This window comes from Oryza glaberrima, chromosome 2, assembly GCF_000147395.1.
Source record: "Oryza glaberrima chromosome 2, OglaRS2, whole genome shotgun sequence".
NCBI classification, from domain to species: Eukaryota; Viridiplantae; Streptophyta; class Magnoliopsida; order Poales; family Poaceae; genus Oryza; species Oryza glaberrima.
Window position 1 is genome coordinate 7,724,532 of NC_068327.1, and position 72,089 is coordinate 7,796,620.

The following is a 72,089-nucleotide window of genomic DNA, read 5'->3' on the forward strand; positions in this document are numbered from 1 at the left end:
TTTCCTGTCAACATGGTTCATACATCTGGGAGAGTAGCCGATGAAGGAAGTCATCGGAGGGCACAACTTAATTCAACTAGGATTATTAATAAGTATCAGAGAAAGTATGAGAAGCAGGAGCAAATATATTATGAAGACAATGATGGTTTTGATCCTCATTGGGATTGCGAGTTTTTCAGGTTTTGGTGGAATGAGGGTATGAGATTGCCATCGATAGAGGATTGCCCGGGATGCAGTAATCCTGGAGAAGGCCTCACAGGGAGTTCTAGCCTATCTTATAAGGATCATCGGCTGAGGAAGGAGAGGCTACCTTTTTATCAGAGATTGGGTCTGATTCATCAGAATAACTTACAAAATGAGGATGAAGATGAGACTAGGAAATCACAATGGTGTCCTTCTGGTATTTTTTTAAAGAATCAAAAAAGAAGGGTGCAAAGGATGAGGAACAGGGAGCGTTTCTAGGAGGTACAGCAAGAAATTAATCATCGGCTGAAGAAAGTGCGGACCAAGCAAGAATGGCGTGTTAAAAGCAAGGTGCTATCAACCGATGAAGTTGAAGCCGACAAAGCAAAAAGATTAGCTTCCTCATCGGTGAACATGGTTTTTGTTCTACCTGCGGAGTATGGAGCTAATCAAGCTGATGCGGATGAAGAAGTTTTCGCCGAGTTGGTTTTGTCACCTGAGCAGGCTATTTTTGAGAAACTAGAGGGTATAGAGAATCGGCATCTCAAACTATTATATGTTAGAGGATTTGTTAGTGGGAAGCCGATGTCCAAGATGATGGTTGATGGTGGGGCTACTATGAATTTGATGCCCTATGCCACATTTAAAAAGCTTGGGAAGAATTTAGATGATCTCATCAAGACTAATATGGTTCTCAAAGATTTTGGTGGCAATCCTTTAGAGACTAAAGGAGTTTTGAATGTGGAGTTAACAATCGGCAGCAAAACTGTTCCTACCACGTTGTTTGTCATCGATGGGAAGGATTCTTATAGTCTGTTGCTTGGGAGAGATTGGATTCATGCGAATTGTTGTATTCCTTCGACTATGCATCAGTGTTTGATCTAGTGGCAACGTGACAAGATAGAAATCGTGCCAGCCAACATGTCAGTTAATGTTGCTAATGCCGATTTATCTGTTTGGGAGATGGATGGAATTGATTGCCTGTCTGGAAAAGTTTGGGAAGGAGGTTATTTAAAAGTGTCCGATTCTGATATACAACCAATTGGAGATGAAGAACCTTAGCTATTACTTTCAGGGCGTCGTGGAGGGTTCAAATTTCTACACTAAGGATACTGTGGATGATCTCGATGGCAAATTGGGACAGGGTTTCATGTCGGCCGATGATTTAGAAAAAGTTGACATAGGTTCAAGAGATAGGCCAAGGCCGACTTTCATTAGTAAGAATTTATCATCTGAGTTTAGGACCAAGTTGATAGAACTTTTGAAAGAATACAGAGATTGCTTCGCTTGGGAATATTTTGAGATGCCAGGAATTAGCCGATCAATCATTGAACATCGGTTACCTATCAAGCCGGGATATTGGCCGTATCAATAACCGCCTAGGAGATGTAAAGCCGATATGTATGATGCCATCAAAGCTGAAATCACTCATTTATATGATGCTGGTTTTATTCGACCGTGCCGATACGCTGATTAGATTTCCAATATAGTTCCAGTTATCAAGAAAAATAGGAAGCTTAGGGTTTGCATTGATTTCAGGGATTTGAACAAGACTACTCCGAAAGATGAATACCTAATGCCGATTGCTGATCAATTGGTTGATGCTGCTTCAGGACATAAAATTATAAGCTTTATGGACGGTAATGCTGGTTATAATCAAATTTTTTTGGCAGAGGAAGACATTCATAAGACTGCTTTCAGATGTCCAGGAACAATCGGCTTGTATGAGTGGGTGGTAATGACTTTCGGGTTGAAGAGTGCTGGAGCTATGTATCAAAGAGCCATGAGTTGTATCTTCCATGATCTGATCGGCTGGTTGGTTGAAATCTATATTGATGACGTGGTGGTGAAATCAAAGGAGATTGATGATCACATAGCCGATTTGAGGAAAGTTTTTGAAAGAACAAGGAAGTATGGTTTGAAGATGAATCCCACGAAGTGTGCTTTTGGTGTATCGGCTGGGCAGTTCTTAGGTTTTCTTGTTCATGAAAGGGGGATTGAAGTGACCCAGAGGTGTATTAATGCGATTAAGAAGATTCAACCTCCTGAGGACAAGAAGCAATTGTAGTCATTGATCAGCAAGGTTAATTTTATCAGAAGATTTATCTCTAATTTATCTGGAAGGTTGGAGCCCTTTACACCTTTGCTAAGGTTGAAAGCCGATCAAGAGTTTAGTTGGGGGGCAGAGCAGCAAAAGGCTTTGGATAGTATAAAAGATTACTTAAGTTCTCCTCTGGTTCTTATCGCTCCACAAAAGGTGGTGCCTTTCAGGTTGTATTTATCAGCTAATGAAAAGTCAATCGGCTCGGTTTTGATCTAGGAATTGGAGGGCAAGGAAAGAGCAATTTTTTATTTGAGCCGAAGGCTTTTGGATGCAAAGACAAGGTATTCTTCGGTGGAGAAGTGGTGCTTGTTTTTATATTTTTCTTGTACCAAGTTAATGCATTATCTATTGTCCAATGAGTGCATTGTGGTGTGCAAGGCCGATGTTGTCAAATATATGCTATCGGCTCAAGTGGATATATGCTTTAACGGAATTTGATCTTAAAACGAATCACCGAAGACAGTTAAGGGGCAAGCCATAGCCGATTTTATTGTCGAACATCGGGATGATTCAATCGGCTCGGTTGATATAGTGTCTTGGACATTATTTTTTGATGGATAAGTTTGTACTCATGGATGTGGCATCGGCTTGGTTATAATATCACCCGGGGGGCAAGTTTTGAGTTTGCTTATACTATTAATCCCTATGCTACTGATAATCAGGCTGAGTATGAGGCAGTTCTTTAGGGTTTGCATCTTTTGAAGGAAGTTGAAGCCGATGCTATTGAAATCATGGGTGATTCTTTATTGGTGATCAGTCAGCTAGCTGGAGAGTATGAATGCAAGAATGATACATTGATGATATACAACGAGAAGTGCCGAGAACTAATGGATAGTTTTCGGTTGGTAACTCTGAGGCATGTCTCTTGGGAGCAAAACGTCGAAGCTAATGATTTGGCTCAGGGGGCATCAGGATACAAGCAGTTGACGAAGGATGTTGAGCTAGAAGTGTCCACAATTGCAGCCGATGATTGGAGGTATGATGTATTTTGTTATTTGAAAGATTCTTCTCAATCGGCTTCAAGAAAATTACGGTATAAGGCTTTGAGATATGTCTTGTTGGATGATGAATTATATTATCTAACGATTGATGGGGTGTTACTTAAATGCTTAAGTGCCGATCAAGCAAAGGTTGTAATGGGAGAAGTGCATGAAGGCATATGTGGTACTCATCAATTGGCTCATAAAATAAAGTGGTTGCTTCGGAGAGTTTGATATTTTTGGCCGACGATGTTGGAGGATTGTTTTCGATATTATAAGGGTTGTCAAGATTATCGGAAATTCGGAGCAGTTCAGAGGGCACCCACATCAGCTATGAATCCTATAATTAAACCATGGCCGTTCAGAGGTTAGGAAATTGATATGATCGGTCAGGTTAGTCCACCTTCGAGTAAGGGACATAAGTTTATTCTGGTAGCGACCGATTATTTTACCAAGTGGGTGGAGGCGGTCCCGTTAAAGAAAGTTGATTCTGGGGGTGCCATTCAGTTTGTCAAAGAACATATTGTTTATCGATTTGGTGTTCCTCAAACTATCACGACTGATCAGGGATCAATCTTTGTGTCCGATGAGTTTCTTCAGTTTGCTGACAGCATGGGCATTAAATTATTGAATTCCTCGCCATATTATGCGCTAGCTAATGGATAGGCTAAGGCATCTAACAAGAGTTTGATCAAGTTGATTAAGAGAAAGATCTCTGATTTCCCTCGGCAATGGCACGCAAGATTGGCCGAAGCGTTATGGTCCTATCGGATGGCATGTCGTGGGTCAATTCAGGTTCCTCCTCACAAGCTTGTTTATGGGCATGAAGCAGTTTTACCTTGGGAGAGTATCATCGGCTTGAGGAGAATAGATTTACAAGATAAATTGACAACCGATGAGTATTATAATCTTATGGTAGATGAAACGGAAGATTTGGTTCAGTCCAGATTACGTGTTTTGGAAAAAGTGAAAAATGATAAGGAGAGAATTGCTTGCCATTATAATAAAAAGGTTGTACCTAAGTCCTTTTCAGAAGGAGAATTGATTTGGAAATTGATTCTATCGATAGGGACTCGTGATAACAAATTCAGCAAGTGGTCGCCGAATTGGGAAGTACCGTTTCGAATATATAAATCTGTTTCCAAAGGGGCTTATATGTTGCAAGGACTTGATGGCGAAGTTTTTGGGAGAGCTCTCAATGGAAAGTATTGGAAGAAGTACTACTCAAGTGTTTGGATTAATTCATGATCGGTTGGATTGTACCGATGCATGGAAGCCGATGTGTTCACATCGCCTTTAGATGGCCGATAAGTATATTATCGCCCTTAGACTAAAAATTTATCATAATCGGTTGTGTTTTACCGATGTATGATGGCCGATATAATTTATATCGCCCTTAGTATTTTATCATAATCGGTTACGGTTTTGCCGATATGTGATGGCCGATATGTTTATATCGCCCTTAGTTCAGATATAATTTTATTAATGTTTGTCCAGCATTATCAAAATTAAGGGGGCATACATGTATAAAATATGGACTTCAAAAGCAATTTCTGAAATTTCAAAAGTTTAAAGTTCACTACATTCCAACAAGTTCATAAAGTTACATGTTTACATACTTTTGGATAGCCGATATAGCTCTTTGCCTAATTTGTTCTATTTCATCAATGGCTTGGGCATCGGCTGCATTGGTTCCAGGGATTACTTTCAGAGACTTGGTTAGCTCAGACAGATGCTTCACAGAAGCTTTTAATTTTCATTTTTGATCTTCAATGGCTTTAGGCAAATCGGCGAGTTTCTGTTCTTCTATCGCGATCTGAGCGTTGCATTGTTCCAACTCGGCAAGGAGTTCTATCTTCTGAGCATTTAACCGATCTATGTTGATCTGTGTTGAGCTTGGTCCGGCGATCATTTCATCAAGTTTTGCTTTTTCCTCATTGATGGAAGCTCGATTGGCCAGGATGGTTGCTTCAAGATCTTTTCTTTCACGCCGGTCGGCAATCCTTTGCTTTGCCTTCTCAAGCTTGAATCGGTGTTGTTGAAAGAATGCTGCTAGAGTAAGAACATCGGCAAGCTCGTCTGGGATCTGATCTTGGATTTCTTGAAACCTGTCTCTGATTGATCCACAGCTAACCACCAAGATTTCTAAAGAACCTTCAAGCCGATGAGAGATATCCAATAGAGTTGTTTTCACATCATCGGCTAAAGGGGCCAGAGCCTTGCTAATTGTTTTTTCTTCTTCATCCATGAACTGCCAAATGTCGAAAGAAAACATATTAGCTAGAACCTGAAAAGACAAACATGTTGAGATTGTTAAATAATGGGAAATTCAAATTAGCTGATGTGAGGTATTTGTGAGAATAATTACAGGGATGGCAGGAGCTGGTGCTGCTTGTTCTTCAACATGATGGCTACCTACAGCCGATGGAGTATGTTCACTCGATTCATGTAAAGGAGTAGGAGAATGAGGAGGCTGAAAAAAAGATAAGTTTGGGTTAGCATCGGTTATTTGGAGAAAATGTTAAGATTATAAGGATTTTACTGATGGTGTTGGTAACCTTGGTTTTTTAGCTGCCAGCTTCTTCTGCAAAAAAAAATGAGTTAAGAATCGGTATAAAAACTTAAGTGATGGATTGAGAGTGAATACATACCCTTTGCTTGTAAGTTGGATGTGTGGGAGTTGGTGGAGTTCTTTGAGGAGCAGGAACATCGACTGGTGGTGTTTGTTCTCTTGTCTCACTAATATTCGCAGCTGCATCATCTACTGCTTCTTCTACTTCTTCGTCATCCAAAAACTGCTCCACATCTGGATCAATTGTTGGCAAGTCATCGGTAGCAGCAGTTTTTTGTTTTTTGGATTTCTTCTGTGCAGCCAATGGAGCAGCAGCCAATTTGGATCTTTTCCTTTTGCCAACTTCAGAAGCAATCGGCACACAAGGCTGACCATGCAGTAGAGTTGAAGTCTTGGGGGCATGAAAGCCGATGAGAGAAGGAGCCAATCCACCACCGTTAGGAAGGATTCCTGAGGCATAATGGATCTCCAAACCACTTTCGCTTTGACGAGGAGGAGAAGATTCTGTTGTTTGCAAGCAAAGAAGTAAAATGGTTAAGTTTGGTGCATTGGCTTATGATTAATGAGAATGACAATGGTAAATATACTTACTTGAGGGACCACTTCAAGGAATAAATCGGTCAAATACATTGAAGCTGTTTGATGGAATAAATGTTTCTTCCAATCAATCCACCATCGGTCAAAAGCTATATTCCTCAATATAGCTAGCTCAATGTTTTCAAGACTCCCTAGAATAGGTGCCGGTTTGTGCAATTGCCGATCCTTCATAAGTGCTAATGTGATTTCTCCTCTGCTTTGGATCTTATCAGCAAAGAGCAGTCCAATCGGCAGTTGGCCCATTCCTTGTTGCCTTGGAGCACTTGGTGGATGATAAAACTCATAAGTCAGTTGGATATTTCTGCCTTGATGAATGCCAACTGGAATTATGCAGGGGCTGATAGCTGTTGAGAATACTTCTCTGGATTTGTCAAACTTTTTAGAGTTGATTTCATCAAACCGAAAATCGGCTGGGAGCTCTAAATCGGCAAATTTTGAATATGCAAACCTAATTCTGGTATTCCTTGGAAAGCCATCATAGAAGTTTGTGAACCAATCTCTAAAGAGTTCAGCTGATAACTTGGACCCGGCATTGGTTGATGCTGCCTCTCCAAAGGACATGCAGCGGCGCGTAGCGATTTTCTCTTCATCCTCATTGGTGATCAACTCAAATCTTGGGAATTCTGCTTCTGATAGTACTGGCCGATTGACAACTTTCATGGTGTGCAGGGTGAGCCAGGTCTGAAGAAGGCACCAAGGACCACCTGTGCCGATTAATAGTCCAGAGGCTATTTTAACCGATGCAGAACTCAATGTCTGGTATAGATAACCTAGCAAGTATTTTCCCAAGGGGAATTGTTTCTTCTCTAGTAGGTTCTCGGCTATATGCTGCCAGTTGGTGGTAGGACCACAACTTGGACCGCAGAACAGGAATTTTTCCAGCCACATCAGAAGGAAGGCTGTATGTTCTTTCGAGGTGACAGGTCCAGTGCCCATATTCTTTGTAACATATCTTGTCCAGCCACCTATGCTTCTGGTCTTGAACTCAAAACTGTTCTTGGTGTTCAAACTAACCTGATTAGCTGATGAGGTTATGTCCAGACCAGTTATCATAATGACAACTAAGAGAGTGGGGGTCATTGGTCCTTGATTAAAAAGGAAAGCATTCAAAGCAGTGGACCAGAAGTAAGTTGCAGCCGACATCATGGGTTCATCTTTAGCCATATCTGCTGCAGTGATGGCCAAAGCTTGGGCTATGCCGATTTCTTCCCAATGAGTTTGTTTACTAGCCGATACTCGCTTGTACCAAGCCGGCCAACTCTTTTCAGCTGATGGCCAAGACTTGAAGGTGTTTTTCCAAAGACCAAAATTAGGATTGGTCAGTCTAGAGGGGACTCGGTTGGATTTGGATTGCCGATTGGGCCGAGAAATTACTAATTTTCATGAACTATGCTAGGAATCGCAATCTGATGAGTAAGATGCTACAGGAAGAGAGGAAAGAAAGATTGAGCAAAGAAAGGATTGGTTTAATGTAAAACGGGGAAATTAAGCCGATGGTTCTAACCTCAGCATATTCGGCGGTTGGTGCGCTTGAGGGCTCGGCGGAAGTCGACATTACTGGAGGGGGATTCGTCGTCGCAAGAATCACCTGCGGAATCGCCGAAGAGCTTGAGGAGATCGATGGAGAAGATTGGGGAAAGTTTGTTGGCTTGTGCAGTGAAAACGGAGATAACGCCGTGAAAAGTGGCGAGGTGGTAGTTACTATTTAAAAGAAAACGTGGTAACAGCCAAAACAGAATTGGAAAGGGAAACCCTAGATATACTCGGGGAAGAGATTGAGCGAATCCGCAACATTACAAATGTAACGGACTTGGGGGGCATGTGTTAACGACCAAATTTGGTAAGCTATGAACTAGGTTCAACATCGGAATTATCAGGAAATCATCTTCAAAGAAAACAAAGTGCGCATCGGCTACGAGGGAATCGGCTGGAGACTGCATCGCCTGAGATGGATCGGACAGAAGATAGCTGATGCAGCCGATATCACGAAGATGGTTATATAATCGTCTCCGAGATTGATCGACGTGCTGTGCAAGGATTGCCATGATAAAGATAAGCTCACGGATAGGCAATTATATCTATTAATTAGGGTATTTTAAATAGTTTCTTTAAAAATATGTTTCGGCAAGAGTCTGCCTAAAAGACTTGTTTGTATCTTAATGGTTGTAACCGTTTTAGAGTCGTGCCTGGCAAGGACTAGTCATGTATCTCGGGTATAAATATAACCCGATCCTATGTAATTAGACACACACAGTTCAATAACACTTTCGGCACATCGCCACCTTTTCTCTTTTCGTTACTTTCGACGAGTTCTTGCTTCGAGTTGGCTGCATCGGTTTCGATCTCCAGTAAGAGGTAAAACTTGTTATGGCGACTTGTGTTCTTGGGATTAGTGCTTACATCTTCATGACACTCTAATCTTGTTTATGTAAATCGTCAAGTTATCATATATGTTATATAATCTCTATCAATATTTTCATGTAACCCTGAATCGGTTGCCATCTACTATTAGAAAGTAGCCGATAGGGTTAGATGCCAACGTTGATCTAGGTTATATAGCATATCCGTCATCTCTAAGAGGTTTTCACTGACTTGTTTTGATCTTTTGTTACTCTTTATGCTTAATGCTGCATCGGTTACGTTCGATCTATTAAGTAATATTTAGAACCTTAATATCTAACCTGTTTTATGATTATGATAGAGATAGTATCGGGGTTTTAGTCGATCTTACTTGATTTAGTTATCTTGTTATCTTTATATTTACTTGTTATACTAAATCTGCCCTTTATATTAAGATCTTAGCGCGTTAAAATATATTAAGCTTACTGTTTAGTATATTTTGCTTGTTTTAATATCTTAGTATAAAGTGGTATCGGAGTACTAGCCGATACATATTAGATCTAGTTTCGTCGGCTAAGCTATGAGTATATATAATCTTTATCTTGAGATACTTTTAGATATTAAGTGATTTATACTGTCTCGGTATGCTGTCCGATCTATCCCAATCATTTGATTTAAACATACTTCAAGATATAGATTATATATTACTGATATCTATAGCCGATCAGATAGATTTAATCTTATCTTGCTTTTATTATTCATTGCCGATTGATCTCAAGATGTCATTGGCTACTGGCCGATCGGCTATCGTTTATGGATTTAACCCTGTTTATTTCTTTCTTTGTTTCTTGTTGGTTACAAGATTAAACCAACTGGCATGCCTTTGAACCCAAGAGCAAGACTTACGACCTGCACTGGAGTTAAGCAGATCTCCCAGGCCAGTGTGTGTTTTTCGGATCAACAAATATATAGCATATGCGGTGTGAATCCCGAATAACATGATCCGAGTGATATATCGACTGCTTTGTAAAATATGATGCGAGCAACTTAAAGTTGTGTACATGATGGAAAATTCACATAGCAAAACAACTATAAAAGAAGCTTGTATGCCGTGAATAAAGAAAATTTCAAAGTATTGAGCATACACCATGCGCACACTGCTGTAACAAATGTGCTTAAGTCCCTAAAAGACACATGGTTTCACCACACCCGGAAATATACGACATACGTGGTGTAAAATCCGAGTAAATAAACTCATAAAGAATTTACCAACCGCCTGGAAAATGACCAAATATATAATCAGCCTAAGCCATAATATTGGTCAATAAATATGCACACTTCCGTGGCAAAAAAGCAACGATATTGTATCCAACCGATTGCTTTATAAATCCAAACAGTCCCTTGACTATATAAAAAAAATCAGCGGGACGACTATATAAAGCTTCACTGTTTAGCACCTCTTAAAATACATTGTACCAACTCCTAAAAAGTTAAGTAACAGCGGTATAAAAGGATTTTAAGGTATTGGGCACTTGATCACGTGCACTTTTGCCTAAGCAAAAAATGCCTAAGTCCCTAAAAGAACGTGATATGCCACACCTGAAAATATGGGCTGCAGACATATTAGGCCTAGACCCAAATATGCCCACCGATACCCTTAAGATATGATGTGTATAGCACGCCTATTAATATGCTCCCGAGTTTCAAATCTCCCGGGTGATGTAGATCAAGTACATATCATCTGAGTATCTTCTGAACCAAGCAGCTATCCCTCATGGAGAGTACCAAAGTAGATGTGATAATCAAATCCCGACTAGCGCAAGTACTCAGCTGATGGCCTTCGCGGGGAATGATGAATAATCCAGTCTGTGAGCATAAGAAATTAGCTCATGACCATGAATCCATGTTGAATGTATTCGGAATAAATCCAAATTGAAGATATAATCCTCGCACTTGCGTTGATGAGCCCCTAAGCATGTAGCTTATCCTTCTGTTGTAGTCACAATTGTCTATTGGTGGTAGCTGACGTAGTCAACATGGAGACGAAATGACCAACATGAAGATGATATCACCCATCAGAGCCGATGAAGATGTCAGTGGTGGTAAAGACAATGATACAAATCAAAGGTGATGAAGTCGCATAGCCGTGGAGATGAAGAAACCAGTTGGCAGCAGACAAGTCAACCAACAGTGAAGACGAAGGCGCCCAACGACGGTGACAAAGTTGTGCAGCGATGGTGGCAAAATAATCAGTCAGTGATAGATGAGGCGACCGGTGAAGAAAACGAAGACGCCCATTAGCAATTAGCAGTAACACAATAAGCCAATCATGAAGGCGATGACACCAATCGGTGGCAACGAAGGCAAGCCAACGGTGAAGACGTAGACGCTCATCAACAATGATGGCAAAATCCATCGATCATGGAGATGTCAAAAACAGTCGGCAACGGTAGATGCAACAGACGGTAATGACAATTGGCAGCAGTAGAGATGGCCGGTTATAATGACGAAGTTGCCTATCAATGGAAGCAAAATAGGCTAAATCGAAAAAGCATGACAGGATGTTGATGATGACGACGATGTCGGTGATCCAGTCAATAGCAGAGTAATAGCTGATGATGACGACGAGGTCACCCATCAGCAGTTGCGTAGTAGGCCAACCGTGAAGGTGAAATAATAAGTCGGCAATCAAAGTGTCACACCCTAAAAATCCTAAATATATAAATTGTTGTTTAATTGGAATTATTAGAAATAATTTTAAAAGCCTAGAAGAGAAGATCTTTTTTTTAAATAATAAATTCCAATATAAAATGGGGCCAGATAAAATTTCATTAAATACTTTGCTTAATTCTATAATTCCTAGATTTTTCTGGGATTTATTTGAGCTAAGGAAGTATTTTTAATAAATGGAATTGCATTTCATGAATAATTTAAATTGGAAAAAGTTTTAAAAAGTCTCTTTTGGCTTTGGGCCGAAAGTTGGCCCAAAACCCCCTCTCTCTCTCTGGCCCAAGCCGGCCCAGTCCGCAGCCGAGCCGCCGCTCGCGCGCGCGCTCCCGCTCGCTGACAGGTGGGGCCCGCCTGTCGGACTCTTCGTCTTCCTAGCGCCGCCGCCGCCCGAAACCCTAGCGCCGCGCCGCCGCCGTCTCCTTCCAAATCCGGCCGATCCTTTCCGTTTCCGATGAAATCGATAGAGGGGAAATGATCTTCTCGATCTCCTCTATCTTTTCTCTTTTGGAATCATCGGCTAAAATCGTTTGGAAATTCGTGGATTCGAGGTCGAATCGGATCGGTCTCTCTCCTCCGAACCCTAACCTTTCCTTCTCGTCGCCGGCCGCCGTGGGCCTTCGCCGCCGTGTCCTTGCCCCTATAAAAGGATCCCCGGTGTCTCCGCTACCCGTCGCCACCCTCGCCTTCGCCTCTCGTCGCCGGTAGAGTCCTAGCACCGTGTAGCTTAGCGCCGCCGTCGCCGCCGTCGCTCCAGCCGTGCGCCGCCGTCGCTCCGGTCGTCGCCGTCGCTCGGGAAGGCCGCCGTCGTGGTCGCCATCGCGTCGCCGTCCTCGTCCGCCCCTCCGCCGTCGCTGTCGACCGCCGGAACATCGTCGCCGTCGTCAAGCCGGAGGTCGCCGCCGCTTCTTCTTCGCCGCTGTCGCCGTCCGTTGTTTTTCCGCCGCTTCTTTGGTCACCGGTGAGTTCGCGTGCCGTCCGCTACCCGTAGGTGCTCTCCGTTCGCGCCGTCGCGCCGTCGTTCGCCGGCGAGCTCGCGCGGTTCGGTCGCCGCCGGAGATGACGTCATCGCCGACGTCATCGGTGCCGTCCGCCGTGGTCCGGCCGTGGACCGGTCGATCTCGGCCGTTCGTTTTGGATGGGTCGATCTCGGCCGTCCAATCTCGTGAACCGTCGCCGTGCACCCGGTCCACCGCAAACCATAGCCGCTGACACAATAAATCCTCTTTTCCTTTTCAAAAATAATTCATTATTGTGTCATAATTCAATTAAAATCCATATAAGTGTTTTAATCCGATTTAATCTTTAAAAATTCATAACTAATTCATCTTAACTCGGATTTAATTGGTTCAAGTCTCTAAATTTTTCTAAAATTGAGATCTACATGTTAAAAATATCCACATATACTGTTCAAGCTTGTTTATGTGCTGTTTTGGTGTTTTGCTCTTTTCTGTTTAGATTCCGGCGTTTCCGGAGAGTCCGTTTTCGCAGGCGAAAAATTTGAGGAGTTCCGAGGCCAGCAAGGCAAGTCACACAGATCCCAAACAACCCTTTGAGCATGTTGATCCCGTTTAAAGCTATTGTTTCTATTCAACTATTGCATTTATTTTCGAATGTCATTGGGTGGAATTAACCTATTGTTTGTTATAGCCCTTTGTTCTTGATTACTTTATTCCTTGATACCTTGGGTTATTATAAATTGACTAGTTGAGCTTTATATATCGGTTCAGCTAGATATTAGATGTGATTGCTTAGCCATACTTAGAAACTTTAGCACACTATTGGGATAACTTATGACTCACTATTATTTAATGATGGCTTAATGATAACTCATGATGGTTTATCATAATTGGTTAATTAATTAATTTGCCAACTAAAACCTGATAATGGTGGGTTGTGAGCACATGGTTTTGATGGTCGTGCTCATGACAATTAAGGACCGGTTCACGAGTTTCGGTTGTGAAACATTAACCGTGCCAACCACAAGCCAGCGTGGGCAACGGCTTTACCTTTTGTATAGCATGGTTCATTGCGGGGCACCAGACTGAGAAGTGGCGGAGATAAGCCCACGGGGGTCGCTGGGGAGTCCATGCCTTGTTTATAAGGGGGTGATTATGATCCAGGAACGGTGCGCTGTGGTGGATTGTGTTGTGCGAGGGGTACTGTCACAGCTCCTTTCTGAGGTACCGTGGTGGTATCAAGGCACATGGTGACATGTCGTGGGGCTGTGTCTTGTGGGTACAGTGGTACACCTCTGGCCAGAGTAAAACTATTCGAATAGCCGTGCCCGCAGTTATGGGCGGGTCTAACAATGTCTTTCGTGATTAGTTTCACACTTCTCATCATAATAAAAGATGCTATGACTGGTAATAATTTGATTAGCTCCTGGTTTGGAATGGTATATTCCTGGTTTGGAGATAGAACTGTGCAGCCGGGATGGTTGTTCAGAATGGTTGGGCCTATGCAATAGGGTATGTTGTATAGCGTTGGATTATTAATGTTTAATTATTAATTAACTGTTTTATTAAATTCTGAAATGTCTATTAAATGCTGTTTATGCAAATGAAACCCTACTATGCCATCCTTTGTTATCCTGTGCACTTGCATAATTGCTGCGTGGCTTGCTGAGTATGTCATATACTCACCTTGCAATCATTCAGCAGAGGAGGAGTTCTACAGTGATGCTGATGGTGTGGAGGATTAGGTGTAGCCCTGGTCAAGCTGCCTGTGGAGTGGAGTCGTCTGCGCCGTTTATTTTTTTTTCCGCTGCTTAGATCTTTATTGATTGAGAGGAACTATCTACCTCTGTAATGACATTATATCCGCTTATTAATTAGAGTAATAATTGTACTCTATTATCAATTTGTTATTGTGTGCCTCGGCTGATTCCTGGACGAGGGTTCACACACATGTAAGCGTTTGGAATTTTGGATAGAAATTCCGGGCGTGACAAGTTGGTATCAGAGCCACCTTGACCCTAGGTTATGCCCAATGGTTACCCATAGAAGCCCTCTAAAAATATTAAAAAAATAGAACTGTTCTCCTCTCTTTCTCTTTTAATTAAACCAAACAAATGGCACATGCAGTTTATAATTCCTTTAATTGTTCTCATTTAAAAATTTATTTATTATTATTCCTGTGTTATTAGTACCGTACATCTATTACTGTACTAATGGCTCATTGGCCAGCAAAAGTTTTACAACATTGTTTAATCTTGCTGCAATGAAATAAATTTAGCATATTGATTTTATAACTTTCTTTTATTTTATTTCTTTTGAAACTTGTTGTTCAAAAGTGCAAAATTTGTGATCTTGTTTCCAACTTATCTTGCAAGCTTGGTTTATTTACTTATCTTTTACTTTGATTTTCTAAATTTATTCAAATTAATCCAAAAACTTGTGCTATTAATTGGACAAACATCTTAACTCCCTCCTTTCACTTGTCTTTAGATGCCGCGCTACAAGCCTGAGTACTTGTTTGGTGTTGAGGGATTTGTCCAGGAGTTGCATACGATGTCCTTGGCCATAGGATTTGGGACTGCCCCTATGTATGCCCAGATTCCTCATGATCGGGATGAAGAGAAGTGTCGAGTCAAAGTCACCTTGAACAGTAATAGTGAAGATATCCCATCAGTGATGTTCGAAGCTGGAGGAGGAAATTATATTCATGGATGTCAGGAGGTGGCAAGGATCGCCATAGGAGAGCTCCGCGATCGCTACAGTGATCAGTTGGCCGACACTGAGTATCGCTACCATTCTCGCCAACCCCAAGGAAGTGACCGTGGCAGCTACCTTGAGACTGAGGGGATTGAGAATGATGCTACCACAAGGCATCTGGTTGAGATGCTGTGGGCTATGGATGAGACCCGCGCGGAGGTTGTGCTAGCAGCTCAAGATCGTGAAGACCGGAATCGCGTAAAATTTGCAAGCTAGAAGACAAGGTGGATCGTTTGGAGAAGGAACTAGCCGCATTGAAGGGAGAAGCACCGCCGCAGAAGGCCAGGGTTCGTCTTACTGCAAGGAAGAGAGCTCTATTCATCCCTCGCTACCAATTGGCGCCAAAGGTCCGTGTGGTGGAGAAAGAAGTTACCCTAGCCCTAGCAGATCCTCCGGTCGTCAATGTAAGTGATGATGAAGGAGAAGAATCGAAGCGCACCCATTCAAAGGTCGAGTGGGGAGCCACTCAAGATGATGAAGACGAGCCGAACGAGCCTTCAATCAACTCCGATGCCCGGAATACCTAGAGTTCCTTGTCAAGCCGTTGTCCTAGGTCGTTGTGTTAGTTTGCTTGTTTTAAGTTTGGTTGTGTGTGTGGGTTCTGCATGTGGTTTACATCAGTGGTGGGATGTAAGTGCATGCGTTTGTTTGCTTTCGAGTGTTAGGTAGTTGGGGAGTTTAGTGGTGTGAGAGTCTTCAGTTTTGTAATAATGAAACTCAGTTAAGATTAATAAAAGTTAAGTTAGTAGAAAAATTACTTCTCTGTCCTAAGTAGTTTTCCCCGGTTTCTCTTCTTGTGCTCTTGCCCATGCCAGATGGTGCTCACTCGCAGCAACGGGAATGGCCCCAACAACAACAACAACAACAATGGAGAGAATCCCACACTTGCCCAAGTCCTGGCTCAACAGGCACAGCTTATGAACATGATGATGCAGCAACTCCAGAACCAGCAGAACCAGGGAAATAACCAGGCACCTCCCCAGAACAAGTTAGCAGAATTTCTTCGTGTGAGGCCACCCACTTTCTCTAGCACCACTAATCCTGTGGAAGCTGGTGATTGGCTGCACGCCATAGAGAAGAAGTTGGATTTGCTTCAGTGCACTGATCAGGAGAAGGTCTCATTTGCGTCACACCAACTGCATGGCCCTGCCTCTGAGTGGTGGGATCACTTCCGCCTTAACAGGACTACTGCTGAACCTATCACTTGGCTTGAATTCACCGCTGCTTTTCGGAAGATGCATATACCATCGGGAGTAGTGTCTCTCAAGAAGAAAGAATTTAGGTCGCTCACCCAAGGATCTCGCACGGTCACCGAGTATCTGCACGAGTTCAATCGTCTGGCTCGTTATGCTCCGGAAGATGTGCGCACTGATGAAGAGCGTCAGGAGAGGTTCTTGGAGGGACTTAATGATGAGCTGTCTTACCCACTCATGACTGGGGATTACCATGATTTCCAGAAGTTAGTGGATAAGGCTATTCGCCAGGAGGACAAGTACAACCGCATGGAGCAGAAGAAACGTCGGATTGCTCACTTCAAGGCACAACAGGGGAATAGTCAGAGGCCGCGTCTTACATTAGGACCCCAGTCCATGCCACAAGGAGGTTCTTCGTCTGCTGTTCGTCCGCAGCGTCAGTTCTTCAACAACAATGCTGGCAACAACATCCGAAATCAAGCTCCACGTCCTGTGGCAGCTCCGACACAACAACAGCCTGCCAAGAAGAAGCAAGGCAGCAAGCCCGGAGTATGCTTCAACTGTGGTGAACCAGGACATTACTCTGACAAGTGTCCGAAGCCCCGACGCACGAAGATTGTCCCTACCCAGAGTAACTTTACCGCACCTACGCCAAAGGCTTGTGTCAATCATGTTGCTGCTGCAGAAGCTCAAGGTGCTCCAGATGTGATTTTGGGTACGTTCCTTGTTAACTCAGTTCCTGCAATAGTGCTTTTCGATTCTGGTGCTACACATTCATTTTTATCTATGAGTTTTGCGGGAAATCATGGGATGGAAGTAGAAGATCTTAGACGTCCTTTGATGGTTAGTACCCCGAGTAATCAAGTACTCTCTTTGCAACGTAGCCCCTCTGTCAGAATAGAAATTCAAAAAGTGCCATTTCTGGCCAATCTTATCTTGTTAGAATCCAAAGATCTTGATGTCATCCTAGGGATGGACTGGTTAGTCAAGTATAAAGGTGTGATAGACTGTGCCAACAGAAAAGTAACTCTCACCAGCAATGATGGTCGAGTTGTAACGGTTCATGCACTGTCTTCTGAGTCTTTAAGGTCAAGTCTGAACCAAATAGCTTTGGAAGAGATTCCCGTAGTACAGGAATACCCGGACGTGTTCCCAGACGATTTACCTGGTATGCCGCCTAAGAGAGATATTGAATTCAGAATAGATCTGATACCCGGAACAACTCCGATCCATAAGAGACCTTACAGAATGGCAGCCAATGAGTTGGCAGAAGTCAAAAGGCAAGTCGACGATTTGCTTCAAAAGGGATACATCAGACCGAGTTCATCTCCATGGGGAGCTCCAGTTATTTTTGTGGAAAAGAAAGATCAGACCCAGAGGATGTGTGTGGACTATCGTGCATTAAATGATGTGACTATCAAGAATAAGTACCCGCTGCCCAGAATTGATGATTTGTTTGATTAGCTTAAAGGTGCCACCGTTTTCTCCAAGATAGATCTTCGATCAGGGTATCACCAGTTGAGGATTAAAGAAGAGGATATACCTAAGACGGCTTTTACCACTAGGTATGGATTGTTCGAATGTATTGTTATGTCTTTTGGACTTACCAATGCCCCCGCTTTCTTCATGAACTTAATGAATAAGGTGTTTATGGAATACCTAGACAAGTTCGTGGTGGTCTTTATTGATGACATTCTTATCTACTCCCAAACAAAAGAAGAGCATGAAGAATATCTTCGTCTTGCACTAGAGAAGCTGCGAGAACATTAGTTGTATGCCAAGTTTAGCAAATGTGAATTTTGGTTATCTGAAGTGAAGTTCCTTGGTCACGTCATCTCAGCCGGAGGAGTTGCCGTTGATCCTAGTAATGTGGAATCCGTAACCAACTGGAAACAACCGAAGACAGTTTCAGAGATTCGCAGTTTCCTGGGTCTTGCAGGTTATTACCGGAGGTTCATAGAGAATTTCTCCAAGATTGCTAAGCCCATGAAACGACTGCTTCAAAAGGATGTAAAGTACAAGTGGTCAGAAGAATGTGAGCAGAGTTTTCAAGAGTTGAAGAATCGCTTAACATCAGCTCCTATTTTGATTTTACCTGATCCAAAGAAGGGTTTCCAAGTGTATTGCGATGCATCTAAGCTTGGCTTAGGTTGTGTTCTGATGCAAGATGGGAAGGTGGTTGCCTATGCATCTCGTCAGTTACGTCCGCATGAGAAGAACTACCCTACTCATGATCTTGAGTTAGCTGCAGTGGTTCATGCGTTGAAAATTTGGCGTCATTATCTTTTCGGTACTCGTACAGAGATGTACACCGATCACAAGAGTTTAAAGTATATCTTTACTCAGTCAGATCTGAACATGAGACAATGGAGATGGTTGGAATTAATTAAGGATTATGACATGGGAATTCATTATCACCCGGGAAAGGCTAATGTTGTAGCAGATGCTCTTAGTAGGAAAGGCTATTGCAATGCTACGGAAGGACGACAGTTGCCATTGGAGTTATGCAAGGATTTTGAAAGATTAAATTTGGGAATTGTTAGTAGAGGTTTTGTTGCAGCCTTAGAAGCAAAGCCCACGCTAATCGATCAGGTTACAGAAGCCCAAATTAATGACCCCGATATTCAAGAAATTAAGAAGAATATGAGAAGAGGAAAAGCTATCGGTTTCTTGGAAGATGAGAAAGGAACTGTATGGTTGGGCGAAAGAATCTGCGTCCCAGACAACAGAGATTTAGAAGATGCAATCCTGAAGGAAGCTCATGATACTTTATACTCCATTCACCCTGGTAGTACCAAGATGTACCAGGATCTCAAGGAAAGATTTTGGTGGGCAAGTATGAAGCGTGAAATTGCGGAATACGTAGCAGTATGTGATGTTTGTCAGCGAGTCAAGGCAGAACATCAGAAGCCCGCAGGTTTGCTGCAGCCTTTGAAGATTCCTGAATGGAAGTGGGAGGAAATCGGTATGGATTTCATCACCGGTCTACCCAGAACGTCATCAGGACATGACTCTATTTGGGTGATAGTCGACAGACTTACCAAAGTGGCTCATTTCATTCCAGTAAAGACAACATATTCCGGAAGTCGGTTGGCGGAATTGTATATGGCAAGGATTGTGTGTTTGCATGGCGTCCCTAAGAAAATAGTGTCTGATCGGGGAAGTCAATTCACTTCAAAATTTTGGAAGAAACTTCAAGAAGAGATGGGTTCTAAGCTGAACTTTAGTACTGCTTATCATCCTCAGACAGACGGACAAACCGAAAGGGTAAATCAGATTTTGGAGGACATGTTGAGAGCTTGTGCTTTAGACTTCGGTGGAAGTTGGGATAAGAATTTACCTTATGCGGAATTCTCGTACAACAACAGTTATCAAGCTAGTCTTCAGATGGCTCCTTACAAAGCGCTGTATGGTCGGAAGTGCCGCACTCCGCTTTTGTGGGATCAAACGGGAGAACGTCAGGTTTTCGGGACTGATATCCTAAGGGAAGCAGAAGAAAAGGTAAAAATCCTTCAAGAAAGATTGCGTGTGGCCCAGTCTCGTCATAAGAGTTATGCCGACAATCGTCGTAGAGATCTAAGTTTTGACGAAGGAGATTATGTGTACCTTCGTGTCACGCCTCTTCGAGGAGTTCATCACTTCCACACTAAAGGAAAATTGGCACCACGTTTCGTGGGACCTTACAAGATTGTCAGTAGAAGAGGAGAGGTCGCTTATCAGTTGGAGTTACCTCAATCTTTAACAGGAGTCCATAATGTGTTCCATGTGTCGCAATTGAAAAAGTGTTTAAGGGTACCTACCGAAGAAGCTAATCTTGAACAGATAGAAGTCCAAGAGGATCTGACCTATATCGAGAAACCAATTCGTATCTTGGAAACGGATGAGAGAAGAACCAGGAATCGAGTTATCCGTTTTTGTAAAGTTCAGTGGAGTAATCACTCGGAAGAAGAATCAACTTGGGAACGAGAAGATGAATTGAAGTCAGCTCATCCGCATCTGTTCACCAGTTTTTCCGAATCTCGAGGACGAGATTCTGTTTGTCACACCCTAAAAATCCTAAATATATAAATTGTTGTTTAATTGGAATTATTAGAAATGATTTTAAAAGCCTAGAAGAGAAGATCTAATTTTAAATAATAAATTCAAATATAAAATGGGGCCAGACAAAATTTCATTAAATACTTTGCTTGATTCTATAATTCCTGGATTTTTCTGGGATTTATTTGAGCTAAGGAAGTATTTTTAATAAATGGAATTGCATTTCATGAATAATTTAAATTGGAAAAAGTTTTAAAAAGTCTCTTTTGGCTTTGGGCCGAAAGTTGGCCCAAAACCCCCCCTCTCTCTCTCTGGCCCAAGCCGGCCCAGTCCGCAGCCGAGCCGCCGCTCGCGCGCGCGCTCCCGCTCGCTGACAGGTGGGGCCCGCCTGTCGGACTCTTCGTCTTCCTAGCGCCGCCGCCGCCCGAAACCCTAGCGCCGCGCCGCCGCCGTCTCCTTCCAAATCCGGCCGATCCTTTCCGTTTCCGATGAAATCGATAGAGGGGAAATGATCTTCTCGATCTCCTCTATCTTTTCTCTTTTGGAATCATCGGCTAAAATCGTTTGGAAATTCGTGGATTCGAGGTCGAATCGGATCGGTCTCTCTCCTCCGAACCCTAACCTTTCCTTCTCGTCGCCGGCCGCCGTGGGCCTTCGCCGCCGTGTCCTTGCCCCTATAAAAGGATCCCCGGTGTCTCCGCTACCCGTCGCCACCCTCGCCTTCGCCTCTCGTCGCCGGTAGAGTCCTAGCACCGTGTAGCTTAGCGCCGCCGTCGCCGCCGTCGCTCCAGCCGTGCGCCGCCGTCGCTCCGGTCGTCGCCGTCGCTCGGGAAGGCCGCCGTCGTGGTTGCCGTCACGTCGCCGTCCTCGTCCGCCCCTCCGCCGTCGCTGTCGACCGCCGGAACATCGTCGCCGTCGTCAAGCCGGAGGTCGCCGCCGCTTCTTCTTCGCCGCTGTCGCCGTCCGTTGTTTTTCCGCCGCTTCTTTGGTCACCGGTGAGTTCGCCGTGCCGTCCGCTACCTGTAGGTGCTCTCCGTTCACGCCGTCGCGCCGTCGTTCGCCGGCGAGCTCACGCGGTTCGGTCGCCGCCGGAGATGATGTCATCGCCGACGTCATCGGTGCCGTCCGCCGTGGTCCGGCCGTGGACCGGTCGATCTCGGCCGTTCGTTTTGGATGGGTCGATCTCGGCCGTCCAATCTCGTGAACCGTCGCCGTGCACCCGGTCCACCGCAAACCCTAGCCGCTGACGCAATAAATCCTCTTTTCCTTTTCAAAAATAATTCATTATTGCGTCATAATTCAATTAAAATCCATATAAGTGTTTTAATCCGATTTAATCTTTAAAAATTCATAACTAATTCATCTTAACTCGGATTTAGTTGGTTCAAGTCTCTAAATTTTTCTAAAATTGAGATCTACATGTTAAAAATATCCACATGTACTGTTCATGCTTGTTTATGTACTGTTTTGGTGTTTTGCTCTTTTCTGTTTAGATTCCGGCGTTTCCGGAGAGTCCGTTTTCGCAGGAGAAGAATTTGAGGAGTTCCGAGGCCAGCAAGGCAAGTCACACAAATCCCAAACAACCCTTTGAGCATGTTGATCCCGTTTAAAGCTATTGTTTCTATTCAACTATTGCATTTATTTTCGAATGTCATTGGGTGGAATTAACCTATTGTTTGTTATAGCCCTTTGTTCTTGATTACTTTATTCCTTGATACCTTGGGTTATTATAAATTGACTAGTTGAGCTTTATATATCGGTTCAGCTAGATATTAGATGTGATTGCTTAGCCATGCTTAGAAACTTTAGCACACTATTGGGATAACTTATGACTCACTATTATTTAATGATGGCTTAATGATAACTCATGATGGTTAATCATAATTGGTTAATTAATTAATTTGCCAACTAAAACCTGATAATGGTGGGTTGTGAGCACATGGTTTTGATGGTCGTGCTCATGACAATTAAGGACCGGTTCACAAGTTTCGGTTGTGAAACATTAACCGTGCCAACCACAAGCCAGCGTGGGCAACGGCTTTACCTTTTGTATAGCATGGTTCATTGCAGGGCACCAGACTGAGAAGTGGCGGAGATAAGCCCACGGGGGTCGCTGGGGAGTCCATGCCTTGTTTATAAGGGGGTGATTATGATCCAGGAACGGTGCGCTGTGGTGGATTGTGTTGTGCGAGGGGTACTGTCACAGCTCCTTTCTGAGGTACCGTGGTGGTATCAAGGCGCATGGTGACATGTCGTGGGGCTGTGTCTTGTGGGTACAGTGGTACACCTCTGGCCAGAGTAAAACTATTCGAATAGCCGTGCCCGCGGTTATGGGCGGGTCTAACAATGTCTTTCGTGATTAGTTTCACACTTCTCATCATAATAAAAGATGCTATGACTGGTAATAATTTGATTAGCTCCTGATTTGGAATGGTATATTCCTGGTTTGGAGATAGAACTGTGCAGCCGGGATGGTTGTTCAGAATGGTTGGGCCTATGCAACAGGGTATGTTGTATAGCGTTGGATTAATAAATGTTTAATTATTACTTAACTGTTTTATTAAATTCTGAAATGTCTATTAAATGCTGTTTATGCAAATGAAACCCTACTATGCCATCCTTTGTTATCCTGTGCACTTGCATAATTGCTGCGTGGCTTGCTGAGTATGTCATATACTCACCTTGCAATCATTCAGCAGAGGAGAAGTTCTACAGTGATGCTGATGGTGTGGAGGATTAGGTGTAACCCTGGTCAAGCTGCCTGTGGAGTGGAGTCGTCTGCGCCGTTTATTTTTTTTTTCGCTGCTTAGATCTTTATTGATTGAGAGGAACTATCTACCTCTGTAATGACATTATATCCGCTTATTAATTAGAGTAATAATTGTACTCTATTATCAATTTGTTATTGTGTGCCTCGGCTGATTCCTAGACGAGGGTTCACACACATGTAAGCGTTTGGAATTTTGGATAGAAATTCCGGGCGTGACAGAAAGTCGGCGATGACGGAAGAAATCGAAGGCAAAGATGTAGTCATCCATTAGCAACAGCGGAGATGTTTGGGGATATTCATATCACTTGGACACTATGGAATGGTTGGATTATTGTGGAATTGGATTCACACCTCCCCGTCTATTCAAAACCCTCAAAATGGTTTTAGGCTGGGCTCGGGGTGCATGGTTTTGATAGTAGCACCTCGGCCATATAAGGACCGGTCTTCGGGCCTCTGTTGCAAAGCACTGCTGTACTTCCACATGTCTAGTGGGTAAGGCTTAGTTTGTGGCTCAGTCTGGTTATAAACAAAAGTACACGGATGGAGATGGACGAAGTCGGGGGTCGATGGACATCTCTAGGACAAATGAAGGCTACACGAGCTGCGGCCCGGTAGTCGAGATGTCATGGCACAGGGCCGGTGTCCTGCTGCTGGGGGCTCAGTCCTGCCTACCTGTCCCGGGGGTTCCGGCCGTAGGTGGGGTTGGGTCGGTACTCTTGTCTACGGCTAGGATGGGTTGGAAACTATGTCACGTCTTCCGTCCGTATACCGTGGTGGTATGTGGCACGTGGTTACACGTGAGGAAGATGTGTCTTGTGGGTAAAGATGTACACCTCTGATCAGAGTATAATCTATTCGAATAGCCGCGCCCTCGGTTATGGGCAAGCCGAGCAATGTACCCAAGTTAGTGTTTTAATTCTTAAAACCTGCTTAACAACTAAAATGTGGAATGGTTGGCCTGGGTTGGCTTGGGACGAGCTGGGACCCAGGGTCGGGTTGCCAGTTCGGTCTGAATCATCGTAGGCCTTGGGTTAAGGCAGGTTCGTGTGGGTTCACGGCCTTGATTAATAATATTGTACAGCTCTAGGATCGTGTTTACAAAATAGCTTTGAGCAACTAAGTGTCTTTTAATGCTGTTTACTGCAAACCCTAACCCTTTATATTATAACCCACTTTGTACTCCCTTGCATTTATTCTGCACTTATGGGTGTGTCTTGTTGAGTATGGTGGTTGTACTCAGTCTTGCTCAATTTGTCCCAAACCCAGAAGAGGAGCCCCTGGAAGATGAAGGCTTTGGTGTCTAGCTCGTGCCTGCCGTCAAGCGCCTGTGGTCGTCGCCCTAGTCTTCCGCTGTTTTTCGTTTGTCTTCTTGTGTGCTGGGTCTTCGCCGCCCATGTAATAAATTAATTAATTACGCTTCCGCTTGTTAAACTCTGAATTGTATCAACTTTTGGTGTACCTTGCCTCCTGGGACAAGGAATAACGCACGCACGTAAGGAACGCCCGTTGGGTTATTTCCGGTCGTGACACATTTTCAACACAAAACAAACATATTATAAAAATATATTCAATTTTGAATTCAATAAAAATAATTTGGTGTTGTAAATATTGATATATTTTTCCTCAACAGTGGAAGTAGTTAATTTCTCTTAACATGCATATAGGGGCTATTTACTTATACTTGATCTTAGTTGCACTTTTATGAATAAATGATCTTTTTAGAGATAAATAAACATTCCTAAGATGATCATAACATCTAAATTATATATATATATATATATATATATATATATATATATATATATATATATATATATATATATATATATGATATCTGATGTCACTAATAGATTAGAGAAAAATCTTTTAAATATATCATTTTTTCATGTCATAATGTGTACCGCGTCTAGGATCTATTTGTCATACACAATATATTGAAAACATTTAAGGGTTGTCTTTATCCCATGCCAAGTTGTATGGCCTTAACCCACTTATATTTCCATTTCAAATTGCAGAGATCAAAGCATTTAAGGGGTGCTTGATGGAATGCTCAAATAGCAATGTTCAAATATATTAATTTGAAACCCATTCTAAATAGAAATGTTCAAATATTTTTGGAGTACTGATAAAATAAAAATAACTAAAATTTTAAATATAATATAATAGAAAATTTGAATTTTTTGGCATTATGATGGAAACAAAATCTAACATAATTTCAGTTCGAAGTATACAACCCTAAACTACAACTTGGGAGCAATAAAAGTCTCATTTTCTAATATATTTTCTGATTAAGAAAGACATTTACCACTAGACCGTAGTTTCATACTGCAATACTATATACTTACAATTAAATCAATATTTCAACATATTCAGCTCATTTAATTAGATGTAGTCGTATTAACCATAATTTTAATAGAAAAATATCTTCAATTATCATATCGTAAAATTCATAAAGATATATATATTATACAAAAGAAAATTTGTTACTCAGAGTTTAGAAAGTGCAGAAATAAGATATGCTAAATATTAAAAAAAAAGAAACACATTATGTACAAATGATATATAGTTGCATATATATATTTTCTTATAAAACCAAAACTGCACGGTTTTAAGTAATTTTAGTTTAGAATTTATACGCAGGCGATGGTTACTAGCAATCAGAGAAACATCACACAAATTATTGAAAAAATAAATAATCAACTTTATGATGGAATCAACCTGCCGAATTCTTGTTTCGACAGTTGGCGCGCAAGGTAGGGGTGCACCGAATTTCCTATCGACGAGTGTGATGGAATCAACTTCATGAGTCGCCGGCTTCCTTTTCGCTTCGGGAGTTTTCACTTCCTCGCCGCCAACAACTTTAACAAGCTCTCGCCTCTCTGACTCGGATTCAAACCAGTCGGGAGAGATTTAATCTAACTAAGGAGGAAAACAAACACTCGACCATGGTGAGTTTCAGATCCAATCGACTATGGCCGTCGCCAGCATCACCTTCATCCCGGCAAGTTTTTTGATTTCACGAGCCCAGACGCTAGCACATATTATAAGAGGCACATATTATAAGATCAGTATTGCAAAAGTAAGACGTGATGAAATTGCTCAATTAATAATTTATATTACTCACTTGATTGATCCATTTTGATCACTTTTAGGAATTTAATTTCTATTTTCCTTGGAAAAAGGACAAAAAAATCGCCCCCTACAGCCTCCCACCAAAATAGTAAACAGTGGGATACAGTTACACTAGGTGGTGGGGGGTATTTATACTGTGCAACAAATATCTGTAACGGCCCTAAAACAATCAACCGTGACGGGCATACAAGTAATCTCTATCGGGCCATAATAAAAAGCCGTCAAAAAAGAGTGTCATCTGTGACGGGCAATAAACTTATCTCAATCGGGCCTCTAGTTCGAGCCCGTCACAGATGACCCTCATCTGTGACGGGCTTCTTTTAGGGCCCGATTGAGATATGGAACCCTCATCTCAATCGGGCCTCAACTATAGCCCGTCACAGATAAGTGTCATCCGTGACGGGTTTTAGTTTTATGCCGATATACCATGGATGTGCGACCATATCTCAATCGGGTGAAACTTTAGCCCGATTGAGATTACTTCCTTATGACGGCCCGCAAATTCCAGTCTTGTTATGGGCCGTCACAGATGAAAGGATCTGTACTAGTGGCTGCTGCCACATAAGATCGCAATTCGCTATCATTATCCTCAAGGCGTCAGATCAAGAACCAATCTGGGTTGTTATATTAACATATATGCAGTAATGTCCCGACGCGAGGAAACATGCATGCAAAGCTGTCAAGCAACAGATCAAGCATCGGCAGAAAACATGCATGCAGAGGTTTGAGGCATCGGCGTCTTTCTCGTCGACATCAAATTTTTTTGGCAAGATTCAATTGTTTGAATCGGAATCGACGTGGACTCCGAGCAACTGATTGGAGCAATTATCGCACAAGGAAGTCCTGCACCCTCCCGTATAAGTATATGGCTCGTGCATGTATATGCATGCATACACGTCAAGAACTCATCACCAAGCAACCAGGATTTAATTCACATGCATCACCTAATGGCATTAGGGGTGAAAACGGTATGGAAACGGACGGAAACAATCTTTATCGTTTTCGTTTTCATATTATTTTCAGAATCGGAATCGGAAATGGAAACCCCAGAAACGAAAACGGAAACAAATATTATTGAAACCAAAAACGGAGCGAAAACGAACCGGCGCGGATACGGTAACAAAAATTTATCGGAATACAAAAACCCCTCAAACTGAGCTTCAAACTTTTATCAAGTCAAATTCTCAAGTCTCAACAGTCAATAATTAATCATAAAATACAATTATACCAAATGAAATACTTTAATGGGGCCCGACTGTAAGCCGGTCAAAGCTGAGTCAAGGGCTGAGGGAAAGGAGTGGGTCCCACTCTCTTTTTATTTTTATCTTCTTTTCTTTTCTTTCTCTCTTTCTTCCTCATCTCTTTTCTCTCTCTCCCTATCTCTTTTCTTTCTCTGCTTCTTTCTTCTCCTGTGCTTCCCGACAAGGCAGAGAGGAGGGCAGCGGCGAGGCAGGAGGATGATGCCTGGGCGGCGGGGCGGCGAGGAGTCGTCAGCTGGTGGAGGTGAGGAAGAGTCGCTAGTGGGCATCGGCGTCGACGGCGTGGACGGCGAGAGGCGGCGGGGACGGCGGCGGCGAAGCACAGAGAGGGGCAAAACGCTGGGGGCAGGGACGGCGAGCGACGGCGGGGAGAGGACGGCGCGGGACGGCGGTGGCGCGAGACAGCGGCGGCGTAGGACGACGGTGGGGTAGGACCGCGCGGGAAGGCGGTGGCACGAGACGGCGGTGGGGGTAGGACGGCGCGGGACGGCGGTCGCACGAGACGGCGGCGGCGTTGGGGGACTGCAGTGCCAGATCCCTAGTCTCTGCCTCTCACTCTCCTCAACTAGGGTAGGGTTAGCTGTAGTGGGTTGGGCTGGGCAAGCGGGAGGTATTATGGACTTTATAACTTCGGAAATTCCGAGAGAGTTTTCGGAAAGTTTTCGACCGATTCCGAGTTCCGTCGGAAACTGCTCTTATCATTTTTGATTCCGTTTCCGAGAAAATATTTCCGTATTCGTTTCCGTTTCCGAAAAATTCCGAAAAAATTCCAACCGACCGATTCCGTTTTCGAAAACCTGCCCGGAATCCGGAAATATTCCGTACCGTTTTCACCCCTAAATGACATTGATCAAAGCCACTTCTGTCCATGCTATACATGCACGTGCGTGATCTACCTGTGGAGATTATGGGTACCCCATACCCACACGGCATGGTTATCCGACTAGTCATAGGGGATACCTTATATCTATGGAATATGTAACCGATCATGACTTGGGTATTACGTTTCCTTTTATATTATGGAGCGGCCTAAGGTCCTGATTTGATAATATTGTAAAATAGATTTAGGAAACCGATACCGTATTGGTTTAGGTTTCTATCTTGTAATCCTGCCCCCCATCCTATATAAGGTGGGCAGGAGGCCCTCTAGGGGGCATGACACAAACTAGATCGTCAGATCTATAATACACCCGGCGGACTCAAATCCCCAAACAGGAGTAGGGTATTACCTCTCATTGAGAGGGCCTGAACCTGTCTAAATCCTTGTCTCCGCATCCATCCACTTTTAGGTCTCGTGCGCTACCCCTTTTCATATTGCCGAAAATTTCTTTTGACAGTTGGCGCGCCAGGTAGGGGTTCGCGAGTTTCCTGTCAACGAGTGTGATGGAATCAATTTCATGATTCGTGAGTTTTCACTTCCTCGCTGCCAACGACTTCAACAATCTCTCCTTCTCCGACTTGGGTTTTAACCAGTCGAGAGAACGGCGATCAAAGATCTATGTCATCAAGTTGGAAGCTTAAACCGTCATCGCCACCGATATCTCCTGTATCTCCGCAAAAATCTCCGCTTCGGGAGCTACACTTTGTGGTTACAACAATGACCAGGTTCGCCGTTCCAATCTACCAATTATTAGATTGGCCTCAGATTTAACTACTAATTAAATCAATCTATGTCTTGCATGCACTGATTGTTGGCTGTGCCCTCCGAGTCCCCTGATCGTCACGAGAGACAACCACGGCTGGCTAGTTGCATAAGACTGCTGATTGGATTAATCTCGGACTCGGCTGACTCAACAAGCAAAATCAAAAACACGGAGCAGTACATACAAGCAGCAATTTTTACTTGAAGATCTGCACATGCATATGATTTTTTGCTACGGGAGTCTGGATCATATATGTCGCCGGCGACTTTGTCAAGTTTCTCTTTAACTCGGACTAGAACACGACAGACAACCTTCAATTTAGGATACAAAACGGGCTGGTCTACTATGTCAATATTGGTGGGCATCATCATCACCGGCTTACCTTCGCCGCCGCCGACTGATGTCTCCACCTACACAGTTGACCAATTATGCCACCGTTGTTGGGCGTCTACGACTTCACCTCCGGCCTGCCTCCGTCGCCGCCGACTGGTGTCCTCGCCTACACAGTTAGTGGGTCACACCACCGTTCATGGGCGTCCACGTCTTCACCGACCGGCTGGACTTCACCGCCGCCGACTGGTGTTTCCGCCTGCACGGCTGGCCAATTATGCCGCCGTTGTCGGGTGCCTACACCTTCACCGCCGGCCGCCGTCATCACCGTCGATTGGTTTCTTCGTCTTCACGGCTGGTGTACTCCGCCGCCATTGCTGATGGCAAACATGTCTTCACTACTGGCTGCAGTCATCGCCGCCGACTGGTGTTTTCATTGCCATTGATGGACGACTTTGTTCCCACATCAGCCACCTCTGCCATCATCAAGGGGAAGATTACAAAGCTAAGTCATCATTAATTTTCTTTATATGATATTTTCCTTTTCCTCTGCCTCACTGCATCAACTGGTTCGCCGTTGACTAGTGAGTCGGGGGCTACAGTTGTTATATCATATTTTTTAACAATTTTCATAATATTTATCTTGATTGCTTGCGAAATAATCCGAGTAACAATAAAGTGCTGATCGAGTTATGGAGTTCTATCTTCCTATGCTTTCCGTTTGGTTTGTCGATGGATAGTTGCCTTTGGGCCGATTCCTAGCACCCAGGGGCTCGTTGGATGGACCGAATAACGCAAGGTGCTAAGTATTACTCGGAAGAAATCAAAAGCATAGAGATAATATAATTTATTTTCTGCTCTTAACAATTGCAAAAATACCCAAGTAGTAAACTCTGACCCGTGAAACTTTGTTCCATTAATGACGAACTCATGTCACTCATATGCATGTTTGGGAAGTGCTTAGGCCGACTCCCGGTGCTTGGTGGCTATGACTAGTCGGGCAGAGTGTTTAAACGTAATGAGTCATCTGCTCGGGGAAATCAAAATTGGCAAGAGAAGAAATACATATTTATAAATATTTTAAAATACTTGAATTTTTCTCGAGTATTATATTTATATCAGATACTACTCATCCTATATGTTTGTTCTGTAGGATCCAGATCCAGATATGCATAAAAGGAATTCATGGCTTTAAACTTATCTCTTACGCTCCGGGAATGGATCAGTCAGAACATCACCACCGGCTTGCCTCGTCCGCCGCCGACTGGTGTTTCCGCCTGCACGGCTAGCCTATTATGCCGCTGTTGTTGGGCGTCTACGTCTTCACCGACCGGCCGCCTCGTCCGCTGCCGACTGGTGTTTCCGCCTGCACGGCTGGCCTATTATGCCGCTGTTGTTGGGCGTCTACGTCTTCACCGACCGGCCGCCTCGTCCGCCGCCGACTAGTGTTTCCGCCTGCATGGCTGGCCGTTTATGCCGCCGTTGTTGGGCGTCTACGTCTTCACCGACCGGCCGCCTTGTCCGCCGCCGACTGGTGTTTCCGCCTGCACGGTTGGCCTATTATGCCGCTGTTGTTGGACGTCTACATCTTCACCGACCGGCCGCCTCGTCCACCGCCGACTGGTGTTTCCGCCTGTACGGCTGGCCTATTATGCCGCTGTTGTTGGGCGTCTACGTCTTAACCGACCGGCCGCCTCGTCTGCCGCCGACTGGTGTTTCCGCCTGCATGGCTGGCCGTTTATGCCGCCGTTGTTGGGCGTCTACGTCTTCATCAACCGGCCGCCTCGTCCGCCGCCGACTGGTGTTTCCGCCTGCACGGTTGGCCTATTATGCCACCGTTGTTGGGCGTCTACGTCTTCACTGACCGGCCGCCTTGTCCGCCGCCGACTGGTGTTTCCGCCTGCACGGTTGGCCTATTATGCCGCCGTTGTTGGGCGTCTACGTCTTCACTAACCAGCCGCCTCGTCCGCCGCCGACTGGTGTTTTCGCCTGCACGGCTGGCCTATTATGCCGCTGTTGTTAGGCGTCTACGTCTTCACCGACCGGCCGCTTCACTGACCGGCCGCCTCATCCGCCGACGACTGGTGTTTCCGCCTGCACGGTTGGCCTATTATGTCGCCGTTTTTGGGCGTCTACGTCTTCACCGACCAGCCGCCTCGTCCGCCGCCGACTGGTGTTTTCGCCTGCACGGCTGGCCTATTATGCCGCTGTTGTTAGGCGTCTACGTCTTCACCGACCGGCCGCTTCATCGACCGGGCGCCTCATCCGCCGCCGACTGGTGTCACCGCCTGCACGGCTGGCCTGTTATGACGCCAACAGATGCTATCTTCTTCACGGCTAGCTACATCGCCGTCACCGCTAATAGGCGTCAGCATCTTCAACACAAGCTGCCTACGTCTGCTGCCAACTGGCTTCTTTACTTCCATGGCTGCATGATTCTACTAGTGTTGATTGGCCTTATCATTTTCATCGCCGGTCGTCTCGTCTGCTGCTGACTAGTGCCCTCGCCTCTACGTCTGGTTTATACAGCTACCACTACTGATGGACATCATCGCCTTCCGTCGCCGACTGGTTATGCCGCCGCCGACTGGTGCTTTTATCTTCACAATTGCGCGTCTTCACTACCGGTTTGCTTCTGTTGCCGCCGACTCGTGTTCACATCATCACGGCTATGCAACTTTGTCACCATGGTGGAGCAATTTCATTTTTATTATCTTCGGCATCGGCAAACTCTATTGCCTCTACTTCGCAAGCTTTGCTACTTCACAAACCATGACGACTACAAGAGTTTCGACACCTTGGCATACGTCAACAAGTATAATGTCATGTTATTTTACTACAACAAGTGGTGTTCCAATATTCAAGATTTCTACTCGGACATCTTCTATGCGTATATTCACTCAAGCAATGACTACTCGATGACAAGAAGCTACAGTTCTCGACTCTATGTTCAGTTGTTTCTCAACTAACCAAAGAGTCGGGGGCTACACAAATACAAGACTCTCAAAATTCGACAAGCTTTATGTCAAGATGAAGCAATCAATCAATCAACAAGTCAACTCGGGGAGTTATTATCTTCGTCTTCGCTTCAGAGCCGACATTTAATTTCAGCAACTCCAATTATTACACCGGCAATTTTGGCTTCTTCATGCCGCTACAATCTACTCCAAATTTCTCAAGTTTGAGATTTAATTTACATGTTTGGGAGTTTGGAGTCATCAACCAATCAACTCAGATCAGATTCAATGAGTTGACCAACAGCATATACTTTCCTCTAAGTGAAGCATCTGCAACAGCTATAGCACCAAGTTCTACAGCATCTTCATAAATCAAGGGGCGTTGCATCAGTCTTCATTATGCACACGCTCGTATCAAGAAAATTATTCGAGCTTCGATATCTTCTCAACAGTTTGATGGATTATTGTCATTGACTTCATCACCAGCACCTCTACCTCATCGGCCCTGACATCTCTGCCGTTGTTAATGGATGACTACGTCTTCTCCTCCGGTTGCTTCCGTCATTGTCGACTTGTTATTTCGCCCTCACGGTTGACCTACTTTGCAAACGCTGATGAGCGTCTACGTCATTATCATCGGTTGCTACACTGCTATTGACTGGATCACCGACATCGTCATCTTCATCAACATAGCCCTATTCTACTGCTGTTTGATGGGCAACTTCGTCATCATAGTCGATCATCTATGATTGCTGCTTATCATCATTACTGTCAGTTGCGTTTGTCGTCGCCGACTATTTTCTTCATGTTCATGATTGGTGGATTTCGTCATCGCCTTTGATGCGTGTCTACATCTTCACCGTCGGCTTGTTTTCGTCACCACCGACCGGTATCCTCGCCTTCATGAATGGCTTATTATGTCGCCACTAATGGGCATCTTCATCTTCTTCACTAGCTGCATCGTCTGTCACCGACTGATTATTTCGCTGCTATGGCTATACAACTTTATCGCTGGGCGCCTTCATATTCATTGCTGGATGACCTGACTGTTGCCGACTGGTTTCTTCGTCTCCACGGCTATGCAACTTCATCACTTTTGATTGGTATCACTATCTTCACTACTACCAATATTTTTGCCACCTCTGGTGGGCAATATTATCTCTATATTGGTCGTCTGGTCTCTATGTCAACTGCGTCAGCTACCATCAATGGACAATTGTGACTACGAAAGAAGGACAAGCTATATACTCAGGGGCTTACTACCTCAAACACAAGTATCATACCTTCAATTTGGACTTGTTCCGGATATATGCAACATGAATTTGATGATCATGGGTCTATTTTCTATGCTCAAAGACTGGACTATTTATTATTCCCCGTAAGGGTTATCAACCGAATACTTGCGCCAGTCGGAATTCAATTGTTATATCTATTTTGGAGTATCTCATAAAGGATAATCACTCAGATCAGAAGTTATTCATATGAGCTACACTTGGTCTATATCACCCGAAAGATTTATTACTCGGGAGCATGTTACATGCGTCATCCTTTAAAGGGTGTCGAAGGCATATTTTTTGGCCTAGGCCTAATATGTCTGCAGCCCATATTTTCAGGTGTGGCCTGTCACGTTCTTTTAGGGACTTAGGCACTTTTTGCTTAGGCCAAAGTGCACGTGATCTAGTGCCCAATACCTTAAAATCCTTTTATACCGCAGTTACTCGACTTTTTAGGAGTTGGTACAATGCATCTTAAAAGGTGTCAAACAGTAAAGCTTTATGTAGCTGCCCCGCTGACTTTTTTATATAGTCATGGCGCTGTTTGGGTTTATCAAGCAATTGATTGGATACAACATCATTGCTTTTTGCCACATAAGTGTGCACTTTTATTGACCAATATTATGGCTTAGGCTGATTATATATTTTGGTCATTTTCCAGGCGGTTGGTAAATCCTTTATGAGTTTATTTACTCGGATTTTATACCACATATGCCATATATTTCCAGGTGTGGTGGAACCATGTGTCTTCTAGGGACTTAAGCACATCTGTTAAAGCAGTGTGCGCATGGCGTATGCCCAATACTTTGGAAATTTCTTTATTCACAACATACAAGCTTCTTTGTAGCTGTTTTGCTATGTGAATTTTGAATGATGTAGCCAACTTTATGTTACACTCATCATATTGTACAAAACAGTCGGTATATCACTCGGATCATGTTATTCAGGGATTCACACCGCATATGCTACATATTAATATCAAGTCGCTTGGTTGACTATAATTATCGAAGCCACTCGGTTGGTTGGATTATTTATTCCTTGACTATATGCTTGGTTTGTTCAATTAACCACATAGTCGAGGGCTACACCTATTAGGTGCATCTATTCGATGCACCTGACTTTATTTTTCAGCCCTCCACAGTCTTCATATTTGGTAAAAGTACTCGGGAGATCATGGCGAAGATGATTGAAGCACTCGGCTTTGGAGTAATCTAGTTCGAGAGAAGATTATCTTTCCGACTGTGAAGGTCTCAGGGGCTACAGTGGAGATTATGGGTACCCCATACCCACACGGCATGTTTATCCGACTAGTCATAGGCGATAGCTTATATCTATGGAATATGTAACCGATCATGACTTGGGTATTACGTTTCCTTTTATATTATGGAGCGGCCTAAGGTCCTGATTTGATAATATTGTAAAATAGATTTAGGAAACCGATACCGTATTGGTTTAGGTTTCTATCTTGTAATCCTGCCCCCCATCCTATATAAGGTGGGCAGGAGGCCCTCTAGGGGGCATGACACAAACTAGATCGTCAGATCTATAATACACCCGGCGGACTCAAATCCCCAAACAGGAGTAGGGTATTACCTCTCATTGAGAGGGCCTGAACCTGTCTAAATTCTTGTCTCCGCATCCATCCACTTTTAGGTCCCGTGCGCTACCCCCTTTTCATATTGCCGAAAATTTGTTTCGACACTACCTAGACAGATACATGCACACAGCAACCTTTTTTATGGAATCCACACAACATACATCAGGATATATAACATATTGGCTGAGATCATCGGGAGATATCGTCTCTGATTCAATCAAGCATGCCATACTCCGCTGATGACATATATACACCTTCTTCTTCACCAACGGCTGCCTTTCTCGTCGCCTACGGGTGGTTTTCGCCACCACGGCTGTACGCCTTCGCCGCCGCCGACTAGTGTTTGTGCCTATACGGTTGGTTGGTTACACCACCGTCGATGGGTGTCTATGTCTTCACCGCCAGTCTGCCTTCGCTGCCGCCGACTGGTGTCCTCGCCTACAAGGTTGGTTGGTCACGCCGCCGTCGATGGGCATCTACGTCTTCACCACCGGCTTGCCTTCACCGCCACTGACTGGTGTCTCTGCCTACACAGTTGGTTGGTCACACTGCCGTTGATGGGCATCTGCGTCTTCACTGCCGGCCTGCTTTCGCCACCGCTGACTGGTGCTTTTGCCTATACGGTTAGCTGGTCACACCGCCGATTGGTCACACCACCGTTGATGGGCGTCCTCATCTTCATCGCCAGTCGCCTCAGCTGCCTCCATGGCTGGTGTTTTAGTCACTATTGATGGACGACCTTTTTCCCACATCGGCCATCTCTGCCGTCACCAAGGGGAATACCAAAAAGCTAAGTCATCATTTTTATATGATATTTTCCTTTTCCTCTGCCTCACTACATCAATTGGTTCTCTATTGAGTAGTGAGTCGGGGGGCTATAGATGTTATATCATATTTTTTCAATAATTTTCACAATATTTATCTTGATTGCTTGTGAATAATCCGAGTAAAAATAAAGTGCCTATCGAGTTATAGAGTTCTATCTTCCTATGCTTTCTGTTTAGTTTGTTGATGGATAGTTGCCCTTGGGCCGATTCCTAGAACCCGAGGGCTCGTTGGATAGACCGAGTAACGCAAGGTTCTAAGCATTACTCGGAAGAAATCAAAAGCATAGGGATAAGATAATTTGTTTTCTGCTCTTAACAATTGCAAAAGTACCCGAGTAGTAAATTCTGATGTGTGAAACTTTGTTTCATTAATGACGAACTCATGTCAATAAGTAGTCGGGCAGAGTGTTTAAACGTAAGGAATCATCTGCTTGGGGAAATCAAAATTGACAAGAGCAGAAATACATATTTATAGACATTTTAAAATACTTAAATTTTCCTCAAGTACTGTATTTACATCAGATACTACTCATCCTATATGTTTGTTATGCAGGATCCAGATCCGGATATGCAAAATAGGGATTCATGGCTATTAGCTTATCTCCTACGCTTCAAGAAGGGATCGGTCAGAACATCACCACCGGCTTGCCTTTACCGTCGCTGACTGGTGCCTTCGCCTATACGGTCGGATGGTCACACCACCGTTGTTGGGCGTTTATGTCTTCACCACCGGCTTGCCGTCGTCGCCGCCGACTGGTGTCTCCACCTACATGGTTGTTTGGTCACACCATCGTTGATTGGACATCTACATCTTCACCGCCGGCCTGCCATCGCCGACGCCGACTGGTGTTTCTGCCTATACGGTTGTTGGGTGTCATCGTCTTCACCGTCGGCTTGCCTCCGCCGCCGCCGATTGGTGTCCTCGCCTATACGGTTGGGTGGTCACACCGCCGTTGTTGGGCGTCATCGTCTTCACCGACCAGCCGCCTCATCCACCGCCGACTGGTGTCCTCGCCTATACGGTTGGGTGGTCACACCACCATTGTTGGGCGTTTACGTCTTCACTGCCGGCTTGCCTCCGTCGCCGCCTACTAGTGTCTCCGCCTACACGGTTGGTTCGTCACACCACCGTTGTTGGGCGTCTACGTCTTTACCGACCGGCTGCTTCAGCTGTCGCCGACTGATGTTTCCTCGCCTCCACGGTTGGTTGGTTACACCACCGTCGATAGGCGTCATCATCTTCACCGTCGGCTTGCCTCCACCGCCGCCGACTGGTGTCCTCGCCTATACGGTTGGGTGGTCACACCGCTATCGTTCGGCGTCATCGTTGTCATGACCGGAAATAACCCAACGGGCGTTCCTTACGTGCCTGTATTATTCCTTGTCCCAGGAGGCAAGGTACACCAAAAGTTGATACAATTCAGAGTTTAACAAGCGGAAGCGTAATTATTTAATTTATTACATGGGCGGCGAAGACCCAGCACACAAGAAGACAAACGAAAAACAGCGGAAGACTAGGGCGACGACCACAGGCGCTTGACGGCAGGCACGAGCTAGACACCAAAGCCTTCATCTTCCAGGGGCTCCTCTTCTGGGTTTGGGACAAATTGAGCAAGACTGAGTACAACCACCGTACTCAACAAGACACACCCATAAGTGCAGAATAAATGCAAGGGAGTACAAACGGGGTTATAATATAAAGGGTTAGGGTTTGCAGTAAACAGCATTAAAAGACACTTAGTTGCTCAAAGCTATTTTGTAAACACGATCCTAGAGCTGTACAATATTATTAATCAAGGCCGTGAACCCACACGAACCTGCCTTAACCCAAGGCCTACGATGATTCAGACCGAACTGGCAACCCGACCCTGGGTCCCAGCTCGTCCCAAGCCAACCCAGGCCAACCAACCCAGGCCAACCATTCCACATTTTATTTGTTAAACAGGTTTTAAGAATTAAAACACTGTAACGGCCCGCCTTCCCCCAGGCCGGGCCCACTTACATCTGATAGCTTTCATAGGTCATAGACTGCCCTCACAGACCAACACATGTCTTTTCTGCACACTTTGTCCTCACTCGTGTGCTCCCTGGAAGAATTTCCCGGTCGGTCACCCATCCTAAATTGCTCCAGGCCAAGCACGCTTAACCTTGGAGTTCTTTGGAGATTGGCTTCCGGAAAAGAAGTTGCAACTTGTTGATATGAGTATTCTATTAATCCTATTAAGCCCTAGGCCGGGATGTTACAAACACTAACTTGAGTACATTGCTCGGCTTGCCCATAACCGAGGGCGCGGCTATTCGAATAGATTATATTCTGATCAGAGGTGTACATCTTTACCCACAAGACACATCTTCCTCACGTGTAACCACGTGCCACATACCACCACGGTATACGGACGGAAGACGTGACATAGTTTCCAACCCATCCTAGCCATAGACAAGAGTACCGACCCAACCCCACCTACGGCCGGAACCCCCGGGACAGGTAGGCAGGACTGAGCCCCTAGCAGCAGGACACCGGCCCTGTGCCATGACATCTCGACTACCGGGCCGCAGCTCGTGTAGCCTTCATTTGTTCTAGAGATGTCCATCGACCCCCGACTTCGTCCATCTCCATCCGTGTACTTTTGTTTATAACCAGACTGAGCCACAAACTAAGCCTTACCCACTAGACATGTGGAAGTACGGTAGTGCTTTGCAACAGAGGCCCGAAGACCGGTCCTTATATGGCCGAGGTGCTACTATCAAAACCATGCACCCCGAGCCCAGCCTAAAACCATTTTGAGGGTTTTGAATAGAGGGGGAGGTGTGAATCCAATTCCACAATAATCCAACCATTCCATAGTGTCCACGTGATATGAATATCCCCAAAGTCTAGAGTTGTAAATCCACCTAATGTTGTCCTATTAATCAGCGAAGCATCTACCTAGATTCATACTAGTGGAACCATGAATAATGTGCCCACTAGTTGAGGTTTTGTTTATTCTAGGATGAACAAAGTAATAATAACAATAACAATAATAAGGTCATAACAAAGGTAAATAGGCATGGCTAGATAAAACAGTGATAACGCGGGAATTTAAATAAAGTGATAATGCAATAATTTAAATCAAACTGGGATTCAATATGTTCAAGGATGATGTGACTTGCCTTGCTCACTTTCCCAAACGTCGGCTTCAACCTCCACGAAGAGCGGATCTTCCGAAGCTACAGCGTCTACACGACCAACGGGAAATAAAAGGGATTTTACTCTAATAAAATCCATATAACAAGCAGGAACAAAGCACAAAAATGTGTTCTTGACTTCTTAAGGAAAAATTAGGGACTTGAACGGTCCAATTTCGAGTTCAAATGGCCAAGTTATGGCCATTTGAAGCTTATATGCTCTTTAAATGAATATTTGCGAATTTCTTCATTTAAAATTTAATTTAAAAAGGGTTTATTGCGTCAGCCGAGGGGAGGGGGCGCGCGGACCGGTTCCACGGGAGTGGGGCCCACGCGGCAGCCTCACGGTCCACGGTGGACCGGGCGCACCCGGGCTCGCACCGGCCGGCGCCGTGAGCCCCACGCGTCAGCCGCACCCGAGGGCGCGGGCGGCTGACGGCCGGGCCCCACGCGGCGGTCACTCGGAGCACCCGAAGGCAGCCACTCGGCGCGGCCGGCGGGAGGCGGCGCTCGCGCCCCTATGGTCGCCGGCGGCGGCCATAGGCACGGCGGAGCGGCGGCCGAGGGAGGGGAAGGGAAGGGGGAAAAGAGGCGACGGTCCACGGCTCACCCTAGGTCGACGGCGACGACGGAAAAGGCGGCCGGAGCGGAGGAAGGCGGCGGCGCGGCTCGGGTCGACGGGGTCGACGGCGTTCCGGCGGTCGGCGGACTCGGCGAGGGGGTGGACGGGGTCGACGGCGGTGCGGCGAAGCCGGAGGAGGCGACGCCGAGGTGGGAGGCAGTCCGGGGCGACGACGACGGCGGACCGGAGCTCAGCGGTGACGGTGGAGAGAGAGAGCGACGTCGCGAGCTCGAATCCGGCGAGGAGGAAGGGCGGCGAGAGGCGGAAACGGACGAAGGAGGTGCGGGATAGGTTTAAATAGGGTTGGAATGGGGAGAGAGCGGCCGGAGGGGAAGGAAACCGGCGTGGGAGGTCCGGCCGCCAGCAATGGCGCCGGCGAGATTTGCGGGGGCAAATCCGCCCGTTTGAACGCGAGAGAGAGAGGGAAAATGGGGGGAAAGGGAGAGGGGATCACGGGGAGTGATTCCCCCCACTTTATTGCACGCGGGGACGGCGGGAGGCGGCGGGATTCGCGGCAGCGGCGGCGCTAGGGCGCGGGGGAGGCGGCGGGAGCGGCGGGAGGAAGGGGATGACGGGTGGGCCCCACCCGTCAACGAGGGTGGCGGGCGTGCCCGCCCGTCAGCGGCGCGCGCGCGGAGAGAGGCCGAGTGGATCGCGGGGGAGAGGAAAGAGAGAGGGGGGAGAGGGAGATGGGCCGGGCTGTCCCAAGGGAGGGAAGGGGGACTTTTAGGGTTTTTCTTTTTATAAAACTTTTTCAACTTTGTTTATTTATTAGTAATTATTATTTGTGCTCTGAAAATTCCACTAAAATTTATTTACGCATTTTAGGCTTTTAGGAAATATACAAAAATCCTCTAAGCCTTATTTGGCTTTTAACTTTGCACATTTTAATTGTTGGAGGCTTTCACATGGATTTTAATTATTCTAGGCATCAGTTAAGGGATATATTTTAGAGTCGTTTTGGGACGTGACACGTTTGTAGGAGGCCATATGACGGGTCGAGAGTGTTTATAGGAAGTTTAATTGGCTTTCAGTATATAAGTCTATTAAACTTTCTACCAATGCTATTAAGCCACCAAGTGACACTCATATATAACGCTCGTAGTAGGTCACCACATGGCACATCTCCAAATTAAAAGAAATATTAAAAATTATGAGAAAAAGGAAAAATATCTAGCTGTTGATTTTCACTTAAATCCGTAATATGTGATTTTATATATCTATTAACACTTCCTCCTAAACTCCCCTACGTGTACGTACGCTGTGCGTAGTAGTACTGTTTGTTTGCAGAAGGTGTAAAGAAAAAGTACTGTTTGCCAAAAAAAAAGGCCAAAAAAATAATACTAACGTAGTATCGTATGTACACCGCAGAAAAAAAAAAGAACGTATGTATCCTGCCCGATCCTGACCCTGTTATGGTGTTCTCCTATTTTTTCTCTGTATATTAGTTAGAGAAAATACAACAATTTTTTTAAAAAAAAAGTGGGGATACCAGATTTATTTTTTAGATGGAGATCTAATAGTTAAAATTAACGGGTCCACCGATTTAAAGGAAAACCGACGGTAAGATTATAGAATGACACATGGTGACCTAGAAGCGTTTGTAGATGGTCACATGGCGGCTTGAGAGCGTTTATAAGAAAATGAGTGTTGCATTACGCATGCAGTAGTTCTGAATCCAATTTCTGTCTACACCAGTGGGTAAATCAAGAGATCTCTGAAGATCTTTCAGCGATGTAAACTTTGTTTCATTCAGTTCCTTCTCCACGATGGACAGAGATGTAGGATCGAATCACAAGAACTAAGCCAACCAGAGGGGGGTGAATGGTTGGTATGCCCAAAAACCAAAACTTTTAGCGGAAATAAAAGTTACCCTCAAATTCAACGGATCGCGGTCTGACCGAAGTTGTCCTGCCGGTCTGACCGCACATGTGCCGTCGGTCTGACCGGTGTTGATCGAACAGTCCGACCGCCCTGAGATCGCCTGTAGCTCCCTGTCGCAGTCGCCGGTCTGACCGCCTTACGCCCGCCGGTCTGACCGCTGGTGTGTCGCCGGTTAGACCGCCGAAACCCGGTCAAACACAAATCGAAGAACTCTTGAATCGGCATATAGAAGATGAAGTAGAATACCAAATTCCAAACTTAAGTGTATGATTCAAATACCTCATTATTCGCTTGACCACTTAATGATGTGAAGCACGAGGAGAAGCTTGAAAGCGCGCACACAAACACATAGCAAATTGTATGTCTGGCCTAGAAGCAGTTAGATACAACAAAGATCCAATCATACTTCTATACTCCTTTTGATCAACAGCTTCACCATCTTCATCAGGATCTAACACAGCTATAGAACCAATTGGTGTTGAAATTAGCTTGCAATTCTCCATCCTAAACCGTCTCAAAAGATCTTTCGTATACTTCGTTTGATGCACAAATGTACCTTGAGGTGTTTGTTTAATTTGCAATCCCAAAAAGTACGATAACTCACCCATCATGCTCATCTCAAATTCCATGCGCATAGTCTCAGCAAACTCTACAACCAAAGCGTGAGTTGAACAACCAAAGATGATATCATCCACATAAATCTGAATGAACAGTTGATTATCACCATGCTTAAGAACAAAAAGCGTTTTGTCAACCTTTCCCATTGTAAAACCTTTCGCAAGCAAAAAGTTCTTAAGCCTATCATACCATGCTCTAGGTGCTTGTTTCAAACCTTACAAAGCTTTAGACAGTTTAAAAACATGGTTAGAAAAATCAGGATATTCAAAACCCAGTGGTTGTTTGATGTAAACTTTCTCCTGTATAAAACCATTTATAAAAGCACTTTTCACATCCATTTGATACAATTTAAAACCTTTTGAAGCAGCAAAAGCCAACAAAAGTCTAATTGCCTCAATTCTAGCAACAGGAGCAAAAGTTTCAACAAAATCCAAACCCTCCACCTAGGTAAAACCTTGAGCAACAAGTCTAGCATTATTTCTCACAATCAAACCATCCTCATTTTGTTTATTTTTGAAAACTCACTTGGTTCCAATAATATTATGTCCAAAAGGTGGTTCAACTAAAGCCCAAACTTTATTTCTCTCAAAATTTTCAAGTTCTTCATGCATGGCATTAATACACGATTCATCAGTCAATGCATGTGACACATCTTTGGGTTCAAAAGTAGCAACAAATGCAGAATTTGCACAAACATCATGAGTCGTTACGTTAGACCTAGTAGTCCGCTCACCTAGATTACCAATGATTTGTTCTGGCGGATGTCGTCGTTGTATATGCAAAGGAGCAGCGACTTCTCAAGTTGATTCACGTTCTGTTGAAGTTGAAGTCTCTGGAGGACCATCTCGATCAGCATCAACAGTACCCGAACCCGACGAACCTAGCCGATCTGACCGCACCTCCTGTGTCGGTCTGACCGGAGGTATGCCGGCGGTCTGACCGGCCTGGTGCCCGGTCTGACCAGCCGAGCCGACCTCGTCGTCGCTCTCATCTTCAAAAATACAACCATCCTCCCCCTGAACCTATGACAATGTACCTGCAATATCGGGTCTAGTACCTGGACTAGCCTCATCAAAAGAAACTTCGCAAGTCTCAACAATTTTGTTAGTCTCTAAAACAAGTACACGATAGCCACGAGAGTGTGCCGGGTAACCAAGAAACATTCCATCAGTAGAACGTGCCTCAAACTTATCCAAATTTCCAGATTTTAAGACAAAGCATTTGCAACCAAAAACACGCAAATGTGAAACTTTGGGTTGATGTCCAAATCGAAGTTCATAAGAAGTTTTTCCAAGTTTTGATCTCAAGATGTAGGATCAAGGAGGCCGACTAGAGGGGGGTGAATAGGCGGTTTTAAAACTTAATGGCACTTAAACAAAACTAACCTAAGTTGCTAGGCAAGGTGAGGTGCAAGGTTAACTAAGAAACTAAGTTAAGTTTTGCAAACCTAAGTGATATGGGCTCAAATATGTCTCTATGAATGTAAATAGCACAAATGTAAATGCAACAAATAAATGAGACAAGAGACAAGGAATTTTTCACCGAGGTTCGGAAACTCGCCTGTTTCCTAATCCCCGTTGAGGCGAGCCCAACTCCACCGCTCAACCACAAAGCCACCGCACGCCCCCTTCGTCAAGGGGTGGGCAAGGCGGGAGCCGGCCCACGGAGAGGACTACCCAAGCCTCGATCACTTGGGGTAGTTCTTCCTTCACTCGGAAGGTGGTGAACTCCAAACTACTCACAAACGGTGCCGGGCCTCCTTCACAATCTCCTCGGAGAGGTCACCAGGCAACACCTCCACAAGCCGTCTAGGAGGCGGCAACCTCCAAGAGTAACAAGTCTAGGATGCTTGCCGAGTATGATCAAGTGCCACACTAGCTATAACAATGAAGCAACGCACTTGGATTGGCTTAACTCACTCTCTAACACCTCACTAGATAAACTAAGTGCACAAGGGTGTGAGAGCTCTTGCAAGGGTTCAAGATAATGCAATGGAGTGCCAAAACCTTACCCTTGCTGCTGGGGAGTGGTATATATACCCCCAACCACCAAAACTAGCCGTTGGAACCGAAATCCCCAACTTTGTGCTCTGCCGGTTAGACCGCTGTTGTGAGGCCGGTCAGACCGGACTACTTTGTAACGGCTAGAAAACTAGCCGTTACAGGGTAATCATTGAGCCCACTCAACCTAGCCGGTCTGACCGCAATGTAGTGGCCGGTCTGACCGTCCACGGCTCGGTCAGACCGCCGTTGGCTCGGTCTGACCAGTTGCGGCTCTGGCGGCTCTGTATCGCCACCAAAAACCAGACCAGTGCAACAGACCAGTGGGGCCAGTCAGACCGGCCTTACCACGCCGGTCAGACCGGCTAACAAACCCGGTCAGACCGGCCTAAGGCCCACGGTCAGACCGCAGGTCACTTTTCAGCTCAACCGACCGTTAGTAAAATGACGATATCTCTTGACTCGGGTCTCGGAATTTGGCGTTCTTGGACTCTATGGAAAGATTATTCAAAGGGCCATCCAACCCATGAAAAATCCATCCAAGAAACACAACTTAAGTCAAGGATAAAGGGCTCACACTCCAAAGGATATCCACCGGACATACCCACAAGATGTCACTCACTCCTATTGGACATGCCCACTTCTCTCTTGGTTTAGGACTTGAGAAAACTCATCACACTTGGTTAAACAAGCCCACAAAATGCACCTACATGCATATGAACTAATATGGCACAAGATTATCCACAAGCTCGCTTCATAGACCCCTCTTGATAGTACGGCGCCTATCTAGCAAATCCGGTCTACACCAAACACCAAGACCGGGAAAAGACTAAGAAAACATTCTTAGCTACATTATACCTTTGCCTTGCGCCATCCATTTTGGGGTCAAGCTTGAGCCGAGATCAACACTTGTGACCATCCGGTTGAACCATGTTTATGCCGAGGTCTTGTCCATCCTTTGTCAAGACTTTATTTTCATCACAAGCTTGACTTCATTCTTGCCAACATGACGATGTCCTTGGCTTGGTGACCACTAACCCATAGTGTCATTCATTAGCCTCATCGTAGTGGGACCTATTCCTTTTCACACCTCAAAGGAGAACATTAGTCTCAACAAATCGGTTGTCATCCTTCACTTGATGACCAACCGGTTGCATATGAAAGATATGGATATGTTTGTTGAGTATTCATTAACATCACAAGTGTCATATACTCGTATGCAATCTCAAGTGCAAAGATCCGATATAAATAATAGGTGAACAACATGGATCTAGAACATGCACAATAAATGTATAGGATTTGCTCCCCCTAAATATATGCATACAAATAAAAATACAAGAGATGCAAGTGTATGCATAATTAGAGAATGACCAATGGGGGTTTATCCTATACATATAGAGAAGGCATATGTAGTAATGATGTAGAGCAACATAAAACATATACCTTCATGATCTCCATGTTCTCAATGTAAATGAGACTAAATAAGATAACATTCGAGTAAACATTAGTCTCACACTTATATATCAATAACATGGAAATCATATATATGAACCTATCAAAAAATAGGAGATAAGAAGTGGTGCATATCGTTTTATCTCCATGCATTTCATCCTTGTCATGATTAAGGTCCATCACAAAAGAATGCATGTCTTCCACATCTCATTATCGGGAAATAACCTAGTAGACAAGTTATGCAAAAGAGAGGTTAATCCCATAAACATCGGTTTATCATCTATCACCAAAGTAACAATTACACAAATTGTTTAATCCAAGATCTTTCAATCTTTTCTCTCTTTGGTGATGGATAATAACCTGATATAAACAATATAGAGAGATGAGATGAAAAATGATTTCAAATCAAGATAGAAATCTTATAATAAACAAAATATAGAATAAGCTCCTCCTCAAGATGTGCATACATATGGATATGAAGGAACGCATATGCACATAATCAATAAAGATCAAATAGGAAGCTCACACTATATTTTGGATCCACAAGAGAGACCAAGTTAGAATATGTGAAGTTTAATACATACCTCTCATCTTTTTTACTTCCATATCCAAATGAGACTTGTCAAAGAAAGGCTCATAAAAACGTTAGTCTCATATAATTAGATTTGTCATTAATCACCGAAACCAAATTAAGGCACTTGAACTTACACAAGAAAACCCGATTTGAAATATAGCATGCGGTGTTAATCGCCTCAGCCCAAAATTTTCTAGGAGTGTAATACTCATCCAACATCGTTCTAGCCATCTCAACCAAAACACGATTCTTTCTTTCAACAACACCGTTTTGTTGTGGAACACGAGGAGAAGAAAATTCATGATCAAGACCTCTTTCATTGCAAAACTGTTCAAATGAAGCATTTTTAAATTCACCACCATTATCACTTCAAATTCCTTTCAAAGAACCAGGAAATTCAAGATCTAATCGAAGAAACAAACCACGAAAGTGTTGAAACGTCTCATCCTTAGTTGCCATAAAGAAAACCCAAGAATATCTAGAAAAATCGTCAACAATAACCAACACATACCACTTTCCTTCAACTGATTGCACTCTAGCTGGACCAACAGTGTCCATGTGTAATAGCTGTCCCGGTGCATCAGTCATCACAGAAACAATAGGAGTGTCACGTCCCAAAACGACCCTAAAATATATCCTTTAAAATTATGCCTAGAATAATTAAAATCCTTGTGAAAGCCTCCAAAAATTAAAATGTGCAAAGTAAAAGTCAAACAAGGCTTAGAGGATTTTTGTATATTTCCTAAAAGCCTAAAATGTGTAAATAAATTTTAGTGGAATTTTCAGAGCACAAATAATAATTAAGAAGAAAAAAACAAAGTTGAAAAAGTTTTATAAAAAGAAAAAAACCCTAAAAGTCCCCCTCCACCTCTTGGGCCAGCCCGGCCCATCTCTCTTCCACCCCCCCTCTCTCCTCTCCCCGCGGCCCACTCGGCCTCTTCCAGCACGCGCGCCGCTGACGGCAGGCCCGCCCGCCACCCTCGCTGATGGGTCGGGCCCACCCGTCATCCCCGTCCTCCCGCCGCTCCCGCCGCTCCGCCCGCGCCAAGCGCCGCCGCCGCCGCCAAATCCGCCGCGTCCCGCCGTCCCCGCGTGCAATAAAGTGGGGGAAATCACTCCCCGTGATCCCCTCTCCCTTTCCCCCCATTTTTCCCCTCTCTCTCTTGCGTTCAAACGGGCGGATTTGCCCCCGCAAATCTCGCCGGCGCCATTGATGGCGGCCGACCTCCCGCGCCGGTTTCCTTCCCCTCTGGCCGCTCTCTCCCCCTTCCAACCCTATTTAAACCCTCCCCGCACCTCCTCCGTCCGTTTCCGCCTCTCGCCACCCTTTCTCCTCGCCGGATTCCAGCTCGCGACGTCGCTCTCTCTCTCTCCGCCGTCGCCGCCGAGCTCCGGTCCGCCGCCGTCTTCGCCCCGAACTGTTTCCCGCCCCGGCGTCGCCTTCTCCGGCTTCGCCGCACCGTCGCCGTCCCCGTCCACCCCCTTGTCAAGCTCGCCGACTGCTAGAGCGCCGCCGTCCCAGAGCCGCGCCGCCGCCTTCCTCCGCTCCGGCCGCCTTTTTCGTCGTCGCCGTCGACCTAGGGTGAGCCGTGGACAGTCGCCTCTTTTCCCCCTTCCCTTCCCCTCTCTCGGCCGCCGCTCCGCCGTTCCTATGGCCGCCGCCGGCGACCATACGGGCGCGGGCGCCGCCTCCCGCCGGCCGCGCCGAGTGGCCGCCTTCGGGCGTGCCGAGTGGCTGCCGCGTGGGGCCCGGCCGTCAGCCGCCCGCGCCCTCCGGTGCGGCTGACGCGTGGGGCCCACGGCGCCGGCCGATGTGAGCCTGGGTGCACCCGGTCCACCGTGGACCGTGAGGCTGCCGCGTGGGCCCCACTACCATGGACCCGGTCCGCGCGCCCTCTCCCCTCGGCTGACGCAATAAACCTTTTTTTAAATTAAAATTTAAATGAAAAAATTCGCAAATATTTATTTAAAGAGCATATAAACTTCAAATGGCCATAACTTGGCCATTTGAACTCGGAATTGGACCGTTCAAGTCTCTAATTTTTCCTTAAGAAGTCAAGAACCCATTTTTGTGCTTTGTTCCTGCTTTTTATGTGGAGTTTATTAGAGTAAAAGCTCTTTTATTTCCCGTTGGTTGTGTAGATGCTGCAGCTTCGGAAGATCCGCTCTTCGTGGAGGTTGAAGCCGACGTTTGGGAAAGTGAGAAAGGCAAGTCACATCATCCTTGAACATATTGAATCCCAGTTTATAAAATTATTTTGATTTAAATTAATGCATTATCGCTTTATTTAAATTCCCGCGTTATCACTGTTTTATTTAGCCATGCCTATTTACCTTTGTTATGACCTTATTATTATTGTTATTGTTATTATTACCTTGTTTACCCTAGAATAAACAAAACCCCCAACTAGTGGGTACCCTATGCATGGTACCACTAGTATGAATTTAGGTAGATGCTTCGCTGGTTAATTAGGCAACATTAGGTGGTTTTACAACTCTAGACTTTGGGAATATTCATATCATCTGGACACTATGGAATGGTTGGATTATTGTGGAATTGGATTCACACCTCCCCCTCTATTCAAAATCCTCAAAATGGTTTTAGGCTAGGCTTGGGGTGCATGGTTTTGATGGTGGCGCCTCGGCCATATAAGGACCGGTCTTCGGGCCTCTGTTGCAAAGCACTACCGTACTTCCACATGTCTAGTGGGTAAGGCTTAGTTTCCGGCTCAGTCTAGTTATAAACAAAAGTACACGGATGGAGATGGACGAAGTCGGGGATTGATGGACATCTCTAGGGCAAATGAAGGCTACACGAGCTGCGGCCCGGTAGTCGAGATGTCATGGCACAGGGTCGGTGTCCTGCTGCTAGGGGCTCAGTCCTGCCTACCTGTCCCGGGGGTTCCGGCCGTAGGTGGGGTTGGGTCGGTACTCTTGTCTATGGCTAGGATGGGTTGGAAACTATGTCACGTCTTCCGTCCGTATACCGTGGTGGTATGTGCCACGTGGTTACACGTGAGGAAGATGTGTCTTGTGGGTAAAGTTGTACACCTCTGATCAGAGTATAATCTATTCGAATAGCCGCGCCCTCGGTTATGGGCAAGCCGAGCAATGTACCCAAGTTACTGTTTTAATTCTTAAAATCTGCTTAACAACTAAAATGTGGAATGGTTGGCCTGGGTTGGCTTGGGACGAGCTAGGACCCAGGGTCGGGTTGCCAGTTCGGTCTGAATCATCGTAGGCCTTGCGTTAAGGCAGGTTCGTGTGGGTTCACGGCCTTGATTAATAATATTGTACAGCTCTAGGATCGTGTTTACAAAATAGCTTTGAGCAACTAAGTGTCTTTTAATGCTGTTTACTGCAAACCCTAACCCTTTATATTATAACCCCCTTCTACTCCCTTGCATTTATTCTGCACTTATGGGTGTGTCTTGTTGAGTACGGTGGTTGTACTCAGTCTTGCTCAATTTTTCCTAAACCCAGAAGAGGAGCCCCTGGATGATGAAGGCTTTGGTGTTTAGCTCGTGCCTGCCGTCAAGCGCCTGTGGTCGTCGCCCTAGTCTTCCGCTGTTTTCGTTTGTCTTCTTGTGTGCTGGGCCTTCGCCGCCCATGTAATAAATTAACTATTTACGCTTCCGCTTGATAAACTCTGAAATGTATCAACTTTTGATGTAACTTGCCTCCTGGGACAAGGAATAATACACACACGTAAGGAACGCCCGTTGGGTTTTTTCGGTCGTGACAAGTTAGTATCAGAGCCCCCTTGACCCTAGGACGAGCCTTAGATCCCAAGCCTTAGCAATATTTTCGAAATAAAAACCCTTTCTTATTTGTGAAAATCCTCTAGTCTCTCTATGTCCTGCTGCTTCATTTATCGTCAAAATCTGATCTTTAAAATGTTGCTTCTCTCTTTTGTTTTTGTTTGTAGATGGCCGGCAGCATCAACCGTCATGGTCTGGACCTGACTGGCTTCGTTTTGGAGCTGCGGGGCATGTGCGTTGTCCTGGGGTATCCGCATGGAGTGGACTACCAGGGCAAGCAACTCCCGGAGCAGGAGGGTGACGATGCAGAGCCCCACGTTGCTTGGGATGTCACTGCAGTGATCCTCACTGGCTCACCCGAGAGGACCTCGTTGGCAGTCACCGTGGGTGGAGATTCTTTCTCTGCCGCTTGCCAGAATGCCGCACTCCTCGCCATCGGCACTCTTCACCAGCGCTACCCGGACGAGTTGCGGCACTCGCCCTACCGCTACCACCCTCGTCGCGGAGGAGCCCGTGACTACACCACCTTCAGGGATGCTAGCTCGGAGGATGACGCTACCATCATGCACCTGGCGCACATGGTGGAGGCGTACGACGCGGCCCGTATCGACTTCCATCAGATGGTGCGTCGCGGGTTGGTCGAGAACAATGTGAAGATCCTGGAGCTGTGTCAGGAGAATCTGCAGCTAAAGAAGGACCTAGATGCGATGGAGGCGCAGCTGTGTCAGCTCAAGATCGCCCAGGGAGAGGTCTGTCACCCCAAGCACCGCCGCGTCTGCCGCAGCCTGAAGATCACTGCCCGCAAGAGTACCTCCAGGCCTGAGCTTGTTCGTCAGTCCCTGGCGTGGACCTGCTTCGTCGAGACCCCTCGTGCCGAGCCCGCGCCCTTGGTTCCTCAGGAGGAGGGAGCCTCTGGTGTTGGTAGCACAGAGAATGTGCTGTTGCTCACCTTCCGTCCTAGTCCGTCGCAGAAGTAGACGAGTAGTTAGTAGGCTTGCGCGTGTGTTCTTCTCGTTTGTCTTTTTGCTAGAGTCGTGTGGGGCATGGTTATGCCGGTGTGTGGTATAACTATGTCGGGGCCTGTCTTTATTTTATTTGCTTAAGCAACTTGAACCTTAATGAACCAATTTAATAGTAGTAATAAATTCAAGAATTATGGTAGTCGTGGGTGGTTAGTTTTAATAGTCAGCTCTCTCTGTTTGCTGGTTCTGTGTGGGATTTTCAGATGGTGACAACCAGGAGAAGTGCTGCTACCGGTGAAGGCAGTCACCCCGAAGGCAGCAACCACAACAACCATGGCAGCCCACCTCCACCTCCTCCCCCACCTCCACCACCACCACCAGACACCAACTCCATCCTCACCCAAATCCTCGCCCAGCAGGCCAACATGATGGCTGCTTTCCTCCATCACATCTAAAATCCACCACAGCATAATGCTCCACCTTCACCACCACCCCCACAACACTCTAAACTCGCCGAGTTCCTCCGCATCCGTCCGCCTACCTTCTCTAGCTCCAATAACCCCGTGGATGCTTTGGATTTGTTGCATGCCGTGGGGAAAAAGTTAGACACCGTGCAGTGCAACGATGAGGAGAAAGTCATCTTTGCCGCCCATCAACTGCAGGGGCCCACATCTCTATGGTGGGACCACTTCCAGGCTACGCAGCCAGAGGGGCAGCCTATTACTTGGGCCCGCTTCACCGCCGCTTTCTGGAGGACCCATGTGCCCGCCGGAGTCATGGCCCTTAAGAAAAGGGAATTCCGGGAGTTGAAGCAAGGCAACCGCTCCGTGATGGAGTATTTGCATGAGTTTAACAACTTGGCTCGGTACGCCCCGGAGGATGTTCGGGAAAAAGCAGAAATGGACCCTGAGCTGTCCGTGCGTCTAGTCTCCGGGGATTATCCTGATTTCCAACGTCTGGTGGACAAGAGCATCCGCTTGGAAGCCAAGCACAAGGAACTGGAGTCGCACAAGCGTCGCTTGGCGAATTTCCGCAATCAACAGGGGGCTAACCAAAGGGTCCGCTACACCAATCTCTATCCAGGGGGATCCTCCTCGTAGCAGCAGCAGCAGCAGCAACCTCGTTCCGCGCCCCGACCTCAATTCGTGGTGCGCGTTCCACAGCCGCAGCAACAGCAGAGTCAGCAAGGGACCCGTGCGCCCCGTCCTCCTGCGCCCGTTGTGCAGCCTGGTCAAGGCCGCAGAGACGCTCAAGGTCAGCAGCGTCTGTGCTTCAACTGCTTTGAGCCCGGGCACTTTGCGGATAAATGCCCAAAGCCGAGGCGCCAGCAAGGCCAAGCGCCTCCCCGCCCCAACAACGGTGGTAAGGATGTCATTCGGGGTCGTGTGAACCACGTGACTGCCGAGAATGTGCTGACAACTCCAGACGTCATCGTGGGTACGTTCCTCATTCATTCTATTCCTGCTACCATTTTGTTCGACTCTGGAGCTTCTCACTCGTTTATATCTGTGCCATTTGTGGGAAGAAATCAATTGGGGTTAGAAAGGCTTAGGAACCCTCTGCTCATCACCACCCCTGGAGGGGTTATGACAGCAAAGTATTATAGCCCTGCCGTTCCTATAGAAATCCAGGGAATTCCTTTCCCCTCGGATTTGATTCTTCTAGACACCAAGAACTTGGATGTGATCCTCGGGATGAATTGGTTGGCTCAATTCCAAGGAGTAGTGGATTGCGCAAGACGAACTATCACTCTGTACCGAGGGCCAGAACAACCGGTTGTTTTCTTTGCACCCCCAACCTCTGTCGGCAGTTCCGAACTTCATCAGATAGGACTGTCGGAAACCCCCATCGTCAGTGAGTTCGGAGATGTGTTTCCGGAAGAACTACCCGGTATGCCGCCCAAGCGAGAGATTGAGTTCCCGATAGATCTTGCTCCAGGAACCACTCCTCTGTACAAGCGACCCTACCGTATGGCAGCAAATGAACTGGCCGAAGTCAAGAAACAGTTGGAAGAGTTGAAAGAAAAGGGGTATATACGGCCGAGCACTTCCCCCTGGGGTGCTCCCGTGATTTTTGTGGAAAAGAAGGACAAGACAAAGAGGATGTGTGTTGACTACAGAGCTCTCAATGAAGTTACTATCAAAAACAAGTACCCTCTTTCCCGGATCGATGATCTGTTCGATCAGCTTAAAGGTGCCACTGTATTCTCCAAGATTGATCTTCGTTCCGGATATCACCAGTTGCGCATCCGTGAAGAAGATATCCCGAAGACCTCATTCACCACGCGATATGGACTGTATGAATTCACGGTGATGTCGTTCGGTCTGACCAATGCTCCTGCCTTCTTCATGAACTTAATGAACAAAGTGTTCATGGAATACTTGGATAAGTTTGTGGTGGTCTTTATTGACGACATCCTGGTGTACTCACAATCAGAGGAAGACCATCAGCAGCATCTTCGTCTGGTGTTGGGAAAGTTGCGGGAACATCAATTGTATGCCAAGCTTAGCAAGTGTGAGTTCTGGTTGTCCGAAGTCAAATTCTTAGGGCACGTGATATCCGCTAAAGGAATTGCTGTGGACCCCGAAACGATGACCGCCGTCACTGATTGGAAGCAACCCAAGACAGTTACTCAGGTTCGCAGCTTTTTGGGTTTGGCAGGATACTACCGAAGATTTATCGAGAACTTCTCCAAAATCGCTCGACCCATGACGCAGTTGCTGAAGAAGGAAGAAAAATTTGTGTGGAGCCCGCAATGCGAGAAGGCATTCCAAACTCTCAAAGAAAAGCTGGTTTCCTCGCCAGTGTTGATATTACCGGATACTCGCAAGGACTTCCTGGTGTACTGTGACGCTTCGCGCCAAGGATTAGGGTGCGTGCTCATGCAGGAAGGTCATGTGGTAGCCTATGCCTCACGCCAGCTATGGCCCCATGAAGGCAACTACCCTACCCATGATTTGGAGTTAGCCGCTGTGGTTCATGCTCTAAAGATCTGGCGGCACTATCTCATTGGGAATCGCTGTGAAATATATACTGATCATAAGAGTTTGAAGTACATCTTCACTCAGTCGGATCTGAATCTTCGGCAGAGAAGATGGTTAGAACTCATCAAGGATTATGATGTGGTAATCCACTATCATCCTAGTAAGGCCAACGTGGTCGCCGACGCTCTAAGTCGAAAAAGCCATTGCAACACTCTTGGCGTCTGTGGCATTCCACAGGAACTTCATCAACAGATGGAAGCCCTGAACCTAAGCATAGTTGGCCATGGATTCTTGCCTACGCTGGAAGCCAAGCCTACCTTGCTCGATCAAATCCGCGATGCTCAGAAGAATGATCCAGATATGCATGGGATCCTCAAGAATATGAAACAGGGTAAAGCCATTGGTTTCACAGAAGATGAACATGGAACCCTATGGAATGGAAATCGTGTATGCGTTCCGGACGACAAGGAACTTAAATAGTTGATACTTCAGGAAGCTCACGAAAGTCCCTATTCCATCCATCCTGGCAGCACGAAGATGTACTTGGACTTGAAAGAGAAATACTGGTGGGTTAGTATGAAGCGGGAAATTGCAGAGTTCGTGGCCCTTTGTGATGTGTGCCAGCGTGTTAAAGCTGAGCACCAACGACCGGCCGGACTTCTCCAACCTCTCCAAGTACCAGAATGGAAATGGGATGAAATTGGGATGGATTTCATCATCGGACTTCCAAAAACCCAGGGCGGTTATGATTCTATATGGGTAGTCGTGGACCGACTAACCAAGGTAGCTCGGTTCATTGCCGTGAAGACCACCTATGGAGGGAACAAACTAGCTGAACTCTACTTCGCTAGGATCGTGAGTCTCCATGGCGTTCCTAAGAAAATTGTATCTGATAGGGGAAGCCAATTCACCTCACACTTCTGGAAGAAGCTCCAAGAAGAGTTGGGTACCCGATTAAATTTCAGCACCGCGTATCACCCGCAGACAGATGGACAGACCGAGCGTCTGAATCAGATCCTCGAAGATATGCTTCGCGCATGTGTCCTAGATTTTGGGAAGACCTGGGATAAGGGTCTCCCCTATGCCGAGTTCTTCTACAATAACAGCTACCAAGCCAGCATACAAATGGCACCCTATGAAGCGTTGTATGGCCGCAAATGCCGGACACCGCTATTGTGGGACCAAGTTGGGGAAAGCCAAGTGTTCGGGACTGATATCCTAAGAGAAGCTGAAGCTAAAGTCAGAACCATTCGGGATAATCTAAAGGTGGCACAGTCTCGCCAGAAAAGTTATGTAGACAACCGACGCCGTAACCTAGAATTCGCAGTGGACGATTTTGTGTACCTTCGGGTCACGCCATTGCGGGGCGTACACAGGTTTCAGACGAAAGGGAAGCTCGCACCTCGGTTCGTGGGTCCTTTCCGTATCATTGCTCGACGCGGAGAAGTCGCTTACCAGTTGGAGCTGCCCGCATCCTTGGGCAACGTGCATGATGTGTTCCATGTGTCGCAACTCAAGAAATGTCTTCGAATGCCATCTGAGCAGGCCGATTCAGAGCAAATTGAAGTTCGCGAAGACTTGACCTACGTAGAGAGACCAGTGAAAATCCTGGACACCATGGAGCGCAGGACCAGGAACCGGGTAATCCGTTTTTGCAAGGTCCAATGGAGCAACCACGCCGAGGAAGAAGCTACTTGGGAGCGTGAAGACGAGCTGAAGGCAGCCCATCCCGATCTCTTCGCCAGTTCTTCCGAATCTCGGGGTCGAGATTCCGTTTAAGGGGGGTAGGTTTGTCACGTCCCAAAATGACCCTAAAATATATCCTTTAAAATTATGCCTAGAATAATTAAAATCCTCGTGAAAGCCTCCAAAAATTAAAATGTGCAAAGTAAAAGTCAAACAAGGCTTAGAGGATTTTTGTATATTTCCTAAAAGCCTAAAATGTGTAAATAAATTTTAGTGGAATTTTCAGAGCACAAATAATAATTAAGAAGAAATAAACAAAGTTGAAAAAGTTTTATAAAAAGAAAAAAAGCCTAAAAGTCCCCCTCCCCCTCTTGGGTTGGCCCGGCCCATCTCTCTTCCCCCCCCCTCTCTCTCTCCTCTCCCCGCGGCCCACTCGGCCTATCCCCGCACGCGCGCCGCTGACGGGCGGGCCCGCCCGCCACCCTCGCTGACGGGTGGGGCCCACCTGTCATCCCGTCCTCCCGCCGCTCCTCCCGCGCCAAGCGCCACCGCCGCCGCCAAATCCGCCACATCCCGCCGTCCCTGCGTGCAATAAAGTGCGGGAAATCACTCCCCGTGATCCCCTCTCGCTTTCCCCCCATTTTTCCCCTCTCTCTCTTGCGTTCAAACGGGCGGATTTGCCCCCGCAAATCTCGCCGGCGCCATTGATGGCGGCCGACCTCCCGCGCCGGTTTCCTACCCCTCCGGCCGCTCTCTCCCCCATCCAACCCTATTTAAACCCTCCCCGCACCTCCTCCGTCCGTTTCCGCCTCTCGCCGCCCTTCCTCCTCGCCGGATTCGAGCTCGCGACATCGCTCTCTCTCTCCGCTGTCGCCGCCGAGCTCCGGTCCGCCGCCGTCTTCGCCCCGGACCGTTTCCCGCCCCGGCGTCGCCTTCTCCGGCTTCGCCGCACCGTCGCCGTCCCCGTCCACCCCCTCGTCGAGCTCGCCGACCGCCGGAGCGCCGCCGTCCCCGAGCCGCGCCGCCGCCTTCCTCCGCTCCGGCCGCCTTTTTCGTCGTCGCCGTCGACCTAGGGTGAGCCGTGGACCGTCGCCTCTTTTCCCCCTTCCCTTCCCCTCTCTCGGCCGCCGCTCTACCGTTCCTATGGCCGCCGCCGGCGACCATAGGGGCGCGGGCGCCGCCTCCCGCCGGCCTCGCCGAGTGGCCGCCTTCGGGCGCGCCGAGTGGCTGCCACGTGGGGCCCGGCCGTCAGCCACCCGCGCCCTCCGGTGTGGCTGACGCGTGGGGCCCACGGCGCCGGCCGGTGTGAGCCCGGGTGCACCCAGTCCACCGTGGACCGTGAGGCTGCCGCGTGGGCCCCACTCCCGTGGACCCGGTCCGCGCGCCCTCTCCCCTCGGCTGACGCAATAAACCTTTTTTTAAATTAAAATTTAAATGAAGAAATTCGCAAATATTTATTTAAAGAGCATATAAACTTCAAATGGCCATAACTTGTCCATTTGAACTCGGAATTGGACCGTTCAAGTCTCTAATTTTTCTTTAAGAAGTCAAGAACCCATTTTTGTGCTTTGTTCCTGCTTTTTATATGGAGTTTATTAGAGTAAAAGCCCTTTTATTTTCCGTTGGTCGTGTAGACGCTGCAGCTTCGGAAGATCCTCTCTTCGTGGAGGTTGAAGCCGACGTTTGGGAAAGTGAGCAAGGCAAGTCACATCATCCTTGAACATATTGAATCCCAGTTTATAAAATTATTTTGATTTAAATTAATGCATTATCGCTTTTTTTAAATTCCCGCGTTATCACTGTTTTATTTAGCCATGCCTATTTACCTTTGTTATGACCTTATTATTATTGTTATTGTTATTATTACCTTGTTTACCCTAGAATAAACAAAACCCCCAACTAGTGGGTACCCTATGCATGGTACCACTAGTATGAATTTAGGTAGATGCTTCGCTGGTTAATTAGGCAACATTAGGTGGTTTTACAACTCTAGACTTTGGGAATATTCATATCACCTGGACACTATGGAATGGTTGGATTATTGTGGAATTGGATTCACACCTCCCCCTCTATTCAAAATCCTCAAAATGGTTTTAGGCTGGGCTTGGGGTGCATGATTTTGATGGTAGCACCTCGGCCATATAAGAACCGGTCTTCGGGCCTCTGTTGTAAAGCACTACCGTACTTCCACATGTCTAGCGGGTAAGGCTTAGTTTGTGGCTCTGTCTGGTTATAAACAAAAGTACACGGATGGAGATGGACGAAGTCGGGGGTCGAGGGACATCTCTAGGGCAAATGAAGGCTACACGAGCTGCGGCCCGGTAGTCGAGATGTCATGGCACAGGGTCGGTGTCCTGCTGCTAGGGGCTCTGTCCTGCCTACCTGTCCCGGGGGTTCCGGCCGTAGGTGGGGTTGGGTCGGTACTCTTGTCTATGGCTAGGATGGGTTGGAAACTATGTCAAGTCTTCCGTCCGTATACCGTGGTGGTATGTGCCACGTGGTTACACGTGAGGAAGATGTGTCTTGTGGGTAAAGTTGTACACCTCTGATCAGAGTATAATCTATTCGAATAGCCGCGCCCTCGGTTATGGGCAAGCCGAGCAATGTACCCAAGTTAGTGTTTTAATTCTTAAAATCTGCTTAACAACTAAAATGTGGAATGGTTGGCCTGGGTTGGCTTGGGACGAGCTGAGACCCAGGGTCGGGTTGCCAGTTCGGTCTGAATCATCGTAGGCCCTGGGTTAAGGCAGGTTCGTGTGGGTTCACAGCCTTGATTAATAATCTTGTATAGCTCTAGGATCATATTTACAAAATAGCTTTGAGCAACTAAGTGTCTTTTAATGCTGTTTACTGCAAATCCTAACCTTATATATTATAACCCCCTTGTACTCCCTTGTATTTGTTCTGCACTTATGGGTGTGTCTTGTTGAGTACGGTGGTTGTACTCAGTCTTGCTCAATTTTTCCCAAACCAAGAAGAGGAGCCCCTGGATGATGAAGGCGGTGTTTAGCTCGTGCCTGCCGTCAAGCGCCTGTGGTCGTCGCCCTAGTCTTCCGCTGTTTTCGTTTGTCTTCTTCTGTGCTGGGCCTTCGCCGCCCATGTAATAAATTAACTATTTACGCTTCCGCTTGATAAACTCTGAAATGTATCTTGATTTGATTTGTACACCGTGTTGTCATGCTAAGATGGTTGCTTCTTCACATGCTCCTTGTCACGACCGGAAATAACCCAACGGGCGTTCCTTACGTGCGTGTATTATTCCTTGTCCCAGGAGGCAAGGTACACCAAAAGATCTTTCTTAAGTTTAGGCAAACCACTTAACCTCGTGAGATGATCAAAACCAACATGTACAAGTCTACGATGCCAAAACATCGCATCTTTACTAAACTTAGCAACCAAACATGTTATCACAGGTGAAACGGGATTTTCAAAATTAGCTTTAAACACTCTTCCGTAGCGAGAAATATTCAACACAGAATCACCACGAGAATCAAAAACTTTACTTCCAGATTTCATAAAGTGAACCTCAAAATCTTCATCAATAATTTCTGAAACTGAAAGCAAATTATACTTTAAGTTCTCAACCAAAGCTACATTCTTCAATTCAAATTTCTCATTTACCTTAACCAAACCTGTAGTGAGAACGGCACTAGTAGAAGCATCACCAAAGATAATCGATTCAGTCTTGGATGCCTGTTTCAGAGAGGAGAACCAATTTTTATCACCGTTCATGTGCCGCGAACAACCGGAATCCACGATCCACACGTTCTCCTTCCTCGCCACCAAAGCCTACACACAAGAAGAAGTTGAAGCCTTAGTACTAGGGTTAGATGATAATAAAAATTTAGGAATCCAGTACTGAGACACACGACTAGTAAATCCAATAGGCATATAACCACGTGCATGAACAGTTTGAGAATTTTTCGAAAAATTCCTCCGAGGCCGGTCTGACCGCAACACAAAAGCCGGTCTGACCGGGGGTCGGTCTGACCGCTGCTGTGCCGCCGGTCTGACCGAGGCGCTGCTGCCGGTCTGACCGGTCGCCGGTCTGACCGCGGGACCCACTGCGGTCTGACCGGTTTCCTCGAGGGAAAACCAGATTTTTGCCACTTCGATTTTGCAAAAGCAATCTCTCTCTCCTTTTTCTGTTTATGCGCCAATCCGAAACAAAAACCAATAATATGTCCATCTTTGCCACAAAACGAGCAAGTATATTTTTCACAATGATTAGAAACTTTGGTAGAATCAGACGGCTTAGCAACACAAGCAACAACAGGAGATTTTGCATGAACAACATTGGAATTTGAAGATGATGCACTCATAGTAGACATGATGCCAGCAGATTTAAACACAGTGTTCTTAGTTTCAGGCTTAACCAAAATTTCACCACTTCTAGCACCAACACCTAACACAACAGGAGGATGTCTAGTATGATGAGCATAAGGATTAAAACCTAAACCACGATTATGTGTGCTAACCTTAGATTGATCTAGAATCATGTTGAGGTTCTTTTTACCATCAGAAAATCTTTGCAAATAATTTTTCAAATAAAAAACATCTTTTTCCAAATTAGCACAATTTTCACAATCTATCATAACACCTCTGTTTTTGCGACATTTGGGGCAAGAAAGCACTTCATTGGTTTTCACAACATCTTCCATGTACTCAACACGACCTAAAGCATCTTTTAGTTTCATCTTATTCAAAACACATGTTGAGCAATCCAAAACATCATGTGGTTGTTTTAACTTTTTAGCACAAATCATGTTAAACATCAAACTAGCATGAAAAACAATTTGATATTTTTGCAACAACTTTTTAGTTAAAAACAACTCATCCAAAGTGCGTGTGTGCAAGGCAAAACTACAAGCAACAGAAGATTTATTTTTCAAATTATGTGCAACATTGACATCTCTAATTTTTGAAATCTCATTCATCAAAACCTCACAATTTTTACAATCATCATCATTGGGAATAAGAGATTTTAATCTAGCAATTTCAGAATTAAGAGATTCAATCATGAACTCCTGTTTCCTACACATCTACTCACACTTCTTATTTTTTGCACTTAAAATAAGAGTAGCTTTCTCAAAAGCACTTACCTCATTGTCTTCAAATTCTGCATCCGATTCACCACGCGCCATGAAGCAAACACCGGAGATGTTCTTTCCCTTATTTTTCATCTCCACTCTCACCATCTACATCGCTTAGTGGCTCAAACGCGGCGTAGACTTGATCAAAAGCCTTTTTGAGAGTCTCCCTGATTTTCTTCCCTCCTTTAAATGTACTCTTCGGCTTGTTGTCATTGGTCTTCTCATCACCCTTATCGTCCCTCCTATTTCTCCCATGTTTAGGACAATGCGAATGAAAGTGATCCGTAGCACCACATTCAAAGCAACGATTTGGTCCACCTCTTTTCCTGTACCTAACATTAGTCACAGCTCGAGAAAGTCTGTTAGTTAACAAAACCAAGTCCTCCTCCTCGAATTGTTCGAGTTGATCATCGGACATGGCATTAAACAAAGCAAATACGGAAGACTTTGATGAACAAGAATTAACATCCAAAGAAGTTGAGGAAGAAACCAAAGCACTCGACTTAGAATCAACTTTACGTGCAAGAATATTCATCTCATGTGTTTTTAGTTTTGTGTAAAGCGAATCCAAAGTCAAAGTAGACATGTCAACAGACTCCTAAATAGATGTAACTTTCATTTCCCAAATAAACATATCAAGACCATTCAAAAAGTGACGAGAAATCTTAGATTGTGTGTAATTAACATCATAAGAAGAATCAACAGATCTAAGATCACTCAAAATTTTGTTAAACCTAGAAAGATAGTCATCCAAAGCTTCTCCAGGTTTCATCTCAAATTTAATGTACTCCTTTTTGAATAGATCTCGACGAAGTTCTTTAATGTTATTAGTTCCTTGATGAAAATTACTTAAAGTAAATCCAAATCTCATGGGCAGTATGAAGATGAGAAACACGATCATAATCCGAACGAGACATCCCACTCAAAAGAATATTGCGAGCTTTGCAATTTTGTTAAAATTCAGTTTTTAAAGCAGCAGAATTAATTTGTTCAGGAATCACATAAGGATGAGAAACTTTTCTCCAAATATCATAATCCTCAGCCATAACATAGGATTGCATCCTACTACACCAATGAGAAAAATCCGTTCCATCGAAAACATGAGGCTTAGTTGAAAACCTAACAGCCATGGCAAAAAAAACTCTAGATCGGTTAAAATCCAAAAAAGAAAACAAGGCTCTAGTACCACTTGTAGGATCGAATCACAAGAACTAAGCCAACCAGAGGGGGGTGAATGGTTGGTATGCCCAAAAACCAAAACTTTTAGCGGAAATAAAAGTTACCCTCAAATTCGACGGATCGCGGTCCGACCAAAGTTGTCCTGCCGGTCTGACCGCACCTGTGCCGTCGGTCTGACCGGTGTAGATCAAATGGTCCGACCGCCCTGAGATCGCCTGCAGCTCCCTGTCGCAGTCACCGGTCTTACCGCCTTGCGCCCGTCGGTCTGACCGCCGCAATGCCGCCGGTCTGACCGCCGGTGTGTCGCCGGTTAGATCGCTGAAACCCGGTGAAACACAAATCGAAGAACTCTTAAAGTGGATGACGATTTTATTCATTCTCTCTGTGTTTACAAAGTGCACCAACAACACTCGTTACAAAATTTCGAGGAAACTCGAAACCCTAACTCAACTATCAACTCAATTGCTCTCAAAAACGATACTGGGAAGCCTCACGCTCCCCCTCTATTCATACCCGAGGTAGGCAGCCTAAAGCCACGAACCAAACTCATACTAGAAGTCCTATACCACATAGGAAACCCTCTAGTGCAAGAAACAAACTTTATATAACCACTCATACCAAATTTGGACTCCTTCCAAATTCGACTCCACATCCCATACGCACACAATACCTCTATCGTATGCCGTATGGAACCTTCACCTTCCACGTGCATTGAACTATAGCCTTAGTATCCCGCATGATCTCTGACCACCCTGGACGTCGTCTTATCCCCAAGCCGACTCCCGGTCCATCACCGCAAATACTCACCCAGCATTAATTCACCTACACATGGAACAAACAAAGAAACCATATTCCGGGACCAAGCTATCCCCAACTTGACTCATTGTTAGCAAACAACAGTATTACATACGCATAGTATCCATCTAGAAGTCATAAACATGAAACAATCACGAATATCCAAATAAACAACCCGAAATCGAAACCGACACAATGTCGGCCGGTCAGACCGCGGGCTGCGCCGGTCTGACCGCGCAATACACACCGGTCTGACCGGCAGCACCTGCCCAGTCTGACCGGACCCAATCCAGCAGTACCTGTAGATCACCTGTTAAAATCCAATTATCTCCAAAACCACTTCGCAAATAAATTCCAAATATCAAAACCAATAATCTCCAATGCCAATTGTTCATCACAAAATAATAATCAAAAACACCTTTGATTTTACAAGAGACTTTGCACTAGCAGAGTTTCTGCTAGACAGAAAACCGAAGCCCCTCTTCACAACATTATCAGTTAAAGCTTCATGACATAAAAGGGCTTCAACTTTTTCTAATAAATCCAATAGCATGGATATATTATTGATACTATCAACTGAAAAGCACTTCCTAGGAAGGTGAATCAACAAATTCATTATGCATTTCTTTAAAGCTGTGGCTGTCATATCAAATTGCTTCTTTAGAAAGTCCAGAAAGCACATTGGTTCACTTGTTCCATCATCCTCAAGAAGCATATCATACTGAGAACCACAATCTTCAAAAAAGGATATCATGGAAGCTATTTTGTATCTCCAGCCAGTCAATGATGAAAAGCACTCAGCAAGTTCATCGGCACGACAATCTAAGAAAACATCTTGAAGCTCCTCAGTGATGTCCATATTATACTTGTTTCCAAATAATAAGACATCTCCAAGAGAAAATGGTAGGCAGTTTTCAGTGACATTCTTTTTGAAATCCCTAAAAATATGAAGGAATCGGGTACAAACACCAACAATGGCAACATTTGTGGGTGCACATGTAAGAGTCGTGCATTTCAAACATCTGGATTTTTCACATTTTGGTCCTTTTAAAAAACTTATTTTGCAAATAGACCCCTGGAAAAACTTATATCAGAAATGGTCCTTTTTGGGGTGCCAGGTTGGCTGGCGCCGTCGTCCAACGGGACAGCGCCAGCCTCTCTGGCCACATCCTCCTGCCACCGTGGCATACGCGAACCGACGTGGCCGGAGGAGGGCGCCAACATGGCTAGCGCCGCCACAGGGAGGAGCGCGCTAGCATGGCTGGCGCCCCCCCCCCCCCCCCACCCCTCGCATCCGTTCCTGTTAATCTATATGGAGCTGCAACTTTTTTATTTTGTTTCATTTTTTCGGATGTTTTTTCACACTTAGGATCACGATACAACCAACCACTTAGCCTACTTTACACCTTCACCAAAATTAGACCATAACTCCTTTAGTAAAACCCTTTGATCAGCATGTTAAACATAATGCACTCTACCACTATATGAAATTACTTAATCTAATTCAAAATATAATCTCATGAAATGTTGATAGCCATAAGTTAAACAGTACATAGAGATGTTCAACTTTTTTATTTTTATTTTATTTTTTTGATATTTTTTCACAGTTAGGAGAACACACGAACCAACCATAGAAAAAATAAACTCAAACGGATAAAATATGTGACTTGTAGAATTTTCTAAAGCTCTACCAAAACGGACAAAATATGTCATTAACTAAAATAGGCGTAACTTTCTCATACGGACTCGGAATCAGGCAAATAATATATCCACGGACATCTACAGAAAAAGTTACATCCGATTCTTATCGGTTTTGCCGGGTTCGACGATATTAAAACCTCCAAATTCTGCTTGCAAGATTGTGTTTTTGAGGAGAAAAGTTTTTCGGTAGACATTTGGAAAATTCCACATGCTACATATTTCGTCCGTTTGAGTTTATTTTTTTATGGTTGGTTCTTGTGAGTTCCTAAGTGTGAAAAAAATATCAAAAAAATAAATAAAAATAAAAAATGTGGACATCTCTCTCCTCTAAACTAGAGAGGAGAGAGAGGAGAGGAGAGAAAAAATTCTACAGGTGACATATTTTGTCTATTTGAGTTCATTTTTTCTATGATTGGTTCTTGTCTATTCCTAAGCGTGAAAAAATATAAAAAAATAACTATTGTCTTGTCCATGACCTCATCGAGCGACCAGGAGGGGGAATTTAACTATTTGCCACTATTGCGTTTGGCAATTATCCAAATACCCCTCTTGCATTTGCACTTAATTTTTTGCCCTTCTTAACAGGTGGCTTCTTAAGAGGCCGGCCTTCTTCCTCGCTGCCGCGCTTTGTGCGGCCTGCCGCCCGGGTGGTCGCCGTCACCGATGTTAGCCTGGGCGAAGTCAAAGAAGGGCGGATCAAGGACCCGGAGTCAAAAAGCCGGCGAGATCACCATCGGCTCCTCGTTGATCCACCACCACCGGCCTAGCGTTGATCCACCACCACCGGCCTCCAATCGCCCAAGACACCGCCACCACCACACTCGCCACGTCCACGCGACCTCGTTCCGCCCCTCACTGGCGCCCGATAGCCATCGTCATCGTTTTCCCCAATTTGGGCCGCCGTCGTCCGCCATTGCTGCCGTCGCCGAACCTCGTCATCGCCCCTGGTAAAGCCCCCTTCTCCCCTCTCTTCCCTTCCACTTTGCGTGCTGCACCCGGCTACCGCTAGAATGGTCATCATCGGCGACCAAACGACCACGCCCACCGCCGCCAGGAAACCTCGCCGTGCACCGCCGTCGTCCATCACCTTCTATCCCTCACTCGCAAGTTGCACCGCACCACAACAACACAAGAAAAGGGAGGCGAACGATGGAGGGAGATATTGCGGCGGCGTCGGGGGTGGACGCGGCGGCATTCGGCGGCATCAGGAGTGGATGCGGCGGCGCTCAGCGGCGGCCGGCAACGGGGACGGTGTAAGGGGAAGGCAGAGGTGGCGGCGCGGAGGAGGCGCCGAAGAGGGAGAGGGAGAGGGTGCAGGCGGTTGCGCCTGCCGACGCACCGATGGCGATGGTGCGCGTGAGGAAGAAGGCCTGCGAAGGGAGATGAAGTGGAAGGAGACTGACTAGTGGGTCCCACATCGTTTTTCGCTCAATGTTGCCATGTTGGCTTGCCACGTGGGCAAAAGTGGCAAATAGTTAAGAAGCCTCCTCTTAAGAAGGGCAAAAAATTAAGTGCAAATTCAAGAGGGGTATTTGGATAATTGCCAAACGTAATAGTGGCAAATAGTTAAATTCCCCGACCAGGAGAGCACAATGTCGCCCAAATCCCTGTCCCCAATGTCGCTGCCGCGGCAAGGGCCCTTCTCTCTCATCGACCAAACTGGGTGGTGGAGAGGCTAGTAGCAAATGGTGGAGAGGCTAGTAGCAGAAAGCCGCAACCAGCATTCGCGAGGAAGAGTGAGGAGGAGTCGCCGGAGTCGCGGTCACATGGAGTCTAATGGTGGTCGCATCGCTGCTCGTGGAGAAACCGGAGTGATCAGTGAGAAGAGGAGGAGAGGGGTTTAATGGCGGAGGAGGAGTCTCTTTAGAGCAAGTTTAATAGTATAGCCTACTACTAGCTCCAAATCATCTATAGCCAATGTAGGGTGTGTTCAGTTCATGCCAAAATTGGAAGTTTGGTTGAAATTGGAATGATGCGACGGAAAAGTTGGAAGTTTGTGTGTGTAGGAAAGTTTTGATGTGATGGAAAAGTTGGAAGTTTGAAGAAAAAGTTTGGAACTAAACTCGGCCGTAATAGCCAATTCATACAATAGTTGCTTACTATACTATTAATATCTGGTTCCACCTGTCATACACTCATTACGTCTTAGAGTCCGTGCTGCAGCCTACTGCTCTTCTCTTTTTTCCTTTATCTCTTTAAAATATGTTTATAGCTAGTTTATAGCCTACTATTCTACCTGCTCTTAGCTTTTATGAGAAGGAAAAAAAAAAAAAGAACCGAGACGCGGCGGTTCATCCACTGCGGTTCGTGCCTTTTTGGATCATCGGGGACTGGACCCTTTGTATGGGGAAGGCAAAGAGGCCGTCGCGGTGGTGTGTGAGTGTGTGACCGTGTCGAGTGTATTGGCCGCGTTGAAATGATTTTACTACTGCCAGTTTTTTTTTCCAAAAAGGAATCCACACAAGGCATGTCAGCAAAAAAAAAATAAAAATGATTTCACTATGTTGCAAATGTTCACTCATTTACATCTAGAACTACTCTTAAAATAAATATATAGTACTAGCTAAAATTCTAAACATATATATGTCCAGATTCACAGTTAGTATTGAGTTTTTTTTTAAGACGAGGCGTAAACTAGAGTCTATATTAACATCATGTCTAAATTTTAAAAACTGCTACTATTTATATAAACTATCGATTTTGTTATAACATTAGTTGAACATTTCGCTAAACAACATTAGTTGAACATTTCACTAAACTACAACCGTAGAAAATAATTTTATAAATAAACTACAACATTAACAAATTATGTATGCATGACAGGCGGCTGCGTTAGATAGGATTGGTTGGGAACCCATCCCCTTCCCACGGAAAATAGAGCAGTCCATTAGCACGTGATTAATTAAGTATTAACTATTTTTTAAAAAAAATGGATTAATTTGATTTTTTAAGCAACTTTCGTATAAAAACTTTTTGTAAAAAACACACCATTTAGCAGTTTGAAAAGCGTGCGCGTGGAAAACGAGGGAGAGGTTGGGAACCTTGAGTTTCGAACGCAGCCGTTGCAAATGCAAATCTTACTTACATGATGATTGACAGGTACCAAGATAATAAAGTTTCATCAAAATAATAGTTTTGAGAAAATAATCATGTTTACAATTTACTCCGACATCTATAATGAAAAAAAAAGAGGTTGGTGATCTATAATAATAGGTAGAATGTTTGTCTTGTCTCTTACCCCCTCCATCCCATAAAAACTAACCAGTATCAAAAGTGACACAACTATGAATCTGGAGATATATATATGTTCAGATTTATAGTATTAATACGTGTCCTAGATTCGTTTTTATGAGACGAGGGAAGTACTACTATACTAAATGTACTGTTAGCGGAAGGAAGAAAGGCTCGACCCAATTATAGTTTCGTCTCTTATGATATTTCCATATCTATATCTACAGTACTCTCGCCGTACCATAATATAAAAGATTTAAGATGTATATGACATATCCTAGTACAATGAATCTAGACATGCTGATCCACCCAAAATCCTTTATATTATGCAAGGGAGGGAGTACATGCCCCATATATATATATATATATATATATATATATATATATATATATATATATATATATATATATATATATGTGCCACCGTTTGATACTCCATCTTTAGTTTTACTCTTATCTTTGGAGAGGGGGAGTGACAGGTCACGCTTGCTCTTGTCGGTTGAGGTATGGATGGTAATCGAAGCCACAGGAACAAATTAAACGAAAGATAATTATGGATAAAACTTTTACTGTACTATTCATGGTCTAGAAACCAAGATGAAAACTGGACTACAATGAAAAAAAAAATCCAAAATCAGTTTCAAAATATTAAATTTTTCTATGGCTAATAAGCAGGTGCGGAGCTAGAATAGAATTGAGACGGGTGTCACTTACTTAATTACTCTACTTTAGATTGAGTTTAAGCTAATACGGGTGTCTAAATTTATATTGAAAGGTGCACACATGATAAAAATAGGTGATGTATAGCTAAATAATTTTTCTTGACCAGGTTCCTAGACACCCCCTAATATATTTTACCTCCGCCCCTGCTAATAAGCCAATAAATAGACGACAAGAGGATTATTCGGGTTTCCTATCAGCGGTGGCATAGAGCATAGTTTAACGTATTGCGAAATTCTAGTTCAATAACCTTTGAATTACTACTACTACTAGTAGAGCAAGGATTCGAGTAGGCTCGAGTTTTTGAAATGAAAAAGGAAAGGAAAAAAAACAACGCCGTAACATCACTCGGTGCCTACACCTTCCAGAGTAAAAGCTCGCACCAACCGCTGTTCTCCTGGAAATAACAACTCCTGGCACGCCGATGCCCCCCACGCTTCCCGACGAGAACAATTCGGTGAAAGTAGTAGCTGTACAAGTGACGAGTACAGCTGACGCCTCTCGTAGCACTACTAGCAGTCTAGCATGTAGGAAGACAGAGGTAGGAAGACGGTGAATGCGAAAGAGATGGCAAAGCAGAACGAGAGCACGAGACCCTACCACAATCAAAAGCCCAAGCGTTTCGCCTTTCGGCCATATGGACAGTGAGAACGTCGGACTGTACGAAAAGCCCACACCGATCCGTGTCAGCTCTCCCTGGTCCGGACGGCTTTCCTTCCCTGTCACCTCCATCTTCCACGCACAAAGGCACCTCGCGTGTTAAGAGTTCGATTCCGTCTCCCCTAAGGCCTGTTTTCTCAAGAACTTTTCCCGAAAACATCACATGAATACATATATAAAGCATTAAATATAGATAAAAAAAAAATAATTGTACAGTTTACATATAAATCGTGGGACGAATCTTTTAAGCCTAATTAGACCATGATTAGCTATAAATGCTACAATAATCTACTTGTGCTAATGACGGATTAATTAGGCTCAAAAGATTCGTCTCGCGGATTCCAGGCGAGTTATGAAATTAGTTTTTTCATTCGTGTCCAAAAATACCTTCCGACATCCGATCGAACATCCGATGTGACACCTAAAAATTTTCATTTCACCAAGTAAACAGGCCCAAGCAAAAGATACGAGATATTTTGATTTTTCCTGTAGAAAGTACTGTATCTGTACTGGATTATGTGAGTCGTAGCCAGATAGATTCCGAGTTCTGACGACGGTACAATGTAGGAGTAGCCGCATGGCAAAATAGTAATTTATCACTCACAACGGTATAGAACCAGAGTCCTGCAGTAAAACCGAAACTTCAATGCATGTCTCCATCATACATGGATTATGGAATTTTTTTCGGTTTTAGATTTTTTTTAAATATTTACAGAAATAATCTATCGGCCAAAAAAATTACAAAAATAGACCCTGCCGCCCACCTCTGGGGCGGCAAGCTGACGTGGCAAACGAGGGAGGAACGGGCGGTGACGGAGGGAGGGTTTTTTTGCAGGACCTCTGGTGGGGCGGCAAGGGGCCCGAATGCAAAAAAGCCAGTCGAGGCCGGCCATTTTGCAGGCGGCCCCTTGCCACCCTCTGGCCAGGCGGCAGGCCTCGCTGCCTATAAAAGGCCTGCCGCCCAGCCCCCAGCCCTCATTCCTCCCTCCTCAATTCCAGTGAAAAAAAAAGAAGAAAGGGGAGGAGAAGAGAAGAAGGGGCGAAGCCCTGCCGGATTTAGACGCCGATTTCAGGTAATATTCATAGATCCTATATGTGACTATTGAGTTAAATAGTGTGTATTTTTTAAAAATTTGTTTGAATAAATGCATTATATTTTTAGGGTTTTAGTTGTACTAATCTAGAAGTGCGTATTGTAGATATCGGTAACTACGTAGATCTGCTAGTTTGGAATCAATACATTACCGTTGCATTGGCTTACAAAAGAAGATATTACATTGTAGATGTTTATTGCATGAAAGAGTAATATGATCTAGTTATTTTGTTGACAGATATGTCGAACAAACAAATATTCCAAGTTTACCATGGACCAGGAAACGTCCGTTACGGGCCAACTGGGATAGATCTGTCAGATTTTATTGTATCAGAAAGGGGAATTGATAGACCGGCTGAGAGGAGTGTACCTTCTATAAAAGGATGGTTAATGAGGGGCTTGAGAGTTGATCCACAGACAAGTGACATAACAATCAATGTTATAGTAAGTCGGGCAACTGAGGGTTTTTATTGGGAACTAATGCCAGTTCAAAACTCCCGACTGTGGAGATGGTATTTGGAAAATGCATTACAACGCGAGTGGCCTCTAGCATTGTTTCTGTTTGTTCACCCGAAGGATCCAGGTGTGCAGATGAACATGGATGATGGCGAGGGACCAAGTGCTGAAGTAAATGAGACTTCTGTGGAGGAGGTCAACGCACGAGAGGACGGGGCGTAGTAGCTCCAGTGGGCATTCAACCAGGTGGAGTGGCCGACGAGGGGGAGACTGTCGGTGCCATTGTGGATGAAATGGAGAGGGAGGATTCTGACAACGAGCGTGTAGAGGAAGGTGATTCGTCAGATGATGAGACGGATATTAATCCAGCAGAATGGGCTAGTGAGGATTTTTCTGGGCTGATCGTCTCTGAAGAGGATAGTGTGAGATGGGAGTACAAAGAAAATGAGGTTATTCAGGGAGCGATTTATAGTAGAGCAGAAGATATGAAGGAGGCGGTAAAACATTTTGCAGTGTCACTTCATAGAGAGTTTGAACCGGTCGCAATATGAAGTTCGGTGTGTTAAGGAAAAAGATGGTTGTCCTTGGAGAGTGCACGCGTATAAGGGGAAATGGAAGGATTATTGGACAGTGTCAGTCGTTACCAAGCATACATGTTTTCTACCTGGTGTTCAGAAATACCACAGGAACATTACATGTGCATTTGTTGCATCTGAGATGTATGCGCATATCATCGATAATCTCACATATGAACCAAGGTCAATAATCCTGACACATCGAAGAGACATACAAGTATACTATTAGCTATGCCAAGGTCTGGAGGGCCAAACAGAAAATAATAGAGATGAGATTTGGAACTTACGAAGCCTCGTATGACAATTTGCCATGCTTGCTTGGTGTTATCGAGGAAAGAAACCCTGGGAGCTCTTACGAAGTGCAGAAATTCCCCTCAATTGAACATCCTGGCAAGAGTGTGCTGCAAAGGGCGTTCTTAGCTCTACATGCATGCAAGATGGCATTCGTGAACTGTCGTCCTGTTCTCTGCATTGATGGGACATTCTTGACAGGAAAGTATCGGGGCCAGATACTAACAGCAATAGGGGTAGATGGGAACAATCAGGTATTGCCCTTGGCATTTGCTTTTGTTGAGAGTGAGAATACCGAAAGCTGGTACTGGTTCTTGAAATTGGTTAAAACAAAAGTTGTTGGTATGA